At 28.4% G+C, this 72089-nt stretch overlaps 1 protein-coding gene across 1 annotated transcript; it reads left to right on the top strand.

The window, feature by feature from the left end:
- The first annotated feature begins 28297 nt into the window (after positions 1–28297).
- On the top strand, positions 28298–52585 carry ple (tyrosine hydroxylase ple). Its single transcript, XM_075374297.1, has 9 exons — positions 28298–28688; positions 42147–42258; positions 43008–43076; positions 43990–44067; positions 44836–44910; positions 46629–46958; positions 47475–47828; positions 48605–48740; positions 51488–52585. The coding sequence occupies exons 1-9, from the start codon at positions 28620–28622 to the stop codon at positions 52014–52016; spliced, it is 1752 nt and encodes a 583-aa protein (XP_075230412.1). The 5' UTR covers positions 28298–28619; the 3' UTR covers positions 52017–52585.
- The last annotated feature ends 19504 nt before the right edge of the window (positions 52586–72089 follow it).

Genomic DNA, 72089 nt, shown 5'->3' with positions numbered 1-72089 from the left:
GTCAAAGAGTTTTAGAATGTTAGTACGGAGGAATGAAACTACAAGGTGGCAGAACCTATCGCTTTGTGCGATATTTTGTTCTCCAGTTACGTTCCAGTCTGCATTACATTTCTGCCACCCCTCGTAATGCGTGCTTAAAAATACTAATAATATATGTTCGATGAAGGAATGAATTATATGAGTAAACAGAGAGAGTATTGTTTAACAAAGATGGTTATCGCTTGGAGGTTGAGTTATTAAACCCGAATGAAAAGAGATATATTATAAAAATACATTGTTAAGCTTGGAATACATACTTGACTTTTTTTAATAAACGTACCTGTTTTTGATATCGGTACGGGCTGTATACCTTGAAAAAAAGAAAACGAATGAAAAAGAATATACTAGTTTTTACACCCACATTTTTTATTTGTGTGCATTTATTTATTCGTTAAATTTTTTAATAAAAGTGTAAAAATGTATATTAGTCATTAAACTCATTTTATAACACCTTTTAATATTAAACGAATGCTTTAGATAATGAATAGATTTTTTACTAGTTTTTTTTAATTAAAAAAAAAACTCGTAATACTAGCTTAATATTAATAAAAAATAAAAATAATCGTAAAAAGACGCCCTTGAAGTGGTGATTAATACAGTGGCCATCGGTTCAAAACTGATTCATAGAACAACGGCGGTCAGTCCTTGGGCATTGAATATTGAACGTTCGTATAACCCGACCGAAAGAAACGACTGTTTTTAACACTTCCGGGAATAGTAAAAGAACGAATTAAATAAAGAAATAGTTATCTACACATACCGATGATAATTATAACGTATTAGTGTAAACTAGTAATAATAGTTTGCTAAACGATTTTATTTGCACAAACACGGTAATTTTCTAGGACACACGATAGAAAAAAAAATTAGCCCATCAGAATTCTTTCACGTCAATGTAATACAGTAAAAACAGACTTTTAAAGGGAAAGTAATTATGAGTATGATTAATATTTGAGAAAACTTTGATTTGACAAGTAATTTATCTAATTGAAATGTCCCGAGTTCCAGGCAGGAATAAATCTTTTTAAATTACGGTTGAAAGATCAAAAAATAACTTAAAAACTACATATTCATATTTCAGCAAATATGTTTCTGAAACTAGTTAAAGTCTATAAAAAAAAGCATTTGAAAGACTATGTTCGACCAAAATCGACCGAGTTATAACCCTTGGAAGTAACCGCTTCATAAACCTTTTAAAATGTCACATTTCGCATTTAATTTTCTCAGGTAATCTTTAAAAGCATGCGATCAAAAAATATTTCAAATAAAACTTGTAGAGCTTTTAATTCTTAACAATTTTTTTTCTTGTTCCAGTCTGATTAAATAACGTCGATTGAGTTATGGTAGTTTGAAAGTTAACAGTAATTTAAATGGGATTTGGATATTTTTCGTATTTCCTTTATTTCTCGGTCGATTATTAATTTTAGAGAGTGGAAAAAAAGAAAATTGTCAAAATTTTTCAAAAGCTGAACAACTTTTGTACGAAAATTTTCTGATCTAAGACTATTAAAAAGTTAATTTTAGAAAAGGAAAGCAAAATTGAACATTGATAAAGTTATAAAACCGGTAATACTTCGAAGGGTTTTAATTTGGTCTCTTTTGATCTCATAAATTCACTGTTTAAAAAGGGTTTTGTTCGTACACTTGATCTAATTTACAGAGACAAACTGGATTACCTAAAATTTATAGGTTTTGAATTATTTACGGAAACCTAAACATTTTAGGTATTTTTGATCTTTCAACGCTTAATTAAAAAAAGGCACCCGTATCCGGAATTTGCGACATTTTAGTTTCTTAAATTATACTCCAAAACAATTTTTTTCGTAAACTTTCGTTGCGTCCATTAGCTCCTTGTTACATCATTATTTTACGCTAACTTTACTCAACTAATACCACATCGGCACCTAAAGTTGTCAAGTAAGTATTGTGGTTTTCCGGATGCACAGCTTATCAAAATGACAAACCAGTAATATTGTATTTCGTCGGCCTCTGTGGCACGAGAGGTAGCGTCTCGGCCTTTCATCCGGAGGTCCCGGGTTGAAATCCTGGGTCAGGCATATCATATTTTCACACGCTGCAAAATTGTCATTTAATCTCATTTTTCGGTTGACTAATGGTGGTCCCGGAAGAAAAAAATAGAAATGTATGTACATAAAAATGTTATCATAAAAATTTGAAACTTAGGATATAATCACGTTTCAGCGTTTTTTTCTTCAATTAAAAATTAATACAATAATAATCATAATCTTTTTAATTATTATTTTTATTACTTTCATTAAAAAAATTATATCATTAATTTATACCATATTTATATCAAAATTATACCATTTTTCATCTTATTAATTTATTTTCATATAGTGACGATTACAAATGCATAATAAAACTACGATGAAATTAAATCAAGCTTAATTTTTAAAAATATTTATACGTTTATAATTAATTTATAAAACTGGGATACATCTTAGATCATTTCTACTTTGAATATATTAAAGTAAAAAGTAATTTGACCATATATAATAGCCTTTACTAGTGTGTTGTGCGAAGAGATTAATTTTTAGCTAATATTTGTATGATTATTTAATAGATTTATAGAACCAGATGTGTTTAATTTAGTTAGAAAGAGATTTGTATAAGGAAAGAAATATAGAGAAAGAGTAAGGATGGAATTTATAAAACAAATAACAGAGGTGTAATTATGCTCTAAAATATTAGCACAGGTCAGAAAATAATGGAGGATAGCAGCAAATCAATTAAATGCAGGTGAATTAAAAAACTACATTCAAATTTCGTAACCGTATGACATTTCACGTTGTAATTTCCTATTGCAAACTATAACGAGGAAAACACTGCAAAAAATGGATTACTGCTTCTTAACAATAATTCATGAATGAAAAAACGTAACTGATCACGTGTATGTAAAGTACTATAATGTTAAGGAAAACACTGAAATTTTAATGTTGAACCGAGATGCAATGTTATTTTTAGAAGTAGAGGAAATTACCGTAATTATGTAAATTCACAAAAATAATAAATAATGTTTTTGTTTTTTTAGGGTTTTTTTATTGCTCCTTTAACGAAGTAAAGGAAGTATTGTGATCGCGAAAAATTTTGTTTTCAGATCTCAACGGAAATACCCATTTTAACTAGTTTCGGCATGACGTCTGTACGTACGTATCTCGCATAACTCAAAAACGATTAGCTGTAGGATGTTGGAATTTTGAATTTAGGACTGTTGTAACATCTAATTGTTCACTACCCCATTTGATTGCAATCGATTGAACCAAGTGTCCAAAAAAGCCCAAAATCCAAACAAATTTGGATTTTCGACTTTTTCTTAACTGCATTAATAAGCTCTCATTGAAAGCTTTTCAACGATATATCGTAAGTGAAACTTATTTATCATTGGTTACTGAGTTATAGCCAAATGAAATTTTAATTAATAAAATATTTAGATCTTACAAGGGGAAGAAGGCATATCGGTTCGAATTAGGCTTCATCTCCTTTTTTTTTTACTTTTTTTACTTTTTTTTTAATTTATTTTTTAATATTTTTTTTTTTTAATTAAATATATTGGTTTATTAATAATTATTAACCCATGATTGTAAGAAAACTTTTACAATAAATAATTATTCAATAATAAGAATAAAAAAAAATTGGAAAAAAAGTTATTAGTGAAATAAAGTTTTTTGTACTTTCAAAGATTGTGTATGTAATTAAATAGGCATTATTACATATGTGTATATATAATAGAGTTGATGAAACATTTAATTATTTAATATTAATTGAAAATTATAATTTAGAATCTTATTATTTTTGGATTTTCTTAGCAAATTCTTAAAAAATTGTATATTTATTTTTTTTTAAATCATTTTATTTAATTATTTTAAAGAACAATAAAATAAATTTTTGAATTGTATTCAATTTAAAGTGATTGTTTTTTTTTCACGTGCCTAATATGCACAAGATTTCTGCTGTATTTCAGATTTCTGGTGTGTCGCATAAATAAAAGCTAATAATAATTAAGGTATTCCTTTTAGTGAACTCCTGTACACCGGTTACAAATATTAATTTTGGCCTTACAGTGTAGAATAATCAGTTTTTGTTATTGGATTATTTGGTAAACAATTTATTTAAAGAGTAATCAAGGCACTTTTACTCTAAGCTAATATTTCAGGTAAGATTGTTGAATTAATAATCGTATAAATATTTGATGCTAATAGAAACTAATATTTTAGCAATCGTGTAACTGTCCACTTTTATTAAAGAATTGGAGGATCGTACCTCATTTTCAAATGAAATAAGTTTAAATGAAGTGCAGGAAAAATGTGGATATGTAATTTAATAGACGTTCAAGGAAGTCATGTATGTGGTGTCCACATCACATTTTTTGTGTGCGAGTTGTCCCAAATTATTTTTTTTGTTGAATTATTAGGGTAGTAAAGATAACGTTACGTATCGGCTCTCTTCATACAAAAATCTCCATAAAACAGTTTTATTCGTAAAAAAAAAATTGTATTTATTATAATAATTCAACATTTAATAACTTTAATATATTCTGATGTCTCTCAAGAGGGGTTTTCAGTATAGTTTTATGTATTTTGGAAAATACGTGAAGATTATTTAGAGTTTTAAACAGAAAGATTATTTGCAATTAGTTTAAATAAAACTTATTACTTTTATTCAAACTTAAAAGTCGTGTCGTATTACTTTACAAAAACAAAATAGATAATAATTACCCGACTCGTTAAATGTAACCTTCATTTTACTATAACGTATACGTTTACCTTAACAAAAGATTAGGCCTATGTAGAATATATACTTATGTTTGTTTCCTACAGTTGTTTTACATATCCTGTAAACGTAGAATAAAAATGTGAATGCAATACGCTAAGCAATATCAATTAAGTCTTGTTGCCTAAAATACAATTAAGAGTTATTGTCAGCTTAGTTGCAATTAAGTGCCGCATCAATTAAACCAAATTATTTACCGTACTATTCCATTAATTCAGAATTAGATTTAATTATTCTCAATTGAAGGCGTTTTATTTCCTTTTTAATATTCTGGAACCTGTTAATACAGAATTTATGTTGTGTTATTACGGTACATTCTGTTAACGTTAATATCTTTTATAATGTTTAAATTTATAAATCGGGCAGAAGTTGTAGTATAGTGACTTTTTTATATATTTTACATTTTAATTTTATACGCACACGATTAAATGTAATAATAAAATACATTTTCCAAAGTGTTAATAAAATACGGGAACTCTTAAATAATTTTTTCAACTATTCGTTATAAAAAATGGAATTTTTACATATGCTCTTATCTCGAAAAAAAATATTTTTTCGGAAAAAAACCATCACACCAGAGAAACTGCATCCAGAGGAACCCCACGGAGGCCAACTTAAACATTTTAAATAGAAAGGGTAAGGATAGGGATACATCATTTTAAAGGTTATTACAAAACAAAAGTTTTAACATAAAAAACATCGGGTTACCACAATCAAACTAAAATTGCATAAAAATATATATATAAAAATGAATGTTTGTGTGTTTATCCCGTATACGTTCCTGTACCATTCATCCGATTGCGATGGAACTTTGGTGAGGAGTTGTGCGCACATCCGCGAAGGTTTTTGAATTAGGTTGGACCCGCTATGTGGTGCTGGCGTTGAAATATTTGAAAAATTGTATTTATGATCCGATTTGGTTCATATTCAGAATATACTCGTATATTAGTTAGGAGAAAAAAAAATATTTTTGCGAAAAACGAACCCACTAGGTGGCGCTGAGATATTTAGAGAAATTGTATTTATGGACCGATTTGGTTCGTATTCAGAATATATATTAGTTACACGAAAAGAAAGATTTTAGCAAAAATAATACCCGCTACGTGGCGCCGATGTCGAGATATTTACGAAACAAATATGCACACAGACTTTCTTCTTATATATATATATATATATATATATATATAAAGCAATATTCGTATGTTTGTCCGCTATAGACTAAAAACTACTGGACCGATTTACGCACGGGGGAAAAGGGGAAAACGGAAAAGAAAGAATGGAATGGGAGAAGGGAATGGAATGGGTGAGGGTGTGGGTGTGGGTGTGTGCGTGTGTTAGCAATAAAGTCACAACTGGTCTAAAACCTTTTTGTGGCATTTTCCTAATCAAAATTCGAAAAACGGAAGCGTTTTGAAAATAGTCCTTGTTTTTATGTTGATAATACTTCTAAGGAGAAGGACATAAATACCGATACCTTTCATATGTTTTTACTTCATTTTTGCAGTTTAATTTTTTGAGATTTTTAATGTTTTTAGTTCTTTGTTGTGGATTTAAAAAAATACATCATTGGTTTTTATTATTTTATTTATATTATATAGTTATTTATAAATCAGTCATAATCTTTGAAAAATCTCTTTCCGTAAAATAGTTTTTGTAAAAAATCAAAATATTTTTGTACCGCAAGTAAATAATTTTGACTTCCGAAATTAGCACGCGGTTTGACTGGAATGGACGTCGGGTATAATTACTTAATTGATTTGGGAAGGAATAGATGCATAAAGTCTATGAATATTTAATTTTATAACTAGGAAAATTTTTAAATCTGCAAAAACGTTTATTATTTTACTTTTTAACAAAATGAGTATGAACCAAATGAAGACCTTTTAAAACTTATTTTAAGGATTTTATTTTCTTGATAAAGGAATCGATTAAAAATATGCCAATATGACGTCATTAAAAGTTAATAAGTTATGTAGATATTACTGTTTTTCCAACAAAAACGGCTCTTGAAAATTTACTCATCTAAATATATCCTACAAAAATCATTACAATCGGTCTAGAACAACTCTAGAAAAAACCACGTTCGCATAAAAATCTTTTATATATTTTGTCTATTATAATATGACTACCCGGTTATTCTAGCCAGAACCTGGACCCCAAATCGGTCCAAGCAAACCCCGGAGCCAATTCAGAGGCTTCTCGGGGCCTAACCCACGGCCGCAGAGCACGCTTTGCTCGCCATTTATAATTTTCCAGGGAGACCGGTGTCCTGGACACCCTCAGAGCTCGCTTCGATCACCATTCCCGTCCACCCTAAGGGTTCCGCCACCTAGACCTTTGCAATGTTCTTTATCTTTGTGGTTACGAGAATAATACTGTTAAATAACAATTATAGCATTCAGGGTTTTTAGAAACCTGAAAACGAGGCTAAATTATAAAAGATAGAATAATAGTAGCTATGGAAACTAAAGTACATACCTTTGACGACGAAAAATTCATAACTTATTTCGGTTGCCATGGTGGCAGAAATATAATAACAATAATAATGAAGTAATTGGATTAATCTTTTTTTTCTTAATAAATATCTTTAATTCACAACTTCATTCTCCTCAGGTGTGGGGGGGTGAAGAAAGAATGAATGTTTTTAAAATCTTAACCTTCAAGGTAGCCAGGGCCTCGATCTATGGCTTAAAACCTTCCCTGGGATAACAACGTATCCTGCAAATTTGAAAGTAATATGTCTCTATATTTCTATTACTGCTCTATCTCTTTTGACAGTTATCTTAGGAGCGGCTCGTCATAAGAAAGGATCATAAGAATTTATAGGCTTGCCACCTCTAGGTGGCTCGAAACGAGAAGTACATAACTGTAACGGATTATTTATTATTTACTCGATTTAATAAATAATTTCTAATCTTAATATAGCCTATGACACTCCGGATCGCATAATGAAGCTACGGTTACAATTTGGTAACGATTAGTTCAGCGGTTCTTTAGATTTTTATTAACATACAAACAAACGTTTCCTCTAGGAATACCAACGATTTTTTACAATATATATATATATATATATATATATTTTATGTGATTGTTGTAATATGAGGTAAACATTTTTTAGAATTTACAAAATTGCCAAACCTGATGGCGATTTGAACCCGGGATTTTCAAGATATATAATTCAAACGTTACCATTATGCCAGGATGATCGATGGATTTAATTTAATTTAATGCTTATGTAATGTTAACAAAATATTAGTTTTATAAAAAAAATGTAAGAATGCCTAATGTATACAAATCACATGAGTCATTCGTTACTTTGAGTGAGCTATGGAAATTCCAGTATGCCGAACTCCCAGTGGTGACGGGAGAACGATAAGAGAAGGCAACGCCTACTAATCATTAGAAAAGCGTACCGCAGTAATTAAATTTTTTTTCAGAAATATATTATTGTTAAGTTATTCACGAATGTTTTTCATAAATTATTATGAAGACCGTGTTTCTTAGAAGTAGGATTGCGGTGTATGTTGTACTGTTAACAATCTGTGACATTCAAATGTCTTTTATAAGTTATATTTATGATTATCTAGAACTGCAAATTTTTACGGCTTTGTTTTACTGTTGTAAATAGTCTTAGAAATATTTCAAGGACTTTAAATGGATCTGCTTTAGCGGATTTCCCAATTCATAATTAATAAATTGTAGTTCGTATCGTTTAAGAGCTGCATAAATTAAGTTTTTTTTTGTACGAGCTAAAATTTGACAAAAAATCGTTAGTATAAAATTATTATTTTGTAAAATATTGAGTTTGATTTATGAAAGACTCTTGGCAAGTTGACTCTTGGTTTGTGGAAGCAAAATGTCGGTAGTTTATGGTAAACTGTAAAATTTAGTTAAATATAAATCATCACGTAAATGAAAGCGGGGCGGTTGAAATGTAATGCACACTGGAAAGAACCGGAGAAAAATCACACAAAGTGACAAGCGCTGCTGTCTTACAGTTTCATTCCATGCTAACATTCCATAACTCTTTGAGCCGTGTCCTCTCATTTTTTGAAAGCCGCCATTGTTATGTTGTCGAATGCGCCTGCTTTGTCAACGAGTCTAAAACAACGTGGAGCAATTGAATCTTAAACTGTGGAAAACTAAACGCTAGTGATATCCATCGTTGTCTAATAGCAGTTTACGGGGATGCAACTGTAGAACGACCTACAGTGAGTAGGTGGGTAATAAAATTATGTTCATCAGTAGCTGGTAAAACGAACATTGAAGAAGAACTTTGCGACGATAAACCGTTTCTGTGATCGATTAAATGCACTAAAAGAAGGTGGATGAATCGATTAAAAATGACCCGTCACATCACATAACCCACCGCCTTCCGAATAGTCGTATCGAAGAACGAGTAGGTCATATTATTGCATGACTGGATTATCGTAAAATTTGTTCGCGACAGGCGACTTGCAAACTTACGGAAATGAACAAATAATAATGAAAAGAGATATTGTGAACAGCTTCTGAAACGCATCGTGACGGAACTCGGTGCATCAATACGACCCAGAAGAGAAACGACAGAGCATGAAATACTGGCTGTATGGTTTGCCAAAACAAAAAAAAATTTAAAACACAATCCGTAAAAAAAAATATTCTCTTGATGGTGTTCTGCAAATACATGTACTTGATCGACTACCTGATTGTCGAATCGACTGTAAATCTTATCCGATTCATAGATAGATAGATATGATAAAAACACCTCAGGAGACGTGTGTGTCGTGTTGAACAAACCGCGGAGCCGATAATTCTCCAAAACGATAATGCCCGGCCACACACGTCGCTTGTAATCGCCGAGTCTCTTGTGAAGTTGAAATTTGAACCTTACCGTACTCACTAGATTTGTCGCCCTGCGAGTTTCACTTCTTTCCGCAATTAAAGAGGGATATTAATATTATTCATTTCACTCGGTTAATGAGCTGAAGAAGGCAGTGAGATCGACGATAGGAAAGACCACCAGCATTCATTAACAGAGTGAGAAAATGGTTCACCTTTGGGAGAAGTGAGTAGCTGTAAATGATACTACATGTAAAAATAAATGTAAGTTTTTGTAGCAAATGTCATATTTGTTTCATTTGACTATTTTTTATTTTTATTTACGAGTTATGAGCGACTGTTGATTACACATCAGCCACCCTCTTATTTATAAGAAAAAATGACTATTAAAACACAAAACTTACATTTCAGCTCAAATTATCTGAAATTCATTAGTAAATCGATAGATCTACATCCCTTCATTATCTGTAATAATTATCATTGTGAAATAGTAATACGAAGTTGAAACCAAGATAGGGTCTGCTGGTTTAATACGTTTAGCTTAGTACCCGCTGTACCTTTGATTTGATAAATTTCTACCTTTGACTAAGGTAAATCAAAGATCAGGAAATATCAGACAATTGTGATTTGGCGAAGCACCAGTTTTTTTTTTTGTCAAAATTTTCAATCGGTATCACCGACGGCCGGCCAGTATGTTTTTCAGAATAAATTTTAGGGCAAAAACGTTTTTACGCGCTACAAAATCCAATCCCATATACCAAGTACAAACTTCAAAGATTCTGAGTAATTTTATCAACTAAAAATAAACAAATAACGATAAATACAAAGAATTAATTATTATCATTAATTAAATAATAAAATGTATACTTTAATAATAAATTTATTAATAATAAAAACAAATTTAATAGTTAATCGATTATTACTTTTACAAATATTATAAATTGTTAAATTTGTTTTGAAAAAATAAACAATAAGGAAATAAAATTCAATTAGCCTTAAAAAAAAAGAGTTAAACTTGAAATTTACTTCAGATTACAAATTAAAGTTCTACATTAACATTGAAAATTTAATTTGCTTACATTTTTACTCCTTTCTCCCTCTCTCCCTTTATAGAAAGGCCTTACTGTAGAATTATAAGAGTACAACTCTAGGTCAGCGACCCTTTGAACCGTGACCCAAGCTATCTATTTCCCGGTACCGATTTAACTAATCCAACTTGAACCGATTATAAAATTATAGACTTGGAATTATGTTATAGTAGCTACCATAACATAATAGTTCTATTATCCAAAGGATAATTTGCCGAGACTTTAGTTCGCTATTAATATTTTACCTTGTTTTCGAGTGAGATTGCTTTTAGACCTACCTACCTGGATGAGTAGCATCCTCTACGATTCCAATATTTTCAATTTTTTTTCTTATGTTTTGTTCTTAAACTCTATTATTCAAAGTACAGATAAAAATTCTAATGAAAACATTTGAATAATAATTATAACTACCGATTATTATCGATTACTAAACGAAAATTTCCCGCTTGTTACGAAGCGGTACAGAATAAAATCTGCATGCTGAAGAAGCAAATTGGCTTTTACTTCCCATAATATTTGCTTCGATTTTTAATAATTAAACAATATTAATCATTAAATGCATATTTGTTTGCAAAAATTGTTTAACGATACCTGGTGGAAGTGGAAAGTAATTATTTTTAATACTGTATTAATCAAGATTAATCCTAAAGTAGTTTTATATTTACCCAAACAAAAATAAAAACAGATGTAAATTAAATGTTCGTAAACATCACAATTTGTTTTTTTAGCAGCCTGAGTTTCATTCTTTCCTTTTTTACTTCCATGTACGCAATGACGGATTTACCATAAAGCAAAACAAGCAGCTGCTTGAGGCCTCACTTTGACAGGGGCCTCGAAGTAAAAAATTTTTTAAAATAAAAGTAAAGTTAACAAAAAATAAAGAATATATTTATAATACTATATGTATTACTTTTATAACTTATGTATAATTGTAATTGCTATCTTCAATTATGTAAAAGCTTCATTTATATTTATAGCATAGATTATAATGACAGTATATTTTTAAATTGGTTTGTCATGCAAACCATTTTTTCCCGCGCGTAACAAAAAGATGGCGCCTTGGTCAAACATTTTGTTCGTCTTTATCTAAACCGGCAGAGATTCTTGAAGCATCTTGTTTCATTGCTTGAGTCAAAGATACAAGGTATGTATTCGAATCATACTACTTAAAAATTCAAACGAAAAATTAAGGTCAATAAAATTCATTAAAAAATGTATCAGGTTGTGTCTGATTATTTCTGTTATCATAACCTATATGCTAATCAAATGAAATTTTGTAGGATAATAGGCAATTGGAACTTCCGGGGGAGGCCTCATAGGGGGGAGGGGGGCCTCAAAAATATCGATTTGCTTGGGGCCTGGTCCAAGGTAAATCCGGCACTGCACGTACGAAGTGAAGGAAGAGTTGTGATCGCGAAAAATTTCGGTTTTCAGATTTCAACGGAAATATCCATTTTGATCATCTCTGAATCCATTTTAACTAGTTTCGGCGTGATGTCTGTACGTACGTATGTATCTCGCATAACTCAAAAACGATTAGCCGTAGAATGTTGAAATTTTTGATTTAGGATGGTTGTAACATCTAGTTGTGCACCTCCCCTTTTGATTCCAATCGACTGGACTAAAAGTGTCCAAAAACGTACCAAATCCAAAAAAAATTGGATTTTGGACTTCTTAACTGCAGTAATAAGCTCTGATTGAGAGGTTTTCAACTATATATCATGAGTTGCTTATTTTTATTGGTTCCAGAATTATAGCAAATAAGATTTTAATTAATGAAATATTTGGTTCTTACAAGGGGAAGGCACATCGGTTCGAATCCGACTTCATCTCCTTTTTTGTTTTAATTTTTTTTTAAATTTAAATATATTGATTTATTAATAATTATTAACCTCTGATTGTAAAAAGGTTTTACGATAAATAATAATTCAATAATAAGATTAAAAAAAAAAATGAAACAATATCAGAAGTTATTAATGAAATAAAGTTTTATGTACTTTTCAGTTAAAAAAAAAAAAAAAAATGTGTACAATTTAACTGGCGTACACGGAAGTCACGTGGTGTCTATATCAGATATTTTATAATAAATTTTCAAAATGTACCGAATATTTTCTTTATTTTCAATACGAAACAACTTTCTGATAAATAAACTAATTATAACCATAATCTTACAGAGATACTCTGCGATGTGTATCCATTCAGAAGCAAACACGTGTGGATAGAATTGGTTAATATTACTAGAGTTATACGATCGTAAAGCCATCTACCGGGAGAATTCGAAGAAACTTTTTCCGGTACCATAGTATATATCCGATTGACTCGTATACTATTATCTACTGAATACGCATTATTTAAAATATAAATTAATAGATGAATTTTTCATTGAGGTAACGGTAACAATAAAATATATCTAATAGAGTGGATAGTTCCTGTCTATTTTTAAAGGAACGTTTAAATGGACTTAAAACCGAGAGATTAATTGCCCTTTTAAAAAATAAAAGGGTTGTCTTATCAATGTATATATATATATATATATATATATATTAATTATATTTTACCATACTTTTTATTCATACTTTAGTGAATGAGCTAATCGGAGTGCAAAATGAAGTAATATAATAGAGAATTGCATCAGTGTGTTTCAAGTAACAGGAATCATAGTCAAAGTCAATTACAATCTTTTTTTAATATTATTAACTGCTAATAATAATAATACTGTAGTATATATATATATATATATATATATATATATATATATATATGTATAATGTAGAACGATTAAATTGTATGCGGCGGGATAATAGTTAACAATTTTGTTTTCATTATATTAGTTAATGTACGGCCTTCCGATCTTCATACAGGGACTAAGAAAGGACAAAAATAATTAAAGAATCCTTTATCATATGCATTATATAAAGAATATAATAATACCGCCGGTTTATTTACATTATAATATTATATTATATTATATTATTACAATTTATAATGGTTTATTATTACTTTTACATTCATACCAATTATTTTTATTCAGCGAGTCAAAAATAATAGTTTTATTTTTAATTAATAAAATTTCACATTTATTTTAAATATATAATTAAATTATATCCTACTAGAAAATTAATTTGAAATCGACATTATCAAGTAATCAGAAAAGGGTAATTAAGATGTAGTTTAAGGTCAAATAATAAAATAAAATGAATTTTCTAACATGGAGTATAATTGCATAAAAAAAAGAACAAATAAAATTCCCCAGATTATTGTATTTTATTTATTTATTTTTTGTTTTTTTTTGTTTTTGGTGAGTCGGAGGAGTCCCATTTATGAGCGAAGTGTCGGACTCGCTAACAGGTTCCGAAAGATGTTATTAAAAGTGCGGTGTGTGTGCCTGCGCCCTACCAACTAAACCTCCTATCTCGCCAATTACTCTCCCGGGACTGGACCCCCAATTAAGTATAACACAGTCCCGGGAGGTGCTGTGTTAATTACTGCTAACACGTCATTTTATTGTTACGTGATTTTCCTGTTAATTACGTGATTTTGAAGTCAAAGTTATTTATAATGTATTTTTATAAAAAGAAAAAACAATACAAAAATAAAAATATGTTTACTTCGACGACACAGGGGAATGTAGAGGAAGAACAATTAACTTCATTATACGCGCCACTGCTCAGTTGAAGCAGTGTATAAAACGGACGGTTCACTACAAAAATTAATTTGTTGCTTTAAACTGCTTGCCCCAGTCTTTCTTATGTCTGCGGTACATGTAAAGTAGATGATCTTTAAGAGGAATTTATCATATTTCGCTTTCTCTGAAAGTACTGATGTTCATTATAGGTGGTTATATATGGTGAACAGAATAAAGGTAGTAAAATCGGATATAACCTGCATTTCGTAAGCTTGGCATTCCTATATGTCATTGTTACTTTGACACAACAGAGAAGGCAATAAAATGTTTTTTTTAGTCTTAAAAATGTCTACGTTCTTTTAAGGAATAACTTGTAACACATGTTAGGTCACCTAACAGCTTTTTATGATTGTGAAAGGAACATACTCGGACGTGTATATATCCATAAAAGTACTTTTTAATTTTTTTTTACGTTAAGGAATTTCATTCATATATATATATATATATATATATATATATATATATATATATATATATATACAAATATTTATTTATTTATTTAAATATATAAAAAATTTATTAATTATAAATATAAAACAATATGACGTCAGTGATTCATAATCAACGCCCAAGCAAAACTACTGAAGATTGATTAGTGAAAATTTGTATACACATTCTTCTTATGGCATAAGTGCACATTTAAGAAAAGAGTTTTTGAAATCCCGAGTTCGAAGGGTTAAAATGGAGTAACAATGAAATTTATTATTTTCTTAATTTCTCGGTAACAAATGAAAACATCAACTTGATATTTGTTGTGTGTAATCTACATGTGAATAACTAAAAGCAATATCTAGATTTTTTTTAATTCTAAGTTTAAAGGGTTAGAATGGATTTTTGAATTTTTTTGAAACGTTTATCAGTAACAAATGAAGATATGAACTTGATTTTTGGTGTGTGTAATCTTCGTGTGAATATCTAAATACCAATTTCCCCTTGAAAGATGTGAAAAAAGATTAAAAAAATCTGAAGAATGTTTGCAAATTTTCCCCGTTTCCAAATTTACTAAAACAGGTATTCACTAGATTTGGGCTTGCAAATACTCTTCAAATAGATATCTAATAACCATTTTTGGATTTTCTGAATATCGATTTTTTTTTAAGGATGCGACAGTGTACGGCGTGGCAGCTCAACGAATTCAACCACTGTCAGTTTTTTGGTCACATGTGGTTGTCACTGTTATTGTGTGTACGGCGCGACTTGCTCCCTCCAGTTACTTGACAATAACATGAAATAAAAATTTAAAAAAAGAAGAGAAACGAATTACGCTCACTTCCTACTGGTAGTTGTCGGGTATCGCTAAGAACCAGGCAAATACATTTTTACCTGGTTATGTAAATACAATTTTACATAATTATACATTTTTACCCGTACGAAGGACGGGTATAATTATTATTACACATAGCTATAATAATTATTATTTTTAAAATGTAGGCTGACTATTTTAAAACTCGCATTCTGGTCCGCTTAAAATTTCTTGTCCTGTTTTACCTAAACTATTGCTCTGAAGAAATTACAATACCCTGATATTTTTTTTATAAATTGAAGGTGCTTTAACTGTTATTTATCGATTATTATTCTCACTAGCATGAATTTAAGAACACAGCGGGTGACGAGAGGGTAGACGAAAAAATGACTTTTTAAATATCTCCTGGTCGCGACTGGAAACACAAGTAACCATATACTGCGAGCGAAGCCGCGACGGAGTTCCTAGTACATATATATATATATATGTACTAGGAACTCCGTCGCGGAGTATATATATATATATATATATATATATGTCAACCCTTTTTTATTTTTATTCACTTAAAGTTAAAATTTATACATTAACCTTGTTTTGAAAAGGGTTTTAGAAAATATGTTTTCCCAAGTATTAACAAATGATAGCTATGATTAACAAATGATATCACTCCGTAGCGGAGTTATAGCGTCTCGGCATTTCATCTGGAGATCCCGGGTTTGAATTCCGATCAGGTAGGGCATTTTTCATACGTTACAAGTTTTCATTTTTCACATTCTCACGTCCAAGCTTCTTTTGCAAGCTTCTGTGGTGAATTAATTCATCAGTTAAAAAAAATCCTGAAAAATCTTGGAGTATCATATAAATCACTTAGTATATTATATTTTCAAATCTTGCAAGACGGATCTATAGGAAATTATAAGAAACCTTTGGCTGTAGTATCTTTACAAAATACAGAAAAATACAGTGTAATATAACATACAACGAGATGCGATGTATTAAAGTTGGTTTTGTAAAAGAACATTTTTTAATTTAATTTATAATGCGCTACCACTCCGCAGTGGTAGCTTCACTGCCTTACATCCAGAAGTTCTGGGTTTGAGTCCCGCTTACCAGGACGTTTCTTCACACGCAAGTAATTTATCGTTATCATTTATCGGTAGTTGTTACAGCGTACCGTTCAGAATAAACGGAATATAGAGAAGTTAATTGCCGTTGGGCTTTCTCTCTTTCGTCAGTTTTAATAATAAAAATTCATTGATTCGAAGGAATAGATTGAAGATATTTAGTTGTATAAAAAGATTCTTTATAATAAGTTATATTCAATAAGTTTGTAATGTAATTAATAAAAAAAATGGTATGGCGTTATAAAGGATTTGGTAGTAAGCAGATGAATTGCATTATCCGAAAACGGTTCTATTCTCCGATTCGATAAATGGATTTCTTTATGATATAAATTATGTAAATTTTAAAATTAATATATTAATAAATGTTTCATCTAGTTCAACGTAATAAATTGGTAATTTTATAATGTGTTTATCATATTATAAGAGGAAATGTAAGAACGCAGTTTATTTAACAGAAATTCTCCGTTCAATTTATGCATTGTTTTGAAACTAATTAGTTCAAATAATTTGACGTAAAATTATGTAGTAAATGATGAGTTTTATTTTTTAATCTATTCTTCGATTTACAGAAACCAGTTAATAACACGTTAATGGTACCGATCACGGAAATATACTGCGGTGTTTCCCCGTTCAACGATCTCGAACGGTTATAGGAAAAATGCAGGAAACATTGAAGATTATTCTATATCATTATTATTATTACGATCAGGTGTGTACGATAAAATTTCAAACGTTACCCTTTTTTCTAAGAAATAGAAAATTACTCGTTCTTTATCGAATGCTCGAACGTCAACGATCATGTACCGGTCGTCAACTGCATGTTTTGCAGTAGTCATCGAGTGTCGAACCTAACCGGTCGCACAAGTCGACCGCTTTGAAGGCGCGAGCACTCCTTCTACAGTACGAATGAAGCGAAGTGAAGGGGATTCCCTTCAACAAACGACCAGCTGATCGCGTGACGTCAACAAAATACAATGACGTCAGATGCAGACGGGGTCCTTGACACTACTGGCCGAGAACCGTCGGAGAATTCAGCAGAATTTGTTCTTTCAATACGCTTTAACGATTACTACGTCATATATACAATACATAGTGTCAGATCGTATCTTAATGACCCAGTTCGTACATTGTATATATATATATATATATATATATATATATATATATATATATATACTGTACATATATATGTATAGTAAACCACCTTAATGACTCCATTCAACTTTCTAGCATAAATATTTATATACAAATTATTTAAAATTAGTTTCATTCCGAAAGAAAAAGTAAAGCTATGTTTTTATTATGACGCACGAACAGTTTATTTTTTATCAATTGAGAAATATGTGTACCTCTTTTTCTGTACCGTTGTGAATATTAAACGGGCGTTTGCAAGGAAAATACCGTAATCCGATCCGATAGTTATTTCATATGTTACGTTTTACGTCACAGTTTGTAATAATAATAAATACTAGAGGAAATTTTTGTTATTATTATCTTTTCTCCGAAAAAATACAAAGTAAGAAAAGCAAGTCTCATTTTCCTTTAATACGGTTTTCTAATAATTACCTAACTAGTTACCGTCAGGTTATTAATAATAATTAAATATTGCACATCGAAGGAATTTTTTGCTGTACATATTTTTTCCTTATTATTCATCGGTTAGTTTCTGAACGATGGATAAATTATCTTACCCCGTAATTATTAATTTCTAATACAACTAACCGATACCGATTGAACTTTTATCGTAATTAATGATATTATTAACGAATAGAAAACTAATCTAAGTTGGATAATTTAACAAAATTTAACTAAAAATTTCAGCAAAACCTAACTAAATTTTATTTTGTAAAATTTTAATCGATCGTACTTATTTTATGAATATTAATATAATACAAACAGTTTTATTAAAAAAAATACATTTTTTTATGGTCTTTCTTATAAAATGTTGGCCTTTCATAAAATAAATAAATCTTTATTCTGATCGGAACATAAAAGTACGTTATATAGATCACATTAATAGAAAATAAATAATAATTTTTTTAAAAAATTAATAGGTAAATATATATGTGTTTAAAGTTCATTTTAATTATTTAAATAAATACATGAAATTATGTTAAAATAAATATATTAAATTTAACAAATTATTACAAAATAATTCACAATTCTGAAGCTGCTATTGAAAATTATTTTGAGGTCATAATTTTTGTACAAATTAAACGGAATACAGAATTTTTTCTTCTAATATTAGTATAGTTAAAATATCAACAGAGTAATATAATTTTCATAAAAGAAATTTTTTAATTGTATTTAAAATAAATTGATGGGAAGATTTTTCAAATTTTTCAGCAATTAATTAAAAAAGGCAAACAGAAGCATAATAAAGCCCTTTTTGTTACCTGAAATATTGTATTGAGTTATAACCTGTGATAACTTTTCTGTTTACTGGTTTTGTAAAGGTAAGTATTGGCTTTTTCTTTTAAGAGAATGTATAACCATATTCTTTTTACCAAAGATTATACATTCATAAATATAAACACAAGAATAAGTAGAACGTATTTATATTATAAATATCGGGCTACACAATTCATATTTATGGTCGCCTGATGGCTCGTTTTTGTATTAAAAAAAAAAAAATAGGATATTAGGTATCAATTTTCACTTGTCTTTCTCAATAAAAAACCATTAAAAAATATTATTTATAATACAAAGTGACCTGTCTTTTCAGATTTGTTTGTACATTTTGAGCTTCAGGAAATTTAAATGATTAAATTCGTTAACATTTTTTAAGTGTATCTCAGAACCCGGGTCTTCCCAATCAGCTGATTTGGAAATCGAGAGTTCCAGCGTTCAAGTCCTAGTAAAGGCAGTTACTTTTATACGGATTTGATACTAGATCGTGGATACCGGTGTTCTATGGTGGTTGGGTTTCAATTAACCTCACGCCTCAAGAATGGTGGAACTGAGAGTGTACAAGATTACACTTCATTTACACTCATACATATCATCCTAATTCATCCTCTGAAGTAATACCTGAACGGTAATTCCCGGAGGCTAAACAGAAAAAAAGAAAGAGAATTATATCTCAGACCACAATCTATCAAGTTATTTTGATATTACTAAAATGTTAGCTATTATCAGAGTACAGTTAAAAAGCATTTTTTTAAGAGGTCTTTCGGATTTGAGAAGCGACTTGTTATCTTTGTGCTTGCTTTTTTCAGTTACAAAAAATATTTTATTTACACTTTTTTGCATCGGCCATGATTCCTCGAATAGAATTACATAATCTCTCTACCCTGTATCGAATTAAAAAGTATATTCTATGTTCTAGTCTTTGATATCATACTATTAGCTGGATATTCGATTAGATATTTTTAGGTTTATATACCGTGCCGGCCTCTGTGGCGCGAGTAGTAGCGTTTCGGCCTTTCATGTGGAGGTCCCCGGTTCGAATCCCGGTCAGGCATGGCATTTTCACACGCTACAAATCAATGGTTCATCTCATCCTCTGCAGCAATACCTAACGGTGGTCCCGGAGGTTAAAGAAGACAAAAAATGATTTATTTACCGTAGTGAAAGAATCAAGCGCACGATATTTTGTTTCACAAAATATTAGTTATTTTTTTATACACAACGAACTATGTTATTGTAATATATCGTTTCTAATTAACAGGGAAATACTTATCTTGTGAAATACTAATATTTTGTTTTCTATGAAAGTAGTGTTGCTTATAATTTAGCCGTTCTCATTGTTGAGCACAGTGAAAGTGCCAATATTAATAATGAATTTCACCTGAATTGAATAGGTTATGAATACTAATTTACAACATTTTATCGGGTAAGTGAAGAAGTTTACGGGTAACCGTTTTACTTCTTACTTTTTTTCTTATGATCAACATAGGATTCTTATTATTCTTGAGAATACTTATATTATTTTAAGGGTCGAGGAAACCGGCTCATATCTGATCGTTTTGGTTATAGCATTTAACAGGCATTACCACTTCTTTTGTTTTAATACACCTCATCGATATACAATGCTTTTTATAATTGTTGATACTAATATATTTCATTTTTAAATAGATACAGTAAATGAAAATAATTTTTTAAAGAAAATGATTTGTCAGAAAGTATAAAAGATCAAGTTAACGGTAACCGGAAACCTGTTGCATGGACTTCGTGCAAATTTAAGTTGAATTAAAATTGTGAAACGATTTCCTTAATTACGATATATGGTTTTATAAAGGCTTTATTTTCCCTGTTGCTCTCTTGTCTTCTATTCTTTCTCTGTCTTTATACAAAAAGAAGAGAAATAAGGAAAAGAAAGAAATAAAGTATAAGGAAAGTAACCGCTACCTACGTTAAACCGCTCTGGGGAATACCTTCGTATTTGTTCGGTCGCTCATGTTTATAACCGTCATTTTCTTGTAACCAGTTTACTTTTTTTCTAAAATGAGTCTAAGGAATTCATATTTAACTGCTCTATACATTACATACGGTTAGGATACCCATTTATATCTCTTTTTATAATAGCTATCGATTCTGTATTTACCCACCTTACATCTTTTTATTTTTGATATGTAGAATCCATAAAGTACTTACAAGATATCTGCTTTTCAAACACTTTTTAGCGGTTCATAGACCGCTACTCTGATTTCAGATTTCCTCCCTACAAAACGATACGGAATAAAATTGTTACAAGTGAATGAATTTATATGTATTTCATTTGTATTTACATGTACATATTTCATATTATAAAATATGTTTTTATGAATTCCTAAATATTTCTTCCCATCGTTTTACAAAAAAGATTTTTAACGGTTAAAAAAATGAAATGCCTCCTCGTTTGAATTAAGAATATCGGTTATATTATTACTAACATCTAAATTTAAATAAGATTTAATTAATAAATATATAAATTTGTAGTTTTAACATTTAAAAACACCTGAAAATATATTTTCGTTTGAGTATTGGACAAGGGATAAAAAAAGATGTCTTTCACATAAGTAGATTTTATAATGCGATAAAAAAAAACTGTAACTTATTGTTATCGTAAATATTACTTTCCCCAAAATTTGATCGACTGAGAACGAGGTGAAGCAGCAGTATTTTGCATCAATTTTTATTTCTTCTGGACATTTTCTTTACTGGTCTTCCAGTAGTTCATTCTTTCGCTTTGTTTTAATCTTCTCTTTTCTGACCAGACGTTTTTAGTTGTTTTTTCTCCTTCTCATTATAAATGTTGAATTCTTGTTCCGATTTTCTGAATGTTGGTTGTACTATCTTGTACAATTTCTTCAAGGATTTTCATTTCTTTAGGTCTAATGTAAATGCGGTTGAAAATTTTTTTATTGTAAATATGGTTGAATATTTATTTTCTAAACATTCTCATAAGGTACCCGAAGAATTTGACTCTTTCCCTTGAATGGAATCTGACATTTTCTCGGTTTTATAGTTTTGGTTTTATCTTTATTACTTCTGAATTTGTTTTCAGTTCCACTTCGGGTCTTTGGATTTTTCTCAAGATTTTCCTTTCTTTTTTTTAATTGAAAATATCTTAATCGGTTTTATTTTTAAATTAGATCAAAATAACTTTAATAGAGTTTTTCATCTAAAGAAATATGTCGAATTTTAAACCGATTTTTAATCTGTTAAAAATGTATAACCACGTGATTATTTTGTCTTGTTTTTTTTATTTAATTTTTGTTATCTTATTTATTTTTATTGATGGGAAAGGAGCTGGTTAACATTAAGCATATAATACATACGGTATTTCTACACGGTTGGAAAGGTAAATAAACGTTTCCTAATCCACCTAAAAATGTTACTTCTTAATTGAGGTCAGGGAAAATACAGGAAATTATTTTTTTAAAGATGATTTTTAATTGAAATTCATAACATAAATTTAAGATTAATCTCAAATACGTTTAAAATGACTACGATTTTTCAGAATTAATTATTAAAATAATTTTTATTTTATGCGCCTAATTTGATTTCTAAAAAAAAATTAAATAAATTATTCGCCATTTTTCCTTTCTGTTGAGAAAAATTGTTAAGTTTTAATGATTATTATTGAAATATCTCTGTAAAATCATGAAAAACGATAAAATTTTTATTTTTTTCTTTACTTTACGATATGAAAGGTTTTGTTTATATAAATCAAATGAATGTAACTGAAAAAGAAGGTTCTTGGGCAAAATAATATAACGTATTTTTTAGTCATCCTACACCTAATTTTGGACCACATTCTGTTTTCTTTAGAATATGCTATAAAAACAGAATAAGTTCAGGAAAAAAAATGTTTATAGTAAGTAAATATTGGAAAATAGGAAAACCAGAAGAGAGAATAATAAAAGCCTTTAAAATGTAGTGTTGCCGGAGGATGTTGAAAATTATTTAGGTAGATAAAATTTAGAATAACGAGGATTGAAGACGTTTAGAAGGAAATAGAAGAGTAGAAAAGTCTGTGGTAAAATCAAGTAGAAACAACTGATCGGTATGGTAGGATATTCACTTAAGACAGCCAGGTTTAATTAATTTGATGGAGGACATGTAAATGTGAGAACTGTAGACGAAGCTAGAAATTGGAATATATGAAACAGATGAAAATTAAGGATATAGGTGGTAGTAAATATAATGGGTTTAAAAGATTAACTAAGAAGAGAAGGAAATGGAAAATAACATCAAACCACTCAGCTGATTGATTAACTATATATATAAATATACTTCCGGGCTGATATAGTTAGTGATTAATTCACCCTCGTCACAAATCAGTTGTTTAACAACTGATTTTTGTAATCGAAGATTCTGAGGTTCAAATTCTAGTAAAAGTTGGTTGCTTTTATACGGATTTAAATACTATTCAATGAATACCGGTGTACTTTGGTGGTTTTTTCATTTCTTTTTCTGTTTAGCCTCCGGAACCACCGTACAGTATTACTTCAGAGGATGAATGAGGATGATATGTATGATATAAATGAAGTGTAATCTTGTACAGTCTCAGGTCGACTATTCCTGAGATGTTTGGTTAATTTAATCCCAACCACCAAAGAACACCGATATCCACGATTTAGTATTCATATATGTATAAAAGTAACTGCCTTTACTAGGATTTGAACCTTAGAACTCTCGACTTCCAAATCAACTGATTTACAATGACGAGTTCATCACTAGACCAACCCGGTGGGTTTACTTTGGTGGTTGGGGTCCAATTAACCATACATTTCAGAAATGGTTAGCCTTAGTCTGTAAAAGAATACACATAACTTTCAGAACTTCCTAATCTCAATGGCCCGTTAGGAAGGGTTGTTTATTGTTCTTTAGTTGAACAGATTGCAGCGTACACGTTAGGAAAAAAATTAAACACACACCCACATAACTATTGTATTTTTCTTAAATTACGTTGAAAGAATATCTAAAATATTTAATTGCCAAAAATACTTTTAAATGGAATTACATATACATTAATTTGTTAAATTATACAAATAAAAACAAATTTACTACTCAAATATTAAAAAAATTATAATTTTAATGGTTTACCTTTATGAACATCCATACAGTGAACCCATTACCATATTCAGTGAACAAAAACAGCCAAGAAATGTTAGCAAATATTACTCTACAGAAACAGAACAGTTTTAAAAATTACCTTTGTATTATATCTGTATAGTGCTAATATTAACTTAAAACTTTTTGTAATAAGTCACAACATTAAAATTAAATTATAAAAACATGCTACGTCATGAAATAACCATAATACATATTGTATTTTTTTCTTATTCTATAAGAGTATGTCACAGTTAGAACTAAGAAAATGTAAAAACGAAATAAAGTGTTACCTCGACAAGCAGATTATTTGCATTTAATATCTGTTATAATTTGTTTATATTTTTTGTAATTACATGTACACAATTCAATGAGGTTTTGATACTTAATCGCAGTATTTATGCAATTAAGAATTGGAATGTATAAAATTGTTATAATTTTTAACTGACAATATGAAATTCGAAACTTAACTTTCTCGAAAGTTCAGATTACTAATACTCTTTAGAGGAAATGTAAATCATTCACAAATAAATATATAATAGTAAAAATATAACGATAGTACATAAATATTAATATCGAAATTAATTAATATCAATTCGTTCTTTTTTTGGTCAATCTGTTTTATAATTTTTATTTTAATATTTGACAGAGTTATCTTTGAACATGTTATTACCGAATAATTTTATGGGATTTCAATTTGGATTGCCTTTAATATGATCGACTAGTATATAACAATAGATCTTTTGATCTATTGTTATATAAATGATAAATTTAAATCTTTATTTGATTAATACACAGATCACCGCTTTTTAAATTTTACTTCCAAGTAGCCGAAAAAACTATTCATAATTACACGTAATTCTCTTAACCGAGTTCACCTTCCTACAGTGCGATTTAGGCTTTGTATGCTATTTAGCGGTTGAGTTTTTAAGGTCAAAACGTTCTGTAGAAATATCTTACGCGTAATGCATCGATCAAATAAATATTCGTTTAATTTATTTAATACGTTTAGTTATATATAAATAATTAAAGGGTGAAAAATAAAACTAGGAAAATAATTTACAACAGTATTATTTACCGATGTTCGACGTAAATTGGTAGGTAGCGTCTATGTCTTTTTATTCAGAAGTTCTGGATTAGAGTTCTGGCCAGGCGCGGAAATTTTTTCACACACTAAAAAAAAGTTAATTTATCATTTTCATCAACCTGCAGCTGTTACAGGATGTCAATCAGAATAAAAAAACTGAATATTTAGAAGTTAATTATTGTTGGTTTTCCTCTTCTTGAAGTAAGTTATAGACATTCAACACATCTATTCATCGTGCCGAAGGAAAAAATTGTGGATAGTTAATTTTGTCCAAATAACAAAATATTCAGATAATTTATGATATAGAATTTCTTTCAGATATATATAAAGTTTATAAATTAACCTTTTTAATTTTATTAAATATATTTTAAACTGTTTGTTTACGTTAAAATTATTTTCTATCGATTTCTGAGAAGAGAATTACAATAAAAAATGTACGTAATGTTTGGAGAAGGAAAAGCGCAATGTAAATAACGTTTCAAAGTATGAAATTCCCAGTTCTATATGCCTTCAATGCTGAATGATTCATTATCTTTTGAATATATTTTTTCATTACTATAAACAAAATTTATTACATTTGGACTTTGTTCTTACATTTTTAAAATGAAATTTTCTAAAAAAAAAATCAATGAAATTACAAAATCTTTAAAAAAATTTCATTCCCTTACTTTTATTTTAATTATTAGGTTTAAGTTTGTTAGGTTTCACTGTAGCTTAATTGTCAGGTTTTTAAATTATTTTCCCCTTTTCTTTTTAAAAGTTGTTTTAAGCAAGATTTTATCACGGTTGTTTTGGTTCTACAAAAAAATATTATGTTTTATCTTCGACTGGATTTTTACATTTTTTCGATGTTTATTCTGAAGTTAGAATTATATTCATATAATGTTCAACTGATTTATTTATTTCTATAAACTTTGTTTTTTATTGCTAAGCTAATTAATATAAATTTTTACAAAATATATATATATATACAATTTTTTTAATTTATTAATACAAATTAAATTCTTTGTGTACTAAGAAATCCGTGTAAAACTATTAAATAAACATTCTTTGTAGAGTACGTACTAAAACCCTAATTATATAAATTACGCGACTTTATATGAATTAGAAATCATTTCTGAAAACGAAATAGCCATTTTCAAAAAAAAAAATTAGTATTTCGAGCCAGGTTAACTAAGGAAAACGAAGCTTTAAGCAGTTTTTCGTCTTCTTCTTCTATCGAAAATGTTGATACTTATCGATACCACCGAAATACAACAAATAATATTTCGCCCAAAAAATGATACATTGTTCACCTCTCAGATTCCCCGAATAGTAGTGAACTTCAGTACTCTCAGAGAAAACAAATGTGACCAGTTCCGATTTTGCACGGGTCACAGCCATAATCAAGTGAATTAATGAATTGTTTTCTGTAAATACTTTTTTATATTCTTTATCTGAACTCTGTAGGAGAACAAAAGTGAATTGCAAAAAAATATTATAATCAAATAAAAATGTATATTAATGTGATGAAATTATGTTAAGATATTTTTATGATTACCTACATTCCTTGTTCCTGTTACCGTATACCTTTCTTTCAGGATTGTCTGAAAGGTAATATTTAAATCCTTCAGGATCTAAAAAAATTATTCGGGAGATTGTAACTGATCTTGTTATTTCTTGTATCTTGTATTATCTTGTATCTTGTTATTTCAAAATTGTCATTGATCGGGTACATTCACCAGTACAGAACAAATAAACTAGTTAAAGTAATTATGGAATTAATTACTTATTAATTTCAGAGATTATAATTTTTATAAAGAATATATATTGATTTATAAAACTTTCTAAATAATTTTTTCAAAATTATCAAAAAGAGCAAAATGCGATTTTAATTGATTTTTTCATTCTTTTTTTAAATTTAAAAATGCAGTTAAATAGTAATTTAGTAACAAGTTATCATTAATATAAACATATAATCGCAATATATTTAAAATACATTTATCATCAAACAATAAATACAAATAAAAATAAAAATAAGCAAGATAAATGTTATTGAGTATCACTCTGTATTGGCCGGAAAGAATAAATTGTGGGTATTGCTATTTAAGAAGTAATGAATATATTAATTTGTGTTTTAGGATGTTTTATATATCCTTTTTCTAATTTCACTGAAATAATCTACTGATATTCTCATATATACTGAGAAAAAAAAATTTTTTTTAATTAATTTCATATTTAAAGATTTTTGGTTTTAGATTTCAGTATCGATCAAGAAAATTTGAATAAAGAAAAAAGGAAAGCGGATAGATTTATAAAAATATAAAAAAATAAAAAAAAGTTTAAATCCCCAGTATTATTTTCAATGAATTTTTATATAACTTCGTATTGTATATCTAAAAACATTTTATTAATGTTTAAAAATAAAGAATAAAATCTAGTAAAACTTAAACAAAAATTAGAAATATGAGAATTTAAAAAAAATAAAAATTCTAAAATGCGGTGTTTTAATAGGAAAATTCCACAGTATAATAATGATTGAAGTTCTTCTAAATAGGTTTTTTTGGTAGAATTTTCCCTAATTGTTACTTACAGAATCTATAAGCATAATTCTATCGATAAATATATTTCTACGTATATAGATCATTTTTTTTCTCATTATTATGATTTTTATTTGTAAATCACACAAGAGTGCAAAGCAACGATATATGGGGGGGGGGGGGGACATGATCACGAGGATTCGGTTGAGGACAGAGGAGGCGTGAGTCAGTCGGTAGTCGTATAGAGTGGGAAGGGATGAAAGAGTGTTGTACTGAAGGTGGAGCGGGGTAACGGAAAGTGTCCAAGGCTGATAGTAAGGCGAGGGGGAGAGAGGGGATGTGCTTATAAGCAGCCGGAGTTGAGGTACACAGCAGCCGTGTATCACGCACCGTCAACGCCGATCACAGACCGTCGGGTCGTAAAAAATAAAACTTTGTAATTTTTCAAAACAGAACAGATAGCGACTCAAGAGTTCTACCACCAGAAAGTCGGTGTGTCGTTTATCAAATCTTAGTTTGAAAAAGACAAAGTATACAACTCGATAAGAAGTCGTCGCGACCTTAACGAGTCTCATCTCGAGTGTATTACGACTAACAGTCTGGAGTTCGGAGCGTTTGGACTTCTTTCCCACGCCTACAATCCTTCTTCTACCAGTTTTCAACCCCTAAAATCCGCCGCCAAGATGATGGCCGTTGCAGCTGCTCAGAAAAATCGCGAAATGTTCGCCATCAAGAAATCATACAGTATTGAGGTAAATAAATTATATTTTTCATAAAATTAACTCCTAAATAACGATAAATAAAGTAAACGAAAAATTTCTTTCTTAAAAGATCCGGTATTAATTCAAAGATCAATTTATACTTTCTATAATAATAACTTAGATTCTCTTTTAAATAAAATGTTATAATTAAAAGTTGTTCTATGATCATAAAAAAAAAAATTACCGTATAATTAATTCTTGTTAATTTCATTAATAAGTAAATTGGAATTTTAAAAGTTAAATCACCATTTAAATATTGAAAACTATATTTTTTAACGACACGCATAATAGTAAAAAATAATAATATTATTATTATTGCATAAAAAGAATAAGTTTTATATACTTCTAAAATAAGTTATTTTTAACTATGATCGATGAGGAAATAAAGACATTAAAATTGTATGCTTTTAAACATTTATGCACTCGGGCTTTTTCCTGATAACATCTAACTAATTTTCTTTATTATTAACGTTGGGTTTTATTTTAATGTATTTTTCCAATATCTTATCGTGCAAATAAATTTAAGTATCAAAATAATACGTGAAAATAATAATTTAATTTATTTAGTTATAAACATTACAAAACGAATAATTAATTAACGAAAAAAATGATAATAAAAATGGGAAATTTCAAATTATAAAATTTAAATAGTTATAAATAAAACTGATAAAAGTAGATTTAGAGAGAAATTTAGTGAATAATAATTTTTACTTTAAAAATAAACCCGTTAAAAATTAAAATTATAATTTCTTTCGACGATAGTAGATAAGAAAATAAGCGTTTTAATAGAACGTAAAAGTATTTAAATATTAAAATTTATTAATATTGTTTTCTAATAAATATTAAATTAATGACAATATAAGCTACAATTTCATTTATTATTAATAATATTTAACTAAATTCATTTACAATAAATATTATTAATTGCCGTTAGGTAGAATCAATAACTGACAATAACAGTATGCCAAAGTAGAATAGCAATTAGTTATAACCCACTTAAAAATAAAATAATGTGTAGAAGGCAATATTATGTTGGCATGAGTACTAGACAACTTGTGCAAGTACTAAAACCCATATTATTATGAAATAAAATGAAACTAAATACAATAATAAAGTGTTCTTGTTTCAATAAACAATAAATATTTATATACGTACTTATAAGTGATAGTGTTTACGACCTAAACTAAATATCTAAAACATTTTACATTGATACATTGTATATTGATTTTTTTTATGTTTAAAAATTACTAAGTTGTTTTGGATATTCACAAACACTTATTTAAATTTTAAAAATTCAGTAATAGAGTAGTATTGTAGTTCAAATACATTTTAACGATTCAGCTGTTAAATCGATTTATCGTATTGAACGATATTATATCGATTGGTTACTCTGCAATAGTGATAATTGATAATAAAAAATAACCGGTTAGATAAGAAAAAAACACAAGGCCCGATCAATCCAGTTATATATATACACACACACACACACACACACACAAAATAACCGTTATATTAATATTGAATAAACTTGTTTGCCATGAAAAATATGAATAAAGTGTTATAAATTACGTTATTTATTTTTTTTTAGATATAACTCATATTTAGTTATTTTATTTATAAAATAAAAGTAAAATTAACATTATAAATAAAAGCTATAATTAAAAATAGCTGTCTATATACGTATAAACGATAATAGTTTCGTGTTGGTTGTTACACAATTCATTTATTATAAATTTCATTACACAAAACGTTTATTATACAACACACGTGAAATTTAATACAAAATAGCAATAATTTCATAAGTGCATTTTGATACTAGCAATATTATTGTGGTGTATTACTTATCTGTATATTAAAGTTAAAAAATGTAACTTAAAATAAGAATTATTTAATTCTTAATAATTTACTATTTTTAGTTAAATTAAGTTTTTGTTTAAGGATAATGAAATAAATAATTCAAACCAACACAGTAAAACAAACAAAAATATTGCACTATATCTTTTTTAAAGCTTGTGTGTGTATGTGTGTTTTATCACAGTCTGATTGTTTCTTATATAGTTATTATAATTTTTTACTTATAAGTTGTAAAATATCACAAAACAATTGTATTATACAAATCTTATGTTTATTCTTTTGTAAATATCAAAACAAAATAATAAAAAGAAACAACTATATCTAAGCTTTGTATGTGCTTAAAACACACGCTTTTTATAATTAAATAGATCACGCTTTATTTAGTTTTTATTTTTTTAATTATTTTTACTTTTTCCCAAGTTTTCATAATGAAAATTCAAATACGTATTATTAAAAAATGTAATTCCTTTTTTCTTCTTAATTTTTATGCAGAGTACGAGAAAATCACTTAAAATTTAATAGATAAATATATAAAAATATTCAGACAGAGTTTATATATACAAGTATTTTTCAATAGATTTTTATACGATTTTATAATTTTTTTATTATTAGCATGAAAATTTTAAAAACGATGCAATGTTTTATTATATATATATATATAACTGTATAACAGTTGTATAACTGTTTTTATTTAATAATGAAAATTTAAATAAAAATACACTAATTAATTATTTAACAAAATGTTATCCACCAGTTTTATCTACCTATACTCAGAATTAAAATTTGATAATGGATATGATTATATTAGCAATATCAAATTATATTCTTAAAAATAATCTAATAAATAAATAAATAAATATTAATTTAATAATTATCTTTAATAATTTATTTTTCTTAAAATAACATATATATCTTAAAATAACTGATAAAATCTCAAATATTTTCTCGTTTTTCTTTTTTTTATAATATAGAAATCCATCATTTATTTGACTAATAATCCATCCTTTATCACACCGTATATAAAAATATTTTTTTTAAAGTTTGATATTAATGTATGCGAAGGTAATTTTGTGACAGCATTAAGACTTTTAATCGTCAAATAGCTGTACATATATATGTATTCATCTACACGATAATAGGTTTAAACCTGCTTAAACTTACTTAAGCTATTATGTAAAGCCTAAAATATACTGTAGAAATACGAACATTATGACGAATTTTATATCCATCCTTAGCTCCTTTCCTGTTAAAGGGAATATTTTTTTGTTTTTAATTAAGTTTTTTTTTCAATAATGTTCATAATAAGTTCATCAGAGTATTACTTATTCGTTAAATAAATTTTTTCTAGTATTTGAAATTATTAAATAAAAAGAGCATCGATGCATTTTATTCGTGTAGAATGATCTATTACTATATCTGAGCTTTCTTAGTAGATGTAGTACAATTTATCTTCGTTATAACACATTATAATTAATACTTTAATGTAATTATATTAAATTAATTGTCCCTGTTTGTTAAGCTAATTTATAGCATTTTACCTTGATTACGAAACTACTTTTATTCTATGTTAACGTTTAATAATGTTAGAAGAAAAATAAGCCGTTCGGATTAAAAGTACAGTCTTACATTATTTTAACGATATATTAATAATTCATTTCAATCGTTTAATAAACAGAAATCATATTATTTTAATAATAATAATAATAGTAATTAGCTCATTCATAATGAAATTATTAAATCCACTAGCATCAATACACATTTACTACCGCTCGTGTGTGTGTGTGCGCGCGCGCGCATACACACACTCACACGCTAATTTTTTTTTGTTTGTAGCTGGATATGAAACCTAAATATATAGTGATAAAATTTAACATTTGCAATTTAATAATCTAAGTACATTATACTTAATCACATTGAAGGGCATATGATGATTTAAATTTTTTAATATAAAAACTTGTTTTTCCAGTTATATCAGAAAAATACTTTGTTTAATGATGTTATGACTGGGATCACGTACACGCCACATTTAAATAAAAATACAAGTTAAATATTAAGAAGATATACTTGTAACCTAAATAAAAAATAAATAAATGCATAATATAACTTATAAGCAATCAAATTTATAACATAAAGAAATATTTACTCTTAATTGGTGGCTGTTCACAAATTAAAATTATAAAATTCCGACCTCCATGGCTGAGTAACTAGCGTCTCGGCATTTCGTACATAGGTCCCAGGTTCCAATTCCGGTCAGGCATGGCATCGTTTCATAAGCAAATACACAGCTTATTATCTCAAAATTAAAAGATTTTGATTATGAGTTAAAAAGGTTAAATCAAGATAAATCTTGCTCCTTCAGTGATATTGCAGTTAAATTAAAAATAAATATAGATCTAATTTATTAGATTTTTAATTACGAAATTTGGACTCTTCACCTGAATAAAATTTCAAAATATTTTTATAAAAATTAATAATTTTTTAATATCCTATATTTTTAAATAACGTTTAAACATTTTACGTTACTAAAATAAAGTTCAAAATAGTATTTTCAAGAATTTGTGCTACAAAAATTTAAATGTTACAATCATTAAATTTATAAAATAATTTATAAATAGTAAAAAATTTAAATGAAATTTTATAAACAAGTTTATCTTTATTAACTAACAAAAAATTATTAAGTAAATCAATTACTTGATGATAATGGACACGATAAAACTTAGTAGTTAAAGCCTCGAGTTATTTTTATGTCTTAACAATGCTTTACTGAAATAGTATGAATTTAAAAAAGAAATTTATTACTACTTCCAATTTTATTTCGCATAAATAATTTTCTTAGAAAATAATAAAATATGCATTTTATAAATACTTCTTTCAAGATTTTTTGATTTGATATTCCAAACAAGTTTGATTTTGTGGTTTAGTAAAAACTTTCGGTTTCGGTATGTTTTAAGAGATATATTCGTACATCGGAGTGATTTTTATACTTTTTTCTCAATATTTCATGAAAAAAATTGTTTAATAATATTTCTATAGGAGCTCTTAAAAATGTTTGGCTACAGGAAGTAATATTATTGTTATAGCCAAAATTACGGTATTATCTTAAAATTAAATTTACTGATATTAAAAATAAAAATTGTATAGGTAAAAAAAAAATACATAATTGTAATTTTTTCTCATATATAGAAAATAGGAGCGTTGTTGTTGATGGTACAAGATTCGCATGGGGGATAGTTACTCTGTCACTGTTGCTGTCGCTGTTCTCGCTATGCTGGCTATACACATATATATCTAATATATACGTTTTACATAAATATATATATAAATATGTATTAATTTATAAATTACATTTTATACAGTCAGAAAATGAGTGTGCAGCAAACACAACAGAGAACATCGGGCGAATTGTCCAACCGAATAATATCCTAGACGAACATGATAATCATTCTACATCATTTTGTTTCAATGTTTGTGGATTGTGGTTTGACTTACAGAAAGATAAGGTACTTTAGTATTAAATAAATAAATAAATAAATAAAAAGCAGAACAAAAAATAGTTTTAATATCCTTTACAGGATTATTTTCTACAGTTTTCCGAGTTTGTTCTACGCTCAATCATTTACACATATCTTTTTTAATTTTTACATCGGTGACAAATTTTTAAACATTTTATATGTTTATTCGACCTTTCAAGGTCGAATTTCAAAAATCTAGAAATCGGTTTATTGACATGAAGATTACACCGGCCAAGAAACAGGTTGATTTCTTCATTTGTTGCCGAACAATTAAAAAAAAATGATTTTAATAAAAAAATTAAAATTTAATGAGGTTTTAAATTAATTGTTTTTTTTTTATTTAAAAAAAATCAAAATTCCATTTTAACCCTATAAACTCGGTATTTCAAAAACCTAGAAATTTGATTTCAGATATTCGTAATCATTCCGTTGAAACCCAGCCACACCACTGTACAATAGACACTCACTGTTCATAATTCATTAATTCAATTCATAAAAGTTTGCGGTTCAATTGGGAAATTCTCCACTACTACATATATTTATTTTTTGAATTTTTTTGAGATTGAATATATCTAAAAAAAAACCTTCTCAGTTACGCCAAGAAACATGGGTAAAAATCTGGTTGCGATTGTTCGGGTAGTTTTTTATTTATCCCGAACAAACAAAAACCTTCTCCTCTTTATATAGTAGTACAGATTAGAATATTAATAACATTAAATGCGTATGTGCTAGTAGTGCATACATTATGCTGCAATTAATCAATAATTTACTATGAATTAATGATAAATCTTTTAAATAAATTCTATTATTATAATTTTAAATTATAGAAATAGCAAATCCTGTAAATAATATCATATGGATCTGATTTAAAATAAATAAATAAATAGCTTGATCGTGCTTACAAACGCTTAATTATATAATTTATCTCGTGTAAAAAATAAAATTGTATGGTACTTATGTATCTAAAGCTTATTAATATAATATTTTTTCCACCCTTCACTTTTTGTTTGTAATTAAAAAAAAAAGGAAATAATTATTATATATATATATATATATATATATATATATATATATATATATATATATATATACACTAGGAGAGAAAGAGTATGATGAAATTATTACTGTTTGTATACAAGGTTATTATTTTTTATTATAAAAGTAATTTATAAATTATAAAATTAATTATTAAATCATACTTAAATACATTCAGTTTATTTATATATTTACTTTCTATCTAAAATAAACTACAACGTTCACTAGATTTAAATTTAAATAAATCGAATGAATACAGTAGTGTTTTTTTGTTGATAATTTTCTTATAATAAGATTTTCTCAAACAAAGATTTTTATCTTTAAAAGAAAATCAACATCGAAGTTAAATAAAAAATAATAATTGATTAAAATCTATTTTATTATTCCCGGTATAAAATTAATTATAATTAATTTTACATTAGCATATCATGAAAAGTTAAAAATTGATTGAAATAGTGCTAAAATCATTACTTAGTTCGGTAAAAGATACAAAATAAGATGATGGAAAAGAATTAAAATTATAAATGATATAAAAAAAAAATTATAGTTAAACTCGGTATATAGAAAAATAGAAATGTTTTTTCTGAAGTAATTTTAATAACATGTAAAACCGAGATAAATTATTGTAAAATATTTGAATAGGATGAAAGCATATTTACCTGTGAAAATATATTGTTATTTTAATTCAGATTTTAATTTATTTACAATAACAATGAAGAAGCATTTTCTAAAGTTATTTATTAGTTCTATAACAAAACTAGAGAAAGTATATATGCTAACAAGAACGAATTTAGTTGTATGGAATTCATCCATTAACATGTCATATGGATATCACCAAACTTTATTACCTTATAATGTTACTATTATATTATTATAAACAATAATAGTAAGAATAATAACAAAAATCTTGTTATCAAAACTGTATATGACACCTGTTTTTATTTTGCTAAACGAACTTAAAATGTTTTAATGAAAGAGATCTTTTTTTTTTTTGTAAAAGAAAAGTAAACAAATAAAAGGAAGTAAATAAGTTTTTTTTTTGAAACAATTAACGTAATTTTAAGGAAAAATCAGTTATTACCGTTAACTATGACACACACATACACACACACACATATATATATATTAAGGCAAATATACTACAGTTAACCTTGAACAAAATGTTAGTGTGCTTATATATATATATATATATTTTTTAAATTCAGTTTTTGGTTATTTAGTTTAATAATTACAATTTCATTAACCTTGCACGTTATATTACTTGTTTCAGACGGGTAGTATATTATTATTAACAATAATAATATTAAACAAGGTCTACCGAAATAGAAGTTTTAAATTTTCGCAACGATACTGATAGATAGAACTCCGAAAACATATAAATAAGCACTGATTTGAATAATCATATATAATTATTTTGTTAATTCTATCTACCTTATGTTTTACATAAGGTAAAATTTATAAGTTCTTTGTTTAATAAAAATAATATTCTTTTAATGAAATTAAACCGAGAATTTATTATTAAATTCTCAATTTGTAACTTATATAAACAATATTTAATTAAAAGACGATATATCATTACCCCCATCATTTTTTCTTAAATTTCTTTCGTAGAATCGCGTTTAAGATAAATATTTGTTTTTCTGATTATTGGTTATCGTAATTGATCCTTTTGTAACTATCGACAAAAAGAAACAATTTAATCATAAAATTAGCTAGCAACTATCGAATTAAAATTCCTTCATGATAATCCATCTCACAATTTCGTTTTTTTTAATACAATTCATTTAAAAATTAAATAAATTAAAATTAAACAGATCTCTCCCTATTGTCAGTAATTGACCGTTTAAAATATTAGATTTCTTACTTATTAAAGAAAAAGAAAAAGAAAAACATATTACTAGCACTTCATCCCTCTACGTTAATAATGATATCATTAACTAATATTATACATATATTATAATGTATTAAAGCTCTATAATCTAATTTTTTTTAAATTAAAAATCTGAATAAATTAATTTGATGAGTATACAAATAAATAATATATATATATATATATATATATAGTAAATTCGATAATATTTATATCCTTAAGGAATATATACGGCAAAAATTTCACCAACATATATATTAACTTAAAAAATAAAAAACTAATTTACATGTACACTCGCTTACACAGAAAAATATGGTATAAATTCAAGGACCCACCCTTCAAACAAAAAATTGAATTATATAAGAAAATTAAATATTTATTTTATTGAAACCGATCCTTTTCATTTTATTAAACAATTATACAACAGTATACGGTAATTTTTTTCATTAAATTTATTGGCCTACTATCTACGTTAGGAAGTAATAATATTATATATAACACATTTTCCACGTTTTTATGCTCTATTCACTTTGGCGTAACATATCAATACAAAGAGTGTAAGATATATCAGTCAAGATTACTTAACTTTAAACTTAAAACTGGTGTTGTGTGTGTTAGATGCATATGTTAAGATAATGCGTAACCTTGAAAGTTATAAACTGGTCAAGCAGGAAGCTTGAAAATATGTATCACGCCATCCATACTCCTGACATATGCATTCAATATAAAGGTATTCTCGTAGATTATAATTATATTACCATTATTATTAAATATTAGCCTATAAATGTAATACTAATAACAGCGTGCATTCCACTCATTTCTTTCTTCTGTTTTTTTTTTTTTTTTTTTTTTGTTATTCACACATTACCAAATCGTAAAGATTTTTTATTTAATACTATAATATCTGTATTTTAAAGAAAAGGAGACTTATCCATTTACAAGAAAAAATTATTAACTGTTATTAAAATTTAACAAAAAAAACATATATATATATATATTCCTTAAAAGGAAAATTGTTAATATTACTTTTCCTTTTTTTTTTAAATAGTAGTACTCTTAACAAACTGTAGCTAATTTATTTCTGTTTATTAACATAAATTAAAATACTGTAAATTTAACTGCAATATTTTGAATTTAAATTTTAAAGGTTATTTAGTATCATACAGTTTAATTTTTAAACTTATCTTTCATTCGTATTAAACCGGAAAATTTGTTTCTATTTCTAAGCCGTTTAATAGAATTTTACGAGACAAATATTTTAAAATCATATTATAATTTTAATTTAACCTGTATTATTTTTCTCAATTTTTTTGCAAAATGTTTTTCACGTTTGTGTTAAATTTACATGCTCAAACGTAAATTTAAATGGCTTAACACAGCAAAAAAGAAAAATAAGTATTTTATTAAATATAATTGAAAGTTTTATTTTTTTAAATAAATTTAAGTTACAGATTTTGTTGAATTATTTTATTAAAAAAAAAACTCTTTTGTAATTAATCTTATAAAAATGACGTTGTGTTAGATAAATTAATTATATTGTTGTCGGAGAAAAATTATTGTCAAATTCAATATTCATAGCTTGTTTGTTAACGGTGTATTTTATACGAGTGCATTACTAGGGCTCTATATCAATCACTTTGCCTTCATGACCGGATGTTATTCCACAATATCCTCGACAAAATCAACAGAACAAGATCGGTCTAGAAACTTTCAAATCAAACAATAATTTAATTAAAACAGGAATCGATGAACGAATCGTAATACGTACAAATTACACGATACGCTTTAATATTTATTTAATTGCATTTTACTTTATATTAAAAAGATTAATATTAATAAAGAGTAGAGAATTTAAACGACTTTAAAAACTATGTTACGCTGGTCGTAAGAAAGAATGCTTAAAGAAACGGGGATACGCTTTTACAACGAAACTTAATACTATTAAGGGTACCCCATTTTCCAGTAAAACAAGAAGTGCTCTGATGAGTCGAGAACAAGTTGCCATTAGAAGACTTCAAATCGGTCATACTCGCTCGCTTTGTCTTACGTATTAGCAGGAGAACATAGACCAACAATAATAATATTAATTTTTTCCGCAAAATGTAGTTTGTAACTTTGAATTTGTTTGGGGTTGTGTAAGCTGTGATTCAAACCTCACAGTGAAACAAATAGTAGAAGAGTGCATGTTATACAGATACTTCAGAACGAGGCTAAAATTAACCGGACATTTGGCGATAGATTTATCTTAAAATTATAAAAAAGAGAAGAAGATTATCACGTTTTTAAGAAGTAGAGCGACTTTAACTTGAATACGTTTCATGTTAATGGGTATTTATTGATGATGTTATTTATCTGTGCTTTATGTATCTTTTGAGCTAACGATGAATTTCTTTAAGTGTTTGTTCTTAATAATTGCGGGCCCTTTACACTCGATTTTGGTAGTTTTGACATTTCTTTAAAAATGTGTTGTATTTTTTTAAGCGGCAAGGATCCCTTATACACTCTTGTCATCGTTTGTTCTTCTGGGGTTTTATTGTTTTATGATAAGTCAATTTTCCAAATGATCTGCTTGAAGGCAGGCCTTTTGACTTAGTCGCTTATTTTAATGAGGGCGGGATAGTTTTAGCTTGCGATAAGGGCTAATGACCACAGTATGAAAAAGAACTATAAAACTTACGTAGTAGAAATTATTCCGGATACTTTGTAATAGAGTAAATGTTGAAAATGTCTTATTTTGTTAAAAAAAACAGTATTCAACGTATACATTTTTGTTTTCAGACCCGACATTTATCTCAGGAAATATTATCTTTCACAGCTTATGTTTAAAAGACCTCTACGGTGCTCTGAAAATCCACCTTATAAATTTATATACCGAAATACTCCCACACACGTAATTCACTTTTATTCAATCTCAACGTTGGATACCGAATAATAAATGAAAATAAAAATTTTCTTTCCCCTTTTTTACAATATGTAATTTTTACGTTGGACTTGAAAACCGCTTTAACTAAGAATAAAATAAAAAAAGAATAATAATATTAATTTTTTCCACAAAATTTAATTTGTAACTTCAATTTGTTAATATGTTTATGCCGATGAAACATTTTCAACTCGTATATTTTAATACACATTGTGCAAACCTGTATCTAAAGACTTTTTATATCATTTTTCATTTTCCAAAAATAATATTAATTTAAAAAAAAAATTTAAAACTCGATTTTTTAAAACAAAATCTATCTCTTAAAAAAATTTTAAAATGAGTTAATAATTTTGATTATTACTTTACAACTGGTAGTGAACGCCTGTTTTCTAAGTCGATAGAGTGTTAGCATATCATACGTGAATAGCAGGTTGTCTATGTAGCAAGCGCTCAGCCACCTGTGAACCAATATACAATATACATTGTCTACTAGTATTATTGACGTAAATCGTATTGTTTATTATTCAATACAAATACCAATTTCAAACAAATTTAATGTTGAAACAATGTATGTATGTATTATGTAATCTACACGTATTGAAACTTTTTTTTTAATGTAAATCAATTACTAAGGAATTAAAAAATATTATCATGAAAGTATTGGAAATATTTTTATTATCTTGTAAAACGTGTAAATTGAAAATATCCAAATTGTAGAAACATTTTTTTCGAATTCAGATGTTCCAAATCTAAGGTAAAATTTATTTTTAATAATTATAACATTTTTATTTTATTTTATTTTAAACTGTATGTATATGTATGACATGTAAACAAGGTGTAATCTTAGCCCAACCGTTTCTGAAACTTATGATTAATTGAACCCCAATAACCAGAGTAAACCGGTATCAAACTGCCTAATATTGAAATCCATATAAAAGTAACTAACTTTTACTAGGATTTGAACCTCAGAACCTTGCGAAGACGAGTTAACCGCTACACAACCCGGTGGGCTAGTTTTATAACTATATTTTGTTTTTTTAAACATTTCATATACAGGTTTTAAGAAAAGAAACCGGCCTCCGTGATCGAGTAGGCAGCGTCTCGGCATTTCATGCGGAGGTCCTGGGTTCGAATCCCGGTCAGGAATGGTATCATTTCATACGTTACTAATTTCCACCTGGCTAATGATCAGAATTATTAGTACCCGTTTTTTCGTAACAAAAAAAGATACATTTTTTTTTAATTTGAATATACATAAAAAAATTCCATAATGATTTTGGAATTAATTTTTTTTTTTTAAATCATTAAAATCAAGTTATTCAAATTCTGAGTCTATCTTATTCAAACAAGTAAGTAAAAACGATTCAAGGATGTATATATACGGAGATTTTTTCCTTATTAAAAAAACGTTATTTATTTAAAATTTTAATTGCCTAGAAATTTAATATATGAAAGAAATTTAGGAACTAATATTAAATGTAATATAAATTATTTTTCTGTATCGAAACATTTTTTTTTTTTTAAAGTCTTTATATAAACTTTTTCCTTTTTTTATGTACTTGTTTTATTACTAAACCTGATTCTCGATTATTAAAAACCTTGAAGTTCTGTCATTTATTATTTTTTTTATAAAAATGTAGCCTATAAGGAAGTTATTATTTTTTTTCATTTTATTATTATTATAATTTTTTTTTATTTTATCTTTATTTAGTGTAAAATTACAATCAATTATTAGCAGTTATTCGTTTTTAAACATATTATTAAATAAATCTTTATTTATTTATTTTTTTTTTTTTACTATTACATTATATAATTTTAATGGGTATTTTTTTTCATATATATAAATGCATAAATCTAACCAATTTTAATTCGTTTAAAAAAGTTATTAGAAAAAACTATTATTTTTTAATTAAAACGTTTAGTTATTTTTTATTAATTCAATTTATTTAAAGGGATAACATTTTAATGATATAGTTATTTACAAATATTCTATTTTATCAGAAAATTTTACATTTAGGTAAAAATAAAGGTTTTTTTATCCTTTTCATAAAATTCAGGAGTATTTTTTTCTTCTTTTTACTATATAGACTGATTGTCTCTTAACCAACTGAGTAATTCATAACTTTAAAAATATTCTTACCGTGAATTTCAAGCAAACAAAAAATTGTCAGTAAAAAAGAGTCTTAGATCTAATTAATATATCTGCTTTTTAAATAAATAAAATTTGATTAATTCATACGTTAATATTTATTTTTCAGAACGGTTATCCGGCAAGGAGACGATCATTGGTTGACGATGCTAGATTCGAGACGTTGGTAGTGAAGCAAACCAAACAAAGCGTTTTGGAGGAGGCCAGACAGCGGTCAAACGGTAATTTATTAAATAATTTGTTTTTAGAATTTATAAAATTATTTTATTTGATGTATTTTTACTGTCTTTCATCAATGATTACTTAAATATGATTTTTAATTCATAGTAACAAATATAAATACTGATTATATATTGATTTTAATGCTGTTCGATGGATCAACATTAGCTAATCAATTTATCCGAAACAAACGACTTATCAATTTATCCATATTTTCTATGATAAAATATTATCAATTTTAACGAATTCAACGGTAAATATGTTATGTTTTTATATAATTATGAATAATTTACTTTTTAATGCAGAGTATAACAAAAGAAAATATTTTAAAAGGTTAAAGGTTTTTACATTTCTCGTTATTTTTAGATCTCCTGAATCAAAAACTAAAACAAGAAAAATTAAAACTCAATTCTTTATGCATGTTGTTTGCATTTGCATAGATTTATTATGTTCAATGCCTCCGAAATGTATAATACGTTAATTCTTATAAATTTGTATGAAAGTCGGACAAAAAAAGTTTTAAATGTAACCTAAGATAAAGTTACAGTCCGGATTATTTCCAAACCAGAAGTTTTTTTTTTTCATTTTATATAAAATTTACTTTATTGCATGAATCTTTTATTTAATTTGACGTTGAAATGAACTATTTTTAAAGTTTATTTTATTATTTTAATTTTATTTATTTCTTTTTTATGTTAAAAGCATGAATTCGCTTTAAATGTATTTTTTATTATATGTTTTTTAAACGTAGATTCTCCAGTGGAGAGCGTTCCCGTGCCTGCAGTCCAACAATACACAGCTCAGACTCAACAAAAGAAAGGTAAATAGTAAATACACTTTTTATTATTTATTGTTTTCGTATAATTTTTTTTCATTTATTTTTAAATAATTATTCATTATATATTTTATTTGTTTTTTTAATTTTTTCTTAAAATTGTAAAATTATTGTTTTCTATTTAATAGACATTAAAAAGATTTTTCATAATTAAATATAATTAATTCTTCATCAGTAATTTATGAATGGTTTCTCCACGGTTGCCGTATGATATAAATAGATCTTATAACTACCCTTTTTTATTTCAATTTCCTATCGGATCTAAATATTTTATAATAAATCAGCAGAAATAAACAATTATTAAATAATTTTTTTCTGAACATATCTGATATTATAATTAAAAATCCCATAAGGTCTGAGTGAAATTGATTCCGTGAACTTAAATTTTGAGACGACTCAAACATTCTAAGAAATTTTTTTTATTACACTTTTTCAAGAAGATAATTAATAATAAAATACACTTTAAATTTACGTTTAGCCAAATTAGGTCCGGTAATTTCGTATAATTAGATTCATAAAGTTTATTTTTTTAATTCAAAATAAAATATCTTCCTTTTATAAATAACTAAAGCAAAATTTTTTCATTCTTATCGATTTCTTTTATTTATATTTGTAAATTATTTTAATTATAACATGGAGAGAAGGAGTGCAGAGGGCAGTGGAAGACAGAGGAATTGGGGAGGGTGACTAGATGGTCAGGGAATTATGGAGATCGAAATACAGAGCAATCCCTCCTTATAATGAACCCCCTTAAAATAAAAAATAAATAAATAAGAGTAATAATTTGAACATTTCTATTAACAATGACTCAACATACAACTTTTTTTTTAGTTTTTATTATTTTTTTTTTTATTAATTTTATTTTGGCATTTATTTCATTTAATCAATTCTATTTCAGAAGAAAAACCAAAGGTTGAAGAAATTAAAAAAGCTGAACCTGTGATCACTCAAGAACCAAAAATTGAACCAGAACCAGGTGCGTTAAATTTCATTACTATTATTAAGTTATTAACATAAATATTCAAATAATTCATAATTTAAAACAATTTTTTTTTTCAATAAAACTTACATTCTTAGGTTTTATTACAAAAACACCCTCAAAAAAAAAACAGACAAAAAAGCAATTAGATTATTATTTATGATTAATAATCAAGTTCTTTTTCCATTTAAGTTGCTTAGACAGTGATTTATTACTTCGATGCAGAATTGAAGCTTTTGGTATTCCAAATAATTTGTAAAAATGTTTCTTTTATGATTTTTTTTCGTTATGATTCATATATGAATCATTAAAGAACAACTTTACTTCGCATTTTATTTCCTTTTCTTACAATAATACTTACAATAATCTTACAATCTTTGACTAACTTCATCTCTCTCTTTTTGAGAAAAAGTTTTTAATCCTTTTCTTCCTATTGGTTTTTCCTGAAAATTCTTGAAATTAATTATTTTTGCTTCTGAAAGTATTTCGTCCCAAATTTCTTCTTCTTTAATATTTATTTCCTTTAAATTTGTATAAATTTCTCGAAATCAGTTATTTTTGGTTTTTATAAAAACACGGTCCATCTATTAAAGAGTAGAAAATATACTACTTATTAACGTTAAATTTCTTACGATTAAGTTATCTTTCTGAAGTAAAACCTTTGATTTTTGCAGAATATAATTTCAATTTTTTTATTTATTTATTTTTTTTATCGTTTTTACTTTGTTTTATTTTTTTATTGCACGGCTTTTTACGTATTTACAGTTGTGATCGAAACACCAAAACCGAAGGAAGAAATTACAACAACTGAAGATGCTAAAGAATCAACAAACAAACCAGGTCAGTTTTATATATACTATCTATAATGTTTAATTTTATTTTATTGGCTGCTTTTCAGAATACTTTCATGTTTTTTAATATATAAATTTCTAAAAAAGTCATGATGAAAGGTTATTATGATTTACAAATATGTATTTCCTTCTATAAAAATAGTTTATTAAAATAATTTTTTCTACACTTACTTTTTATTTGTTCCTGTATAAAATTTGTATATAATTTAAAAACGGGCTGATATGTTATAATGAAAAAAAAAGTTCGATTCACATGTACGAGTAGAAGGAAACCAACTTCATTTAAATTAATTAAATTTTTCCTTGTCGTTAAAATTTCTCTTAAATTTTTTATTTCTTTTTAATCAATACGCTCGATTTAATTCTATTCCAGATCAGATTCGTAGAATATTTGAACTTTAATTCATCAAAGTTATAAATTTTACTTTAAATACTAAAATAATTTCGTTTATTTGACGTATTACTTTAAAGTTCAATTACTTACTTTTAATGGAATATATATTAGATTTAAAATAAAAGTGATTATATTAGAAGTAATGTAATAAAAATTAATAGAAAAGTAAATGGAATGTAAAATTTAAATACAAAATGTATTATTTCATTTTTCATATATAAAGAGAGAAATTTTAAAGTAGAAAGCAAAAGAGAATGAACATTAAATGTGAAAAAGGACTTTTTATTCTAGTCCATTTCGTAGAATTTAACAGAAGGAGAAGTAGCTTAAGAGGTCGGACAATTTCCTTCTCTTTGCGTCAAAGTGCATTGTGGGGTGCAATTTACTCAGCCGGCTGTGAATTTCTAGCTACCGTTGTTACGTCGGTGTAAAAGGGAGAAGTCACTTAACTATCTCCCTTCCAGCGTTTCCAACCGATTTTGACATCTCGACTACGTATCCTCTTTCCGATCTCTTCTCGCGTTCATTAATTTACGTATTAGCATTTCCTATCTTTTTGATAAATCTTTATCCTCAATTATTAAAAGGAAATTGCCCTTTATAAAGTTCAAGATAGTATTTTAATATCGAATATCTTTTGATTTTAAACAAATACTCGGTTTAAATAACGTAAACTATTCAACCGAGTAATTTGTTTATTAATTAGTATATATATATAATTTAAAATATCACGTGAAAGTTTTTATTTTTTTAATCATTTCTTTTACACGGAAAGCCTGAATTTTTCTTTTAGATCAAAGAACTCTGTAAAAACTAATTAGATTTCCATCTGGAAAAAAATATATTTTTTAAATAGCTTTTTAATGTACCAAGAAACTCATTTTTTTTAAATGGTGACTCGAATAGGTCGCAGAAATCTTAAATAAACCCTCTTTTCGTCTTGTTTGTTGATTTGAGGAGTAGGATTTTTAAGTATATGTATAAAAAATAATTCAAATGTTATACGAATAAATGTAAAGCTAAAAAAATAGGATAATTTTTGATACCGCATTTTCTTCTTGTAGAAATAAATTGGCGGATGACTGTATATTACTTTAAAACGTTTGATAACACTAATATTAGTTTACAATGTATAATACTGATGGACAAAGGCATTTAAAACCGCACTGTATTTTCATACGAGTTAAATAGTTTTCTTCATCGTTTACCTGCTGCTAGCAAAAAAAGAGAAAATAAATGGAATCCGGTTTTATTTCGACAAACGTTATTTAATTTATAGTTTTATTAATAAAATTATTATACTTTTTTTACAGATGCCGGATTAACAGAAGAAGAAGTAATTTTGCAAAATGCTGCGAGTGAAAGCAAAGAAGCCGAACAAGCGATCCAAAGGGCCGCTTTAGTTTTGCGTATGCGTGAAGGTATGGGATCGCTCGCCAGAATTTTGAAAACCATTGAAAATTTCAAGGGTGTTGTCGTACATCTAGAAACTAGACCGTCTAAAGCCGAAGGAATGCAATTCGATATTCTCGTCCGTTTGGATATGTCTAGGCAAAATCTCCTTCTTCTGATCCGCAGCCTTCGTCAGAGCGCTTCCCTTGGTGAAGTCACTCTTCTCGCTGATAACTCTGTATCGGTCAAAGGTAAATTTTATTATTCTTTTTAATTATACATACTTTTTAATTCCTCAAATTTTCTATTAAATATTAATTTTACGGTCGGATTAAAGTATAAACCGTTTTTATTCATAATCGATTATAAATTAATAATTTACGGGAAATGATTTTGTTGTTTCTTACGTAATAAGTTGTAAACAATAAGAGATGATTTAGAATATTATAAATCCTAGATAACGAAAATAATTTTGTTATTGTTTAGTTAAATTGCATTTTATTCTACGAATAATTTTGAGAAAATGAATCAAGTTAAAACCAAAAGTATTTTGGTAAACAAGGATAAAACTGTTAGATCCGCTTAATTCATTTTTATTAAAATTTGGTGTCAGTACATATACTTATATTTTTTAAACGGATAAAACAATGCGAAGAAACAAGATACTTAAAGAATTGTAAATATTTTTAAATGTATTAACTCTACGAATTTTTACATTTTGTACTATTTTAATAACAGTGTAATTTTTTATTTTTTTATTTTAACAGATCCTTGGTTCCCACGTCACGCCCGTGATTTGGATAACTGCAATCATCTTATGACAAAATACGAACCGGAATTAGACATGAACCATCCTGGTTTCTCTGATAAAGCCTACAGAGAACGCAGGAAGGAAATCGCAAACATCGCATTCGCCTACAAGTACGGAGATCCGATCCCATATATTGATTATTCCGAACAAGAAACAGCTACCTGGACTTCCGTCTTCAACACCGTCTATGAATTGATGCCAAAACATTTCTGTGCAGAATATCAAAAAGTATTTAAAATGCTTCAAGATGATGGTATCTTCCGTCCAGATAAAATTCCACAACTCCAAGAAATGTCATCCTTCCTTAATAGTAAGAATATTTTTTTTAAATTACCATTAAAATTATTAATCGATAATAAAAAAAATGTTTTAAAATCGCGAAATAATTATACTCTTAGTTTAATATATATTCATATCAGATCTTTCATTCTTCTATTAGTCGTTGTAGTACATGTACTAGCTATTACGTAATAAAATAGTAGTAATTTTTACATTAGTAATTCCGTATTGCGCTACAGTTTATCGAAATAACAGGCGGAATAACTCCCGTGCAGGAAATTTTGTACGTCATGCGAAAGCGTATTATATGTGTACTTAAAATGCTTATTTTCCACTTTCTGTCAACCCATCCCCTCATCAACTGGCAACTGATCTCATAGCCGGTGAGCATAACATATACCTAGTAACGCTGATATTCGATATTTGCATTTCGGCGCATAGTATGAGTCGGCTAGGACTACATTTCTATTTTTTTTATTACTGTAATAAAAGATAAAGCAACAGAAATGCAAAGGTTAGATAGAACTCTTATAACATTTCAGCTTAATTTTTATAGATAGTATTTCAGAAATACAATTTATTAAATAATAGAAAAACCGTAGTTTCATTCCATAATTCATAAATAAGAGTATAATATTAAAAATAGTACATGAATGTAGAATAACAAATAAAATCTCAATTTTAAAAATTATTAATATTTTTAAAACTTTAAAGAGTTCTCTTACTATTTATTTAATGTGTTCTAATTTTTATGATTTCTTTTACTTTATGGTTTTAAGTTATTTTAATTAATTTCTTTTATTTCAGAACATACTGGATTTACCCTAAGGCCGGCAGCCGGTTTGTTAACAGCTAGAGATTTTCTTGCATCTCTCGCCTTCAGAGTATTCCAGAGCACACAATATGTCAGACATTATAACACACCATTCCACACAGTAGAACCGTAAGTATTATTTTATAAATTAGAGCTTTATATTTATTAATTATTTATTTATTTTTAACAAATTAATCATCAGAACGCGATTCTTATGCGCTTTTAAAATCAAAATTATCACCTTTACACACTTATATATACAAATAAGGAAATATTTTTATCGACTATAAAAAATATTCTAGAAGACGATTAGGAATGTCTGATACAAATAATTTTCAATGGGTTTATAAGAATATAAAAAATACGGATAGAATAAATCAAAACAGTCTCTACTTCTGTAGATTGAATATCCACTTTAATAGAGGATTTAGTTTTATATTTTAAAATTGTTTATTAACGTCCCGTGCATTAGAAAAAGTAAATAAATCTGGGTTTAAAGAGAAATCCGGCAAAATAATAATACAGTAATCGATCATAGAAATAAGAATAGTGCAATAGTTAAAGATGTATAATGGATATATAAAGTTAACGATAAGTTTTAGTTCACAGGTTTTTTAAATTAATTAAAATAAATTTAAATTAATAAATTTATGGAAAACATATCTTAAAATAACTATATTAAATTATTTGACAGAATATTTCGTTGGAAATTGAAATAATATAAAAAAGGTGAAATAAAGAGGTAATGAGAATTGTTTTTTATTCATTCTATCTGTAATTTTTAATTTTTTTCTTCTTCCTGTTAAGGTTTAAGAGACCGTTTGTTAAAATTATATACTCAGAATATGCTGAAAATGGAAAAGAATAGTAATTATTAACAAAGGTTTTATAAAAAAGAGAATGAGAGACAACGTAAATGCTTACAAAAGAAAGAAAAGAAGTGTGTGTGTGTGTGTGTGTGTGTGTGTGTGTGTGTGTGTGTGTGTGTGTGTGTGTGTGTGTGTGTGTGTGTGTGTGTGTGTGTGTGTGTGTGTGTGTGTGTGTGTGTGTGTGTGTGTGTGTGTGTGTGTGTGTGTGTGTGTGTGTGTGTGTGTGTGTGTGTGTGTGTGTGTGCGTGCGTGTGCGTTTGTTAATGTAAATGTTTTATGGAATAGTAAATATATTGAGGTAATCGTTTTATTTGTTTTTAATTGTAGACAAATTCCAATGTTTACTTTTATAAACTTTACATTTTTATTATGAGTAATTATTACTTATAAAAAAAAAATATATATATATAAAATTTGTTACTTGCTATTATCTAATTTTTTATCACTTAAATTATAGAAGGATAGTAATTTCTATAGTTCCACACTTAGAGTTCAACGTCAAATATTGGTACTTTTTTATTATTATTATATTACACATTTTTTTCATTTATAAAGCTTTTACTTTATTTAATAAGTTACGAAAAGGATATAATAGTATTGAATTGAGGTCCATTAATTTTATATAATCCTAAAACCCCCAGATAACTGAACATAACACACTATTTCAATTACTGAAAAGAATATTCGTAAGCCTCTTATCTTCTCAGAATATCTTTAATATCAATTTAAAATAAATCTTTCGATTCTATCATATGCATCGCACACGCGTCTGCGTGTTATGGAATGTCAATTTTATAAGATTTGTAACCTAAAAGTTAAAAATAAATAAGATTAATCAGCGACTATCTATAATAGAAAATTTTATTCACGGGTGTGAAAGAGCCGGAAAGTAATGAACTAGAACAAAGAAAATAGTGATAAAAACTTTAACATTAAAGCGATTCACTCTCTTCATCTATCTCGCTTTCTGTCTTCCCTTCGTACTATTTTCTCTCTTCTATTGTCTTTTGATGGAATTATTAATAAAATTAAATCGTCTAAGAGAAGTCCATCAGCTCCTAATAATTAGTTTAACACGACTAACTCGTCTACCCTTACAAAATACCTAACCTGTACCGAACTAAAATATAGCTTGTCGACGCTTCAATATCGCTTATAAACGAATTTGTCTTTACTTAACATTACGTTATAATTATACTCCTGCACCGTCTCATCTATCTAAAACATTCAAACCGGTTCGCTCGTTTCGTAAAATACGTAGCAAATTTTAGGTCTTCATTATCGTAGATTAAATCCACTGTAATACAGCATCTTTAACGTCGATCGACTATCGAAATTACGAATTAATTTACTCAAATCATCCGATCGAAATTATATCGGTTATTATACATTATTAATTAGAATTCTATCGATACTATTGAAAGACCAACCGACATAATATAAATGTAGTAGTAATACATTGTACTTTAAAACCTGGTAAATAGTTACGGTAATCTGTCAATTTATTTTATCTAATTTAACAAAAAAAGTATTATAAAACTAATTACACCCTATTTTTTTAATAATTAGTTAATGTCGAGGCGAAATGTTCTTGGCAACAGCGAGCGGTTTAAATGAATGCTGTTTAAAAATTTAAAGCTTACTGATTTGTGTTATGTTAGTTATACTAACATCGAAATTTCTAATACCAATCTAATTTTAATATCGGTTTGATTTGTTTCTTATTTATAAAATTAATCCTCTCAATTTTAATAAATTATCAGCTTAAAATTATATATACATTAGACTCCGAACTTTGTTATGTTTCAGATCGTACCGACCGAAGTATATTTACTTCTATTGAATAATTCTAACGCTAGGATAGAACTATTTTAACTAGCTAGTTGTTTCGAGGAGATTTTTTAATTTAATAATGTTTTAATAGTAACGAATAAATAAATATAATTAACTTTCTGATTTATCTTCTGACTATTCTGATTTATCTGTTATTTTATTTTGTTTTAACAGCGACTGCATCCACGAGCTTCTTGGACACATGCCTCTTTTGGCCGACACAAGTTTTGCTCAGTTCTCACAAGAAATCGGTTTGGCATCTTTGGGCGCATCCGATGAAGAAATCGAAAAACTTTCTACCGTATACTGGTTCACAGTCGAATTCGGTTTGTGCAAGGAACACGGACAAGTCAAGGCTTACGGAGCAGGTCTCTTATCCAGCTACGGAGAACTTCTTCACGCCATCTCAGAAAAGCCCGAACACCGTCCGTTCGAACCGTCATTGACCGCCGTTCAACCTTATCAAGATCAAGAATATCAGCCGATTTACTACGTCGCTGAGAGTTTCGAGGACGCCAAAGAAAAATTCAGAAAATGGGTATCCACCATGAGCAGACCGTACGAAGTCCGTTACAACCCGCACACCCAACAAGTGGAAATATTAGACTCCGTCGAAAGACTGGACAACCTCATGTCCCAACTGAATCTTGAAATGTTACACCTTAACACAGCGATATCAAAGATCAGGGCTACATTCGGTTGAACGCTCGACCGCGCGTATCCTTCATCGAAAACCATTATTCGCTTTAATCCATCCTCGCCTCTCTCACCTGTACAAATTCCATGTATATTACCCACCATCATTTATTTTAGGCTGTAACTTATAGATTTGATTACCCCGTACACTTCTTCGTCGAAATAATATCCGATGTATATTTATTATTTATGAAACGGACGAGACAAGAGGTGAAACGGGACCGAATGACAGCGATACGTATAGGGAACGTATCGATTTGTAAAATAATGTTATCGATCGATCGATATCGATCATATGTCGATCGGTCGATAAAACTATATATCTGTCGATCGTTTATTTTTATTAATCGATCGATCGATATCGTTGGTATCCCTGAGTGATCGATTTGTATATTTCATAAAGAGTAGGGCTTCTGCACACCTATTAGACCCTTATTTATGCATATATACACCATATTTTGTATTGTTATTTCGTTCATTGCACATCGATAAATATCAAGTTCCTCGACATACGATATGGGATATAAGGGTATTATTATAATCGTTTAAAAATTAAAAAAAAAAAAAAAAAAAAAACACATACCAAACTCATTAATTATTTATAATTCATTACTTTATATGTAAAATTTATTCGACTCTAAGTCAAATATTTTGTATTTTTATCTTTTTTTTTTGTTTTGTTTTTTACAAAAATTATTTATTTTCATAAATTTTCTTAGAGTTAGTAAATTATTATATCATTATTATTATTATTCATTATTTTATGTGTGACTGATTATATCAGAAATATATTTATAAAATTATATTTAATGTGAAATTATAAATGTAAAAAAAAATCATTAAATATATGTAATAAATACCCCAAAAAAATTCAGTATTATATGTTAAAGTGTTCATTCATATTGTATAAGTTGTGCGAACAATAAAATCTTACTCTAAACTAAAAAAAAATTTTTTTTGTAATATTTTTCCTTTACCCTTTTATAATCGCTTTACCTGTGAAGTTATTATCTAAGGTATTATTATTATTAGCATTCCATTTGAACAATAAAACTTTTACATTTTCGCTTGATGTACTGCACACACACACACACACACATATATATATATATATAAATAAAATATTAAACAAACAGAAAACTGGTTAGTTTTTATAACATATTTTTCTTTCGTAATAAAACTCATACACGAAGCCTACAAACATTTCTTCTTTTCTATTTCACTGTAATCAAGATCAACCATGGAAAAGCCTGTGTAGCCTGTTCCGACACATATCTCTTCACAGATCTTTTTCAATCTCTTCTTCCATTCGGTCTGTATTTCAGAATTTGCGCTGGATTGCGTTTTCCTGTTATTTTATCAATATGGACACACCAGTTTGATTTATAACGCTTTGATGACCTTTAACAGAGATACCCCTAAAACATTTCTATTACATTAAAACAAAGATAATTAACCTTGAACCACAAATTAATTTACAGTATTTTCTAAATTATATTTAGGAAAAATTTAACAATTAGATATCAAAAATGTTTTTTCCATATCTAAAATTTATCACTAATAAATTTAGTTCTAATCGATATATAATAAAATATCATGAAGATCACGCCATTGTAAGATAAATCAAAAAATAGATTTGATTGAAATTCATGTTGATTCTTTAAAATATAAACACATGAAATAATGCTAAGGTAAACATGTTAAATATAAGAAAATACTACAAAATAATTCACAATTTCAAAGGCGCTATTGAAAATTTTTTGAATACACATTTATGTATAAAGCAAAAAACAACGTTTTAAACTAATAAACACAACATAGAATGAGCGTAACATTTGATCACGTATTAAGGGGTTTCACATATTTTTTTTTAAGATGGGTTAAGTACAGTGCCGCTTGAAACTCCAAAGAAAAAGATGCTAATAATAATTAGCTCTAAAGGATGTTTTAAAGAACAGGTTTCATTAATTTAAAAGTGGAATTTAAAATGTTGAATAATTTTAAAATGTAATACATAATTATAATAAAATTATAAATCAATTGCTTTTTAAAGAAAATCTCACTATGATTTGCTTGATGAGGCAGATTTAACCCAAATCATATTTAATTTACTGCACAGTCAGGAGTACCTCAAGGAAGCGTTTTCGGACCCATCTTGTATGTTCTGTTTACGGCTGACTTGCCAATTACGGCAGATACCGCAGTTGCAACGTTTGCTGACGATACTGCAATTCTTGCCGTCCACGAAAATCCGACTACTGCGTCTCGTTTTATTTAAGATTATATCAACTCCTCGAATTGTGGCTTACGTGCTGAAAAATAAAAATAAACGGAACAGAATCAAAGCACGTAAGGAACACTGTCCTCCTGTTTCTATCTTCAATGTTCCGATTCGACGACCTCAAGACTGTAAATATTTGGGTTTTCATCTTGATGGACGACTTACTTGATTGAAACATATCACTTCTAAGCGGAAATAGTTGGATCTCAAGTTTAAACACATGTACTGGCAGATAGGACATAGATCTCTCTCGGCTTTCAGCAGGAAGTAAACTATTGATTTATAAATCCGTTTTGAAGCCTGTTTTTATTTACATGCTTGAATTGTGGGATGCAGCGTGCAACTCCAGTATTGACATACTTAAACGATACCAAACAAAAACACTGCGGAAAATGCTCAACATACCCTGGTACTTAAGTAATAGCCTTATATAAAATGACCTTAAGTTGAGAACCGTTCGGCAGGAAATCTCTTTGGTCAGCCTACGGTATGAAAATCGTTTGGATCGGCACCCGAATTATTTGACGGTCACTTTATTAGATAACACGATCAGTGATTTTTCAAGATTACTGAAGAACAATATTCTTGGTTTGCCTTATCGCTTCAATTAAGTGACTTTACGGTCTGATCGTACGGAGTGCTCTTCTATTTCATTATTAAATCACAAGTCGCTGGGTCTGTGACAACTTAATGTTAGTTCAATTACATCACATTTACATATTGTTCAATTTTCTTGCTGAACAGATTGTAAAGTTGCTGTATCGTATAATAAAAAAAAAACTTACTCCACAACATTCATGGCAGAGTGGAAAGAACATTGTCTTTCATTTGTGGATTCAAACCCCAATAAGACTTGACGTTTATGCACATAGCTAAAAATTCATTTCTTTTCATAAAAAGAAAAGGAGTTAGCGTATTTGTAATCGGATATAGTTCTTGGAGTTATTGGAAAGACAAAAAACAATATTCTTTTCTTGAATTTGTAGTAAAAATAAATTAAATAAAAAAATTAATTTTTTATTCTAATTGTTACATAATAATAAAATATTGTATTAATCATGTCAGAAATTAGTAGATATACTACTCCACAGGTAAAAACAGAACTAACCTAGCATTTGCTTGGTTGAATCAAGGGAAACTATGATAAAATGGTAACCACCTGGATCAGAGCACAGTACATAATTAATTATAAAATAAAAATTGTGGATTAAGATCCACAATCTACATTAACTATTTAAAATGCAAACGAACAAATTAATTTTAAGGTAAATAATACACGAAGATAATGAATACAAAGGTAGCATAAGCGTTGAAAATTCCAGCCAGTAATGAATTATAAAACATAATAATGTTCAGTACAACGAATAAAACTACAACATACGTAAAAAGAAAAACAGTAACATAGGAACAAACAATATTAGAAACATAAGTGATCATAAACATAAATTCTCTGATGATACACAACTTAAAAAGAGCGGCCTCGTCCTAAATATCACTATTATGTTCCTAGGTCCAATACATGTACTCGCTTTAATCGTCTTATATCTTCCCCGGTGTTTAGGGTAAGTTAACAACTGGATAGTTTACACGGTCGTTAAGTCTTATGTTGTACTTAGTTGCAATCGACCAACTTCCTCTCGAACACACGGTAACCCAAAGTACTTGTGAATTTCACTGTTTCTTACGAACAATGGCGCCTGTTTAATGCACCTCGCAAATTTGGTTTGGAAACCATGAATAATCTCTATATTGCTGATATTATCTGTACCCTAGAGTTGGATTTCGTATATCCAAACCGATTTTAGAATCGCATTGTACAAAAGTAGCTTGTTAGCTAGGAATAGTTGCGATTTCCTGCCTGATAACCAGTATAGCTCCTTAAATTTTATATCCTAGTCGTTTCCTTTTTTCCTTATTAATGTGAACCTTCCATGTTTGACCATGATCTATTTGAATACCTAAATCTCATACACTTTCAGCTCGCGATGTGTTATTTCCATCTAAATGGATTTCTGGGTAATTATCTCTATTCATCGGGAATGTTATGCGAGCCCATTTGTTTGATTGACCTTTATTTTTCATTTCTTTTAATTTAAAACTTAATATCTGAATTGAACATTTTTTAATTGTAACGATTTTACTCACTTTTTTAATAATTTAGAGATTAAAAAATATTAAAGGAATAAAAACATATACTGAGATATATAATAATAACAATATATTATATAATTAAAATTTGATACTGCTAACATTTTAAAATTTAAAAAGATAAATTTCCATATTTATATATTATTTTTATTATTAAAAATTATTAGCTTAAAATATTAAAAAAAAATATTTAAACACCTTAATCTGCTTTAGTTATATATCTTTACTGAAACTAATTAAATTCAAACAGTCAAAAAATAAGCGATTCAGATGTAGGCTACGTTTAGAATTAAGGATTGTAACATATTTTTTACGTAAGAAATCAATTCCCAAGGTTTTTCGTTCTATTTCAAGATTATAATAAATAAATACTAAATATTAATAGGTATTAATATTAATTGGATCCAATAATGTTAAAAATTCGAAAATCTTTTTAAAAAATTAGCATCGAAAGATTTACAACACAACTCTTTCCGTATAGGGAGAGAGAAAAAATTATAATTTATAAGTGTTACTTAACGCAAAAATTCATATCTCGATTCTTTTACGTAATAAAAACTTTTAATTTTATTCAGTTTAAAGAAAAAAACCAGTTATACATGTTTAAACGTAATTAAAGAATTTTAACTGTCTTGAAAAATCTTATCTAGACACCACATGATTTCCTTGTACGAATATTAAATTACATATACACGTGTTTTTAAAATAAAAAGTATATAAAGTTTTGTTTCATTGAATTCTTGTTTAATGTAAAACTTTTTTCACAATCGGAGGTTGATAATTATTAATAAATCAATATATTTAAATTAAAAAAAAAAGGAGATGAAGTCTGATTCGAACCGATGTGCCTTCCCCTTGTAAGATCCAAATATTTTATTAATAATACGATATAAGATTTTATATGGCTATCACTCTGGAACCGATGAAAATAAGAACCATTTACGACTATCAGCTCTCAGTGAAAGCTTATTACCGCAGTTAAGAAAAGGTCCAAAATTCAATTTTTTTTTAGATTTTTGGCTTTTTTGGATACTTTTGGTTCAGTTGATTGCAATCAAAGGAAGAGGTGCACAACTAGATGTTACAACAGTCCTAAATCCAAAATTTGAATATCCTACGGCTGAACGTTTTTGGGCTATGCGAGATATATACGTACGTACATAAGTCACGCCGATACTAGTCAAAATGGATTCAGGGACGGTCAAATTGGATATTTCTGTTGAAATCTGAAAACCGAAATTTTTCGCGATCTCTCAAACTTCCTTTACTTCGTAAAAGGAAGTAAAAAGTAACTGGACGTAAAACATTTATCGCAAAAGATAGTGTTTACAAATATTCTTACTAAAAGGTCAATTAATAGTTGTAATATATTGCTCAAAAATTTATTGTCAAGTACTAGAACTCTGAAATTCGACTAAATATCATTAAACAATCAGAAAACTTAGACACATTTTATAAAGTGCTTAAGTCTTTTTTCATAAAGATAACAACTCTAACTTAGCTCGTTTATAGCCGGTTAGAATTGTCTCTTCTAAAGTAACTTAAAATATTATTATTATTAAACGAAAAAACCTTTACACCGAGAAACCGTTTTTAAAAAAGATTTTACATAAAATCTTAAAAGCAAAATTATCAATTGTTAAATGATCCTCAACATTACATAATGAGGAAAAATCTGATCCGGTCGAGCTAAAATTTTATTGCCTTCCCAAAAATAACTGAGCATGATAATCAAATTTAATCAATTGTACCCGGAATAAATACTTGGACTTGACATTTAAGAAAAGTTTTATTTAAAGTTAAGAAAATAATAAATATTTTTTAATTAAAAACAAAAAGTTTAATTTCATTAATAACTTAAATTTCGAATAAGCGACAGATTTCTAAACTTCAACACCAACACCCCAATAATAACACCACCAGAAAACATCAACCCTCTCATAATAGAAGTCTACCAAGCACTGCGTGAGATGAAGAATTACAAAGCAAGGAATGGCTCAAAAAATGGCACCAAAAGTAAAAATAGGTGGAAAAATCAAAACGAACTGTCTTGGTTTCGCCGCCGACTTAGCACTGCTAGCAAACGATATCGATGAAGCTAACAGATATTACAACTTCAAAACATTGCAAATAAAATTTGTCTCAAGATATCATTCGAAAAGACGAGAATTATACCCCAATAACTAACTAGGGGGATTAAAAGAAGTAAATATAAGCGGTAATAAAATCAAAATAGTAACCCAGTTTAAATACCTTGGAGAAATAATAACAAATAACCTAAACGAAAAAACCTCGATTCAAATGAGAATAAATAAACCAGCTAAAGCTCAAGAATTAACCTGTTTCAGTTACAATAAAAAATCTCTATCAACAAACGTAAAAATAGATACTACAACACAGTTATAAAACCAGAAGCCACTTATGCAGCAGAAACATTCTTCCACCTGAACCAACAATCAAGACTCCAGAAAATTGAAAGAATCTGAATTAATAAAAACTACCAGAAAAACGGGTAGTGATGGATTGTGCCGGACAAAGTCGTGTACAAATAGTTAGAACCCATCACTGATACCGTGCGTAAGAGCAGACTAGCATTTTTTGGACATATCATGAGGATGCAAAATTCAAGACTTCTGAAACAGCTATTACAGTACAATCTCGACTCGAAAAAAACCAAGAGAGGATGCAGAAGGATCAGAGAAATAAGAGAGGATCTGAAGGAAATCGGCCTTACACCAGAAGACATCGCAGATCAGATAAAATTAAACAAGAAAATCAAGAACAAAATGCCCGCTTCACACTCACAAGAATAAAAACTCACAACACGAACATTTTCAACACCAGAAAGGGCATAAAGATCGGAACGTATGAAAAAGTACTGGAAAGTCCAAACAGTCCCATCGCAGAGACTTGGATAACGGACTGACTAACGTGATCCTATACAGTCATAAAATATAATAATAATAACTTAAAAGATAAGGTTTTACAAACATTTTAAAAGAACTTTTATGTATTTTTTATGTGACTATATTATGCCTAGAATCTACACCGATAAAGATTTTGTAAAGTTGATCGATGAACAGATCTATTTATTGTTTTTTTCTACGGTTTTATTATAAAGTTTGAATTACGCGGCCGGAATCTATATCACGAGAGTAATTATGAAACAGATTTTCATTATGAAACAGGTGTTCAGCTAATCAAAAGCCTACTCTTTTCAACCGGTGATCAATCAGAAGCGGGTATTGTTTAATGTATCAGCCGCGATTTTAATCCGATTTAGAAATAAATTTATTAGAAAGTACACCGACAGGTAACTAAGTTACTATATTACATTGTTTATCCTTTTGTTAATTATGTCGGAGTTTGAGGAAAAAATGTCTTTAACACCAACCGATATTAAAGAAAGGCAAAATTTATAACTAATAACCCACAGAACCCGCAATACAGAAATGTATTGTTTAATGTAACTTTTGAAAAATTAAAAGAAGTATATTCCGTAAACAAAATTATATTCTACTACTGATTTAAATCAGTAATCCTAGTATTTTCTCATCCGTAGAAGAGATACGGTATGCATACAACGGTCATTACTGCACTCTGGAGATGTTTACGACATTCGCCAAGGTTCGTTTCGTAATTTATTATTTTTCGTGCATTAATGATAGCCATTAATGCACAAGTACAAAATAATTAATGTTTCTCATTAATGCTCGTCGCATTAAAAGATGCAAAACAAAATTAAACTCTGCCAAAATAGTTAAAACTGTTGGTGTAACTGTGTTACACCAACTAACAAAAGATAGCTGGTAAGAAAGAATTGGTTATTTAGTTCTATCCAAATAACGGTACAAATATTCCTCTGTAAATTGTGAAGCTGAAAATTTCTGTTGCAAAACTAAAAATATTCTTGCAAATCGAGAAAAATTAAGTTTAAAATAGTGTGATTTCAAAAATAAAATAAATTATTTTTCTTATTAATATTATTTTTTATTTTTATAGTTGATTTTGTTGATGCCCCCGCGGACTCCGGGTTGGGAACCGCTGCTGTGATGGTTTCCATAAAGTTTATTAGGCGAATCATAGGGAAAACCTGGAATATTATGTATACACTTAAGCTGCATCCAAGGTACAATTAACCAAGCAGGTTTTATAGTAGGTGAACTGACAACGCATTTTAATGTAAGCTATTAAATTTTAAACATCTCCAAAAGCGCGCGCCTACACACACACATTCACTCTCTCTCTCTCTCTCTCTCTAAAATAAAATAAAAACAGCCAATAATTAAAATTTAATTTATTTTTTTAAACAAAATTATTAAATATTTTATTTATTAAATTATCGTTGCCATGGCTTTTCTATAATTCCGGACTTCACTCTTTGTTCTATCTTTGCTGAATTAAAATCAAAACCAAAATGTTTGTGCAAATATCAGTGGCAGGGGTGGTTGTACTTTTTATTTTAAGCGGTATATTTATTCCAGATGAATTTTTTCAAAGAATTACAGGTAACACATATTTATTTTATTTTTTTATTATCCTTTTTTTTTTTTATAAGGGCATCGACTTGCAAGGTTATTTGCCACGTTATTTAAAAAAAGATCAGGATTGTTTAGTTATACGAGTGTATAAGGTCCTAGCAATTTAATAATACATAAAAATAAACGTAACATGAAACATTTAAACAGAGTGCACATATATAACACTTCATCTTTTTTTCTGTTTAGCCTCCGGAACCACCTTAAGGTATTACTTCAGAGAATGAATGAAAATAATATGTATGATTGTAAATGAATTGAAGTTTTGTACGGTCAGGTCATCCATTAGTAGCCCACCGGGTTGGTCTAGTGGTGAACGCGTCTTCCCAAATCAGCTGATTTGGAAGTCGAGAGTTCCAGCATTCAAGTCCTAGTAAAGCCAGTTATTTTTACACGGATTTGAATATTAGATCGTGGATACCGGTGTTCTTTGGCGGTTGGGCTTCAATTAACCACACATCTCAGAAACGGTCGAACTGAGAATGTACAAGACTACACTTCATTTACACTCATACACATCATCCTCATTCATCCTCTGAAGTATTATCTAAACGGTAGTTACCAGAGTAAACAGGGAAAAGAAGGTCATCCATTAGTGAAATGTGTGGTTGATTAAAACCCGACCACCAAATATCACCGGTATCCACGATCTAGTATTCAAATCCGTATAAAAATAACTGCCTTTACCAGGATTTGAAACTTAGAACTCTTGACTTTGAAATCAGCTGATTTTCGATGAGTTTAACCACTAGACCAAACCGGTGGGTTATATATAACACTTACAGGATGTAAACTGCCCTGACATTTACATAAAAAACAACAATAAAAATAATACATTACACAAAGAAAAATAAAATAGACAAAAAAATGATGGAATACCATGCAAATTTGAGAACTCAATGTTCAGGTGTAAAGTGCCTTCACATAAAGATTTTCAGTCAAATGTATCACATATTGCCTTCGTCAAAGGCTTATTATAAACGTTTTAGTAATTTGCTGGCGTGTAGGTAAGCAACTATATTTTTTATTATTTGCCATTTTCTAAATCAATATTATTTCGTAGTCTGTACCTCTTTCTGAGGTTTTCATATACCTCACCGAGACACGACACCTTCACTCGCCTCTTGTGTCTTTAGCTTCCTCTTAATTTCAGAGTAGTGTGTTCCTTTGTACTTCACATACACAGTTTAAATAAATCTTATTTCTTATAATATAACCTGTTAATTTTTTAATTTTCTCTTCTTCTTCAAATATCTTTTGTCTTCTAATACGACATTTTTCATTCGTTATCCTGTCTCATGAACAAATCCTCAAGAATTTTTTACACCATTATTCAATTAAAGATATTTCTTCTTCTCTTTTATGCTCCTATATAAACCGGGTTTCAACTCTATTCAGAAAAAAAGCTTCAAATATGCTTTTAATAATATTTTACTTGTCATTCAGTTGTTGTTATTTATATACAGACACATCTTTCATTTCTCCCTTATTTATTTGCTTTTGTTATTTTGCTTCCTAACTAAATTTATTTACATTATTTAATATTTCTCCATAAGATATATATACCCATTATATGTCTACGACATGAAGATCAAATTAAAAGTTTTCAAATTTTTGTAGCTATTTTCCTAAGAAAGTCCATAATTTTTTTTGTCTTTATTATCCTTTTTTATTTTTTAAATTAGGAATGGTTTTGCAAGGTGAGCATTTTTTTATAAATTGCACGAAACCTTTCCTTTTTTTTGGTTTTTAATAAAATTTATGGGATTTAATTTTTATTCATTTTTATAAAATGTATTAGAAATATAATAAATTATTCTACATTCGTTTTCTAAATGTACAGATATATTAAAAATGTTTTTTTTTTTTTTAGTTGTGTAGTTTAGCTGTGATTTTTCCAGTTTTATTGTTAATTCTGAAATCATAACGCAGTATTTTTTATAAAGTTCATATTAAATTACAATTTCTTTATCTTTCCATCACAGTCTACGAATGTTTCTTTTTCATATTTAATAATGTAATTTAAATTGAATATTTTATCAGACCCCAATGTTCCACTTGTTTTACACATTTCTTCTACACATATGATACACAACTGATAGTTTCTTATGCCGGTTTTGGAACGAGTTCCTTTGATTTTTATTAATCTTATAGATTTTTTGCGAGAGAATTCATAAAGAACAACTTTAATAATTCATCTTAAGAAAATAGGTAAGTCGAGGCACGTCACATTTGCCGTGCAGAGAGGTGACTGTCCCGGTGTGTACTTCGATGGTGTTTTGATACCGCAAACGGAGACTGTGCGGTATCTGGGACTTCACCTGGATCGGCGTTTGACCGGGAAGTGTCACGTGAGGATGAAGAGGAAGCAGCTAAACGCAAGGTACAGGGAACTTCATTGGCTGCTACGGATGAACTCAGGCCTCACATTATCCAACAAGATCTTAATTAATAAGGCTATCCTGCGCCCGATCTGGACCTGCGGTGTGGAATTGTGGGAACGGCTAGTACTAGTAATGTGAAAATTATACAACGATTTCAGAACAAAGTAGCGAGGGTAATTGCCGAAGCTCCGTGGTTCACGCGGAATGATGAGATTCCCGATTATCTGGAGTTCCTATCGGTTCGTGAGATTGCACGACAGCCCAATGTCAAATAGGTATTTGACAGCCTCTGCAGGTGCAGAGGCTTGAGAATCATGTAAACCGCTTTGCAGTTAATCTATTCGATAACAGCAGAGACGTCCGACGGTTGAAACGAACCCGTGTACTCGACTTAGGGTCTGCGTAACAGTTTGGAATCTAACACCGTCAAGTTTAGTGGTGTCGTATCTAATTTCTTGTTACTTCTGTTTCTTTTTCTTTTTTATTTGTTATTAATGTTTGTTTTGTGGACTATATGGTGTTGAAACTATTGGTTTGTGATTTATAACTGAGCTTGAAATTTCACAATTGACTTTAAGTTTGCTTACAACTGTTTATTATGTATTATTTATTTTGGGGGTTCCTTAAGGACCTTCTTATCACGTACTTTTGTCAGGAAACTTACTTATGGCTCCGCAGGAGAGCCGATTGTAATTATAATTGTTATTGAGCAAAAACAATCTTAAGAAAATAACATTTTTGAATAGATGTTTATAAAAGCTCAGGAATGTGGCGTCCAATCACCCATTAGTTTTTAACCGTTTTCAGCCTATCTGAAGTCCTTTTCTCCTTTTATTGCTCTGTTTATGCATCATCTCTTTTAACTTCTCTTTTTTACCACCATGATGTATGTATAAACTGTTCTTTCAGCATTACGTAGCAAAAGATTTATTTATTAACTCAATTTATTTGTTGTCTATTGAGGATTTAATGGTTAATCATTTGTTTTATCAACTTTAGATAGTTACTGATAAAATCAAAACTTCTATTCTACGGGAAATGGACTGATCAATCAGAAATCTAATCGGATATCAAGTGATAATTTTGCTACCGAGCATATTATCTGCACGGTTGGAAATTTAATTCAAAAAAATAACGTATTCTTTTATAGTAGATAGAATCTGATGTAAAATATAAGGTGGAGAAGAAGAGGCAAAAATTTTGACTCCGCTCAATAAAGCGCAATCAAAGTTTAACTTTGAAAGGCGAACGGAATGCAGAGAGAAGAAAAGTTTTTCCAGTTCATTAGCGATATTTCAAATTGTTAACATTTTTCCGTAGCTTGACATATTTAAAACGTTGAGACTTCTTATTAATCGCTTGTTACATCTCATTAGTAGTCTGTGACAGAAAATTAGAATGATTTTCTGAAACTGATGTTATCAGATGACCAAAAACAGAACCTCTGTTCGGTTCAGTCAGAAAGAATAGGAATAATCTACGAGGCTTTTTAACTTAGATTTTTTGTACATAAGCTAATTTTTAAGTTTATTTTTATACACATATTTTTTTTTAAAGAAGTTCATTTACTTTTATTATGTGTTTTTTTAGATGAATTGATCTTCGATGATGAGATTCAGGATTATTGTGAGAATAATTCTGAATCTATAACGTTATGCAGGAAAGAAAGCATTACATCTAATTTGTTTATAGATGTTGTTCTTGCTGCAACGTCCGGTTTCGGAACAATTTTAACTGCACTGTTAAGTTACCGATATGGACATGGAAGATTGACCGACTGGAAACGTCGAATTATCGAATTCATAAAAAGAAGAAATACCGAAGGAAGGTTAAATGTTAACTTCATTATGCCACCTTCCTTACTTCATGAAACTTCTTCCACTAGAATCGATGAAATTTATAGTGATACAGACGAAGTAGTTTATACCACGACGCCTGAAAACTCTACTACCTTGGTAACCGATGGTAAGCTAATTTACATTGTTTCTCTTCCTTTCATATATACATATTTATATTTTTTGCTATAAAAAGCTTTTTCTTTTTGTAAAGGCGTTCTTTGCCTGGTGTATTCTATCACTATTTCTTTACGTCTTCCATCACCTATTATTTTACTTCCCAAATATTTAAACTCTTCTACTTCCTGAATAGTCTCACCTCTCAGTTTTATTTTGTTTCTATATTCGTCCTGTTCATAGTACATATCAGCAAAAATCCCATTTTTTTTTTATAACTGTTAATAAACTTGAAATCCTTCTTTCACTACCCTATCCGTAACAGTTAAAATTCGTTTCAAGTCCTCTTCGTTTTCTGCAATTACAGCTATGTCGTCTGCAAATCTAACATGTCAACTCTTTCTCCCTGAATCTTTACACTGTCAGTTCCTCTCTTAATCTATTGACTATCTCCGTCTAGGTCATCCTCTTCTACTTCTCCCCTCTTCGCAGTTTCATCACCTCCGAAATTATCTTGTCCTCCTCCGCTCAGACCACATGACCCGCCTATCTTGCCTTATTAATAAAAATAAATCAAATAAAATAAAACATATAAATCAAATAAAATTATAAAAAATAGTGAAATTAACTTACAGAAGTTAAAATTGTAACTTTTTTAAGTCCAATAAGTTATAAAAAGAGGGTAGAGGGAATGTTGAAAGAATAACTGATATGCATCTACGTAAAGAAACTGCTACAAAAGTGATTATTTGTTTTCAATTTTTTGTAATCCTATTTTTATTTGCGACACGATCACTGTAGGACCACAATGAATAATTAACGTCTGGCTAGTTTTTTAGCTCTCCAATACTCCATTCTTTCATTGTGCCGTTTCCTTATTTCTTCCGACCACTGTAGGTTAACGCATTCTTTCTTCTCCTTCTGGATCTCTTTCAAATTTTTCCAAAGCACCCTTCTATCTGTTAAATCTATCAGCTTTGATCGCTACCCTTAGGTCTCTTTAACTTGCTTGAACCATTTAACTTTCGTCGTATCACCAATACACTTGTCAAAGATTCTCTTCGTAAACCTACTAGAATCCATTCTTGTCAGATGTCCGTGGAATGCGTAGTCTTCGCTTGCGTATTGCTTCTGTCATTTTATCTAACTCCCGGTAAGTTCCTCATTCTTCCTTAATTTTCAACCATCGATAGTCTTTCTGGAGCCTGGGAATTTCCTTAGCATCATCCGTATTTCCGCAAGTTCCAGTTTATTATTTATCTGCCCTTGGTTCAGAGCTAAGTAATCTTCCGCCGTATAAAACTCCTGGTCGGATTACCGTTGTATAGTAACTGATCTCGCCCGTCCTTGAGATCCGTTGATTGCACACGTTCTTCGTTAGGCGGTAGGATTTTAAAATCTTATTGATCCTGACGTTTGCTTCTTAGTCCATTCCATTTGGTTGGATAACTTCACCCAAGTACTTAAATTTGCTCGTATTCTTAATTCTTCCGAGCTCTTTCGTAAAATTTTGTTGAGTTCTTAATATTCGTCATTACTCTAGTTTTTCTATGGAAATTTGTAAGCCTGCCTTTTTGTATAGAACATATTTATATTACACCATTTTATATTTTATTCAAAATTATTTTATTTCCTCTTACTCTTTGTTTTAAGTTCATTCAACGTTTTTTTCTTAAGATAATGATTTTAAGATAACGCTAAACTCTTCTTAAGTGCAGTGTTAAAAATCTTTAAAAAGTTATGTTTTTACTGTCACCAATATTTGTGTAGTTTTTTTTTAGCTACTTACATAAATAATCTGTACCAAATTTATTACATTAAATTTTTTGTTTTAATTAAAAATTGTTTGATTTTCCTAATTTTTATCTCATCGTTATCCCTCCCACCCGTTTCTCTCAATAACTTTCGATAATTTTATCTCGCTCTTTCTTGTTCTCCCACCTAACTTACTGTCATTCTTTTCCTCTTCCTTTGACTATCACTTTTTTCTCCTCCTGAAGTCAGACAACTATATTGTTATTATTACTGGTTAAGAAAGTACAATTACTATGAATTATTTTTTCTCCAACTGGTGTTTGTTCTTTTGTAATATAAATTTTAGTTTTTTAAAACTTATTGAAAAAATTTATTAAAAAAAGAGATCAGTTATTTTTATCAAAAGATTACCTCGAGCATATGGTATAAAAATATTTATTTTATCGGTACTTCATAATTTAAATGAAATCTTTCATATATTTCTAATTGAATAATAAAATCTATACTATGAGTGCGTTGCCCAAAAAACTAAAGTAGCCTCATTTTATTACTTTTTTTAAATTAAAAATAAAATATTGTTTTTTTTGCGAATAACAGATGAGCCAAGGTATAAAACATTAGAGGCACGCCTCCTAGCTGTTGAGGGTAATCTGATGCGTGATATAGATTCCAGGATGAAAATATTCGAGCAGCAGTTGGAAGAATTTAGAAAGAAGGTACGAGACATTTTCCAGTAGATTTTAGACTTAAAAAAGATTTTGATAAAAACAAAAGATTAAAAAAAGTTAAATTAAACATTAAAAAAAGTTTATATTAATATGTATTTAATAATTCTTTATCTATTTATTTATTATTTTTATTATTATTATTATTATTAAAGAATACATAGCAAGAAACATATTGAAATAATATAATAATAATTAACTTTTATATTTACTCAGTTTTACTACAGATTTCATGGCTTTATACTCGTAGCTACCGTTTTACTAATTTTTGCAAATTACTAGTTGTCACGCTTTATCTACCTTGTCATGGTAGCTACATTGTGGTTATTTACGATAATCTTTACTAGATAGTGTCGGTTACACAAGAACTACAGTGAACAATTAAAGTACAAATGAGGAACTTCCAAGAAAATTTAATAAAAATAAAAACGTATAACTAGATACGCATTTTATTGTTAAACAATCATCTTAAGTGTTAATTTAGTATAAAAGTTGAATCTTTCCATCTCAAAAAGCATTTGAATAAAAATAGAAAAAGGAAAATATTTTTCTAATTTTGTTTTATTTTATTTATCCATTTATTTTTGTTTTCAATTTGTAATTATTTTTAATTTATCTCTTTCTCAATCTCTCTCTCTCATATATATATATATATGTAGAGAGAGAGAGAGAGTTAGAGAGAGAGAGAGATTAATTAAATCTAAAATCTACAACTAGATACAGCATTTCATCTTATATATATATATATATAAGTTATTGTTAATGTTATTGTTAAAAAAGATTCTAGTTTTTGGCAATTAAAAATTCTTCATTGCACATTAGCATAGTAATCATATTCGACTCCATTGCAACGGGTAAACATTTAACAATTGAATGTGATTCGAAACTTATAGAAGAGGAATGTACAGCTACAAGATAGTAGTAGCATTAGCTCTGTACGAAGTTCTGTTTTACCTTTATGTAACGCCCTCATATTAATAAATAATTGTTTTCTTTATTTTATTTTTACGTAGATGCGAGGGTCAAATGAATATGAAACTATGCACACAGTGATTGATTCAATAGTTGATACATGTGATACCTGTACTGAAAACTCTACAGCTGATACACGGTATACCTCTACTGATAATTCTACATCTAAAACATGTGACGCTTCTACTGATGAATTTAAAACTGAATTTGACCATTTCGAGCCAACTGTAAAGCCTTCAACTTTTCTGGTAAATTTGTTTCAAGTTTTGTTTTAATTTACTTCTAAAATAAAAACACACGAACACGCGCACGCACGCTCACACACACACACATATATATATATATATATATATTATCTCTTAATTACCTATTTTTACCTCTTAATATAGTGTAACTCAATATGAGTACCGTTTATAGCTCTGTAGACCGTTAAACTGATAATCTCATTCCACACTCGGTGAGTATATCTGCAGAAATCGCTTACACCGCTAATGTTAATCTTTGGCAGTTTTAAGTGACTGGATTTTTCTTAGAATACGATGTTTTTTACATATCTCCTAAAAGAAGAAATCCTTTGATTTCTAAATCGGGAAAAGGCCATGATACTGAGGCCTTTTCTTTTTCCTGTTTAGCCTCCGGTAATTACCTTTCAGAAAATACTTCAGAGGATGAATGAGGTTGATATGTATGAGTGTAAATGAAGTGTAGTCTTGTACAGTCTCAGTTCGACCGTTCCTGAGATGTGTGGTTAATTGATACCCAACCACCAAAGAACACCGATATCCAAGATCTAGTATTCAAATCTGTGTAAAAATAACTGACTTTACTAGAACTTGAACGCTGGAACACTCGACTTCCAAATCAGCTGATTTGGGAAGATGCGTTCACCACCAGACCGACCCGGTGGATTAATTGTACTGAGGGCTGGACTCATAAGTCTAACGCAGCTCCTATTTGTCGGAACATGTGTAAAATAAAATTTACTTGTCGCTTCAAGATGACGCATTCACTTTACTTAAGCAAATTAATTTATTTTATGTCGACGTAAAATAAAAACATGGTGACATCTCGTCCCTCTGGTTAGATTGGATCGCCAAGGAAAGGAACAAAGTCAGTTAAGATCGCGAATTAAATGTTAACTTATTTATTTACTTCCTTTCTTATTTTTTTTTTTTTTGGAATCGTCAATAATTTTACTGGATTAATATTATTCTCTATCCCTTTCTATTCTGTACTAATCTATTAACCTTAACATAATTATTACACCCTACTTTCACAATTGTGTGTTTTATAAATATCAGTTTTGCCTCGTCCATTACATTACATTTTTTATCTTCCTTCTATGACCAAACTAATTAAACTTATGTGTCTTAATATACGGCCGATTAACTTCTGAGGACGAGGCACAAGCCCTGATCTTGCCCGGCTAAGCGAATTAAGTTTATACGTTAAACTGTTTGCAGGATGAGAGCTGCAAATTTCATGCATGTATGATATTTGGTACTTTTCGTTTTACGCCTCCTACTTTTTTGCATTTTTTCACATTAATATTACTTAATACAGCATGTTTTATAATAATTGAAGAGTAAAACATTAGAGAAAAACACTGATATGCTGTTTTATACCTGTAATTTTAAACATTCTCCATATTAACTTAGTTTACATATTAAAAATGTAAGCATTATTACTTATAATAATAAAAATAATCTAACCAAAGTTAACCTACGCTCGCTTCGCTCGCTAACCTTGACTAATTAACAGTAATATTTTTATTATTTAAATAATAAATAATTGTAATAATTGTCTTTTTTTAACCTCAGAGACTACCGTTAGATATTACTTCAGGCGATGAGATGAATGATAATGTTTTTAGCGTGTGAAAATGCCATGTCTGACCGGAATTCGAACCCGGGAACTCCTGATGAAAGGCCGAGACGTTATCACTCGCGCCACGGAGGCTAGCACTGAATGTATTATTTAAATAATCAAAAAATTACTGTTAATTAGTCAAGGTTAGCGAGCGAAGTGAACGTAGTTTAAGTTTGGTTAGATTATATTTATAATTTCTCTGCAAATACTTCCAAATACCCACTTATTTGGAAGAATTCTGCCTCTATTGTATTTTCTTTTTGAAAATGAGGATTCGTATATATTTCTACCGTCCATTCCTGAATCGCCTATATTTTTTTGGGTTTTTTAATAAGTGATCAGAATACACACACCTCTCAGGTACATTTTCCAATCCTTTATTACTTCACTTCACTTCACATTAACCTACGCTCCTTAGCTCGCTAACCTTGACTAATATGTAAAATATCTTAATATGTTAAAATGACAGTATAAAACAGCATATTAGTGTGTTTTCTCTGTTTCATTCATCAATTATTATAAAGCATGACATTTTAAGTAATTTTTACGTGAAAAAATATCAACGGGGGGGGGGGCGTAAACGATAAAGTACCCGATACTTAATCAAATAAAATTAATACCCAACAAAATTATTACTTCCTTCATTTATTGTTGTAATTATTGTATTCATTTAAAAATTACGTCGAAATTTATCTTATTTACTTTATTTTACAATCAAAAACATTTAATACAATAATATTTTTTAATTATATTGTAGTCTTTATGTTCGCAACTCATCTATTATTATTTGCGATTGGGCCGGATCACGCAAAGATATTATGATTCAATTTTCTATGTTTCCTTGCGGCTGTCATTTTTTCTTCGTTTCTCTTTCTTCCTTACTTCTGTCCATTTGGTCCCTGGTCTCTTCGGGATTTCATTCTCTGACTGTACTTCCCATTTCCCAATTTTTTGTCTGTAAAATTAGAATTTATGTGAACTTTATCTCTCTTTTTTGACTTGTTGGATTTAGGGGATGGTTTTCAGTCTTTCTATGTAGATAAAAATTTTGTGGATGAGCCTTGTTGTTGAGAGTCTGCGGATCTGTCTGTAAAACTTCTTCGGAAAAATAAAAATAATTTTAATTTACTATTTAAAAAAAAAATATTCACTGCGGTTTATACTATGTTAATGTACATAATTTAAAATTCCACAGCAGACATCGATGCACTTTTCAACTCATTTTCTCATATTTTCTGCCGCCAATTTAATGATATCTTTGGATTTTGATGAGGGCGGTAGCATTGAGAACGCGAGCGATCAGTTCATAATATGTATCTGCTTTCTGCTTGTATACCTCGCATTCCATCCATCCCTATAAACAGTAATCTAAGGGTGTAAGGTCCGGTGATCTAGGTAGTCGATTTATATCGGCTTTCTACGTCCAATCCATTTACCAATAAATTTTTCATCTAAG

This window comes from Lycorma delicatula, chromosome 8 (assembly GCF_047948215.1).
Source record: "Lycorma delicatula isolate Av1 chromosome 8, ASM4794821v1, whole genome shotgun sequence".
NCBI lineage: Eukaryota > Metazoa > Arthropoda > Insecta > Hemiptera > Fulgoridae > Lycorma > Lycorma delicatula.
The sequence above is the reverse complement of the archived record's forward strand: the minus strand, read 5'-3'. Positions and strand labels throughout refer to the sequence as shown.

Coding starts and splice junctions, on each gene's coding strand:
- ple (XM_075374297.1), top strand. CDS start 28,620: ATGATGGCCGTTGCAGCTGCTCAGAAAAATCGCGAAATGTTCGCCATC. Junction 43,077..43,989: donor TCAGACTCAACAAAAGAAAG/GTAAATAGTAAA, acceptor ATTCTATTTCAG/AAGAAAAACCAAAGGTTGAA. Junction 47,829..48,604: donor AATGTCATCCTTCCTTAATA/GTAAGAATATTT, acceptor CTTTTATTTCAG/AACATACTGGATTTACCCTA.